This window comes from Nuphar pumila, chromosome 3 (genome assembly GCF_984573655.1).
Source record: "Nuphar pumila chromosome 3, dmNupPumi1.hap1.1, whole genome shotgun sequence".
NCBI lineage: Eukaryota > Viridiplantae > Streptophyta > Magnoliopsida > Nymphaeales > Nymphaeaceae > Nuphar > Nuphar pumila.
In genome coordinates, this window is record NC_143251.1 from 71,099,786 (window position 1) to 71,171,874 (window position 72,089).

Consider the following 72,089-nt stretch of genomic DNA (forward strand, 5'->3'; position numbering starts at 1 on the left):
TTTTCTCAAAAAAATTTCATTCCATGGAAATCGATTCCTCAAGAAACTATGAAGATTTTCGAGGTTGGATTTCTCAAACTAAAGTTTTCCCTGAAAATGCTATTTTCTTAAGATTCATTTTCAAAAAAGAATTATTCATCTTTCTCAAGAATCAAAGACAATATTCTCAGGATTTCAACTTCCTAAGTTTTGAATTCCCTTCTCCAATGAGTTTTCCTATAAATTTTCCATCATTTTCCTATGAAAATTCTCAAAGTCCGAGTTTTCTTGACAAGTGTTTTCCTCTTCAAGTGTTCATCTTTTCTCAAAAATTCTTACCATTTTCTCGAGATTCTCATTTCTTCAAGATTTTCCAAATCTTTATAAACTTTCTTGAGATTTCAAATCTTCTTCGTATGAGTTTATTGAGAAATTGATTTCCATCTTTTTCCTGAGAAATGCTTTTCAACTCCAAATGTTTTCTAAGCATACATCATAGTTTTCCAACTTATATTTTACCAAATCTCATAGCACATGCCTGAATTTTTTGTGCATTTAGGATAGAACACAATTTTGATGATTTAACTAAGTCAAGCACAATTTTGGTCCTTGGTTCGATTACCCCTATTAAAGGCGGCAGGAACGGTCGAACCTCGTATCGACAGGTCTAGCACAATCCCATGGATTTTCTCATGATTTTTAAAATGGAGGCAAGTATTTCAAAACAATTTTTAAAATCCGGTCAAGTTTGAATCGCGAAAGCATTTTCGTCTCTCTTCCTCAAGGAAGGGAAGACGAGAAAAATTTTGCGACTATAACAGGTTTGGCGACCGTGATGGGACCTGTCCTTGTCTGACCAAAATTGTGCTTGACTTAGTTCAATTATCGAAATTATGTTCACAAAATGTCAGTTCTTTACTTTTGCTATCATGCGAACCTAGGAGCCTAGATTTTGACCTAGCTGACATTGACTACATATAGACTAGGCATGGTTTGGTAGGACCAGATTGAGGAGATATTCTCATGTTCACATAGACTTAGGTCTAAATACAACTGTCCTCAATTTAGGATCTGAATGCAAACAATGTATGCTTCTTCAAAGTTTTCAAAATCTATCTCTCTAGGATTTAGAGCCCTCTATTTTTTTGCATGTGATCATTTTTTCAAACCCTCCATTACCTATCATTACCTGGTCTTCATGTTTCTGGACTCTCTTCTAGAACCCTAGTTCAGAACAGAGCCTCACAACTGGGCCAATTATTTGGGTTAACGCCCCCCTACCACGTACCGCGGGCCACAGTCTGAAGTATATCGGTAGGCACTCAAGGATGTTGGAAAACCTCACCATAGAACCAGAGTTGAAATTATATGCCACGTACCTCGAATTTCGATTCGAGTATATCGGCATAACTGGATTGGACAAAGATGATCTGAACCTAGAGTTAGGATTAGGGTTCTACAACTGTTTTCCAAAATGATGCATCTAGAGTCAGCCTTTTAGGGAGTGTTGTATGTGCATAAATGTTTGTGCAGGATGTGAGTGTTCGTATATTACCTCTATTTTCTTACATTTTTCCTAAAATATTTTCAAATACCCATATTCTCATCCTTTCCCTTTATTTTCTCAAACCCTGAAAGATTTTCCCAAATATCCAATTTCTTTCAAAACTCTAGGTGATTTTTCATTCTTCCGTTCTACTGGATCTCGAATTTCCAGCTGCATTTTCATCCTGCCTGCAATTTTCCAACATCATATGTTTTCCCTCATTAGATTTTCAATCCTTTTGTCTATTTGCAAAATTCTTCATCTTATTTTCTTCGTGCATACCTTGATTATTGCGGTGGAAATTGTTTACCCCCTTGCCTTCTCCTTATTCTAAATCCGTTTGCGGATTGTTTTTCCAAGAGATATCTTTTTCCTTCAAAATGGTGTTTTCCTCGTGGTTGACGACCTCGCCTAGGTAACAAGGCACATTTTCTGTTGTTATTTCTCTTACAAAGAATGACAACACAATTGTCGTGATTTCAGCGGCAACTCCATCCCTAGTAATGGGATATTCTTCCAATTGTTTACCATATCATCAATAATCATTTTCCTCCCAATCCAAAGTTCCCTCAGAGTCTAATTAAGACTTCATCCTTCAGAGAGCATCCACAACATTTGATGGTTCGAACAAGGTCAGGAAGAAGAACCACATCACCATAGCACTCCTCAGCCTCAGAAGGAGAAATGGATTCCCCCGGAAGTCAAGATCAACAACAAGAGGAGGATGGCATAGACCCACAGATGTACGCCATGTTCCAGAAAATGATGACCAAAATGATGAACGAGCAGCCCGGGACCAGTTTAGAAAATAATCTATTCAGAGAGAAGTTTCACGGGCACAAGGATAAGAAGACTTCCAAAAAGCAAATTCAGCCGGAGGAAATTTTAGATGAATCAGAATCAGCGGAAGACACTAAGGAAGAATATGAGGTACATCCGACATTTCAGAAACATAGCCAAGAACAAAGGAGGAGTCGCAAATCAAAAGGTCAAGTTGCAGAAAAGCTCTTGCAGACACAGTTCAAAGAAATTTCCAAAGTGGTTAAAGATCTGCAAGCCCGCGACAAGGGCAAGAAAGTCTTCACTAGCGAGGATTTCTATGATGGCCTAGAAGGAGACGAAGATCTAGAAAATCTGCCTCATAAATTCATCAAGTTTGATGGTTCTGGTGATCCCAAAGCCCACATCGCCATGTTCTTTGCCGAATGCTCCAAATTCAAGAGAGACAATAGAGCCCTATTTCTCAGCTTTCCTCGTAGCCTAGAAGGTACTGCCGCCAAGTGGTACTCCGAGCATATCAATCCAATCGAGCTGCGAGAATTTGATAAGGTGGTCAATTTATTCATCGAGCAATTTCTGTTAAATACTGAAGTGCTACCAATGTTAAATCACCTCTGTAATCTGAAGCAGAGAGATAGTGAAAAAGCCAAGGACTTCGTTTGCAGATGGAGAGAGACCTGCAACAAAATGAGGGATTCTATATCAGAGTGACATGCTTTATCACTGATCCTCACTAACTTTTCACAGCCTTTGAGGAGTCTCATTTCTACCTCACCATCCAAGTCTTTCATTGAACTCATTGAACGAGCCGAATGGCTCGAGATAGGAATAGAGAACAGTGTATATGATGGTATCACCCTCGTCAAGAACAATCTAGATTCAAAGAAAAAGGCAAATTTCGCCTCCTCCGCCAACATCAGCCACAATGATAACAAAAGTAGTAAGGGCAACCATGCGGATCGAGAGGGAAAACAGAATAACAAGCTATCTCAGCCCAACTTTCCACAAAAGGAAAAGATAAAGCGTGAAGGTTGGAGTAATGATCGTGTGTTCACTCCTCTCAAACAAACACTCAAAGAAGCCCTTGAATTCATGTTGACCAAGGGATTAGTGAAGCTCCCAAAGGCCACAACTCCTCCCACCATCATGGGAAGGTTCATGAATCAGTTCTGCAAGTTCCATCGAGCAGTAGGGCATGACATCGATCATTGTTTTGTCTTCAAAAATATTGTTTAGGATTGCATTGACAAGAGCCTTCTGCTGAAACTGAAGAAGAAGACGAGCTGGCCATCCTGACCAATTTCTCAGATTATTCAGAAAGTTGATGATGCCAAAGTTTCTTGTTTTCTCCCTTTCGTTTTGCCAGTCACCTCGTAGGGGCAAGTTTGCCTAGTTTTTGCAACCTTTTGGTCGAGTGCTTATAAATATGCAGTCTTTTGTTATCAGTTCTGCTTATCAATAAAATTTCAATTTTCTTCATCCAATACTTCTTTCTTTTGCCCCATTAGGGCACCTTTTTCAAAGAATCTTCTTTGCCATTGGCTTCTATTAAGCCATATTAAATTCCCATTCTTTTCAAGATGAGGGGCAATCCCAACATCATTCATGAGAGAAATGAAATTACCTGTGAGGGTTTTTCAAAAATCGCGAATTTTTTTAAAAAAAAAAATTACGAACATCTTCGTTATGATCACCCAAAAGTTTAATATCTTTTTCAAAATCAACCATCGCGGTGATCTTCTTTTCTTAAATTGGTTTTGAACCATTATCTTTAAAATCAACCCTTGTGTTGATTTTCTTTTCCAGAATTAAATGACACAGCCGAACTTCCCTAAAGAAAAAAAAACAAATAAATTTCATTTTACCTAGAACTTAGGTAAATGAAATGAAATATTTGAAAAAAACACAAGATGCGGCCTTTTGAAAACGGCAACATTGAAGTTTCAATTTGAAAAAATTTCAAAAACCATAATGGAAGCTCAAAACTGTGTTTTTCTTTAAGAGGCAAAAGTCTTTAAAAAGATGGCTATTGATTCACAAAAGGAGGAGGGGAAAAAGTTGGCCGATTGAGAGGGCTTTTGTTCTTATCGCAGGGGATTCACCAGAGAGAGGAACCATTTTTCCTACAGCAAAAGGGGAGGGAGAGAGGGCCAATTGAATTTTCCTTCTCTATTTTGCAGAGGTCTTCCTCTCAAGCAGCTGCCGCTCATTCATCTTCATCCCAAACGCAGGAGAGCCAGATGCTCCCCATCTACTTTCAGCCCATTGTAGATCTCCATCCAGCATTTTCCAGAGGTTTTCACCACCTTCCTTCAGCCCAACCGCAGGAGATTGCCTTCAGCCCACCAGCTCCTTCCCATCTTCCTTCAGCCCAGCAGAAGTCCAGCAGGAAACCGCCCCTTTCCTTCAGTCTAGACATCGTTTTCCCCCATTTTTGTCAGTCTAGCAGCAGAGGAACTGCTCTTACTTGCTGCCTACAGGCCCATTTGATGCAAGAAACCCCCAAAACAGCTGATGCAAGCGTACTAGCCAGAAGGAGGGCTCCTCTACTTTCAGCACCTATCGAATCAAGTCTAAACACTACCTTTAGATAGTGAAGACTGAGGTTGTATCAAGAAAGGCTAGCCAGGAATTTAAATTGCTCGAGGAGTACAAGTATACTACACACAACAGTTTGGTGCAGACTCAGGACATTCCTGTTGCTAAGTTCCACTTTGAGCTCTCTCCTATGCAGGTACTGGTGACAGAAGTATCCAAATCCTTTTCTCACTTCATTACAAATGTTTGTGCTATCATCTGTGGTGTTTTCACAGTTGCTGGGATATTGGATTCAGTACTTCACAGCACAATGTGATTGATGAAGAAAGTAGAATTAGGCAAACACATATAGCAGCAGGTGAAGTTATTTCTATCAGAGGTGCTGAAAAATTTGCCCCATTACACCTTAATAGACCTTTGATTTTTTTTTTGTGCTATGTAAATTTTATTAGTTTCTTTTACTGTGTTCCATTTCACCCATATTTCAATAGCCCACTGTAGTGTCTGTGTTTCTGTTTGTTTCCAGATCCTATGTAACGTCACATTCCATGTAAGGCATAAAGAAATGCCTTGTTAGGCATCCACGCCCCTGTTCTTGCAACATTACATTCCCATACACTTTTAGTATATCATAACAACCCATTTGCTGTTTCATATTGCTTATTTGTAGTTTCTTAAAATCTCTTTTTTTGCAGTAAATTAGTTTAGATATCATCCCTGTACTTTTGCAAATTTCTTTTATTCAGCATAAGTTTTGTATTTATTAGCTTATTATGATTTTATGTTTACCTATGTTAAGTTCTATTACCTACAGCCATCATTCCTTTTGATTATCTAATCAATTTTTTTTATGATTCTTCCTCTAACTCAAGTGTTTTTTTTTTCCTCCATGATGGGTTGAAACGTATGTAATGCTTTTGGCTTTTGAATTTTGAGTTTTTCCATGTACCAACTAAAGTTTCTGTGGAGACCTTGTTAGAAATAAAGGCCAAATGAGGGAGGCTCAGCTGGGTTCTCACACTATAAGATCTCATGGGTTTCAAATAGCAAGAATTCATCTACATGATTGATTTGTATTTTTTTTTCTTATCATATCAAAGCCCAGCTACCGTTAAAGGGTGGCCATTATTTTTTTTTTTTAGTCTCTCTTTATTGTTTTGTAACCCTTGAAGACAGCCCATGGTGCCTCTACAGTATATTTCCTGCACATTGTATATGTTATGTATTTGCCCATCTCTTCTGCTGCTGGTACCCAGTCTTGATAATGAGCCATGTTCATGGATTGATATTTTAATATCCATTCCTGATTTCCAGACCATCTTTTGCATGCTTTGGTATTGATATATAGGAAAGCTCCATACCCAATTTTACTGAGAAATATGTTATAATTTGGGAATTACGGCTTTGTGAAATCACCTACATAAACTGTATATATCCTGTATTTCTGATTTTACCCATTACATATAGAATTCTAATTACTACATGTATTTTCTCATTACACGTATATATATATATATATATGTATATACATATATATACATGTATATACATATATATATATATATGTATATATATATATATACTTATATATATATAAGGATATCTTCATTTACACTTGTTTTCACATACAAGTATTCAAGTAGATATTTTTCTTTTTCTTTTTCTTTTTGTAAATACATCTTCATTATCATAAGTCATTTAGCACAAATTCAAGTATTTAGGTATAACCATGTATATCTTCATTGTACATATTATATATATACCCATTTCCTTGGTTATCTTGTACTAATTCTCATTTTGCAGGAAAATCTGGAGGATGCTAATTCTTTTATGCCATGTATTTTTTTTATTTCATTTATTTTGACTTATGTCAGAGATGTACCAATCAAACTTGGAATAATATTTACTTTTACTGCTTAGATTAGGATGCATCTCATGTAGTTTGATTCCTGCAATATCCTGATTCTATGATTCATATATATCATTTTGCAAAAACACCATGGATGTACACGAATGGCACGTGCACCAACTCTTAGAGAGTTGATGAACTCGGTGGAGTCCATATTTACGACCCTAGTCGGAATATGGACGAGACCCAGATCCATCATCTTCCTACTAGTCACACTGAGCCTACACTCTTAGGCTATCTTCGAAATGCACATCATATTTCTAATTTTTCAAAATATTGTGAGTTAACTCAAATAAACTCTGAACATATTCATGGCCACAGTCAGAATATGTGAAAGATTTACTTTGGCTTAATACACATTTTTCCAACAAATTTCTCAGAAAATCTTTTCAAAGTGCATTCATTCATTCAAATCATCTGCATCATGGCATCATCTGCTTTTCTCATGATTTTCTCAAAAAAATTTCATTCCATGGAAATCGATTCCTCAAGAAACTATGAAGATTTTCGAGGTTGGATTTCTCAAACCAAAGTTTTCCCGTGGTTTTTCCTGAAAATGCTATTTTCTTAAGATTCATTTTCAAAAAGGAATTTTTCATCTTTCTCAAGAATCAAAGTCGATTTTCAGATACTTCAAAGACAATATTCTCAGGATTTCAACTTTTTAAGTTTTGAATTCCCTTCTGCAATGAGTTTTCCTATAAATTTTTTATCATTTTCCTAAGAAAATTCTCAAAGTCCGAGTTTTCTTGACAAGTGTTTTCTTCTTCAAGTGTTCATCTTTTCTCAAAAATTCTTACCATTTTGTCGAGATTCTCATTTCTTCAAGATTTTCCAAATCTTTATAAACTTTCTCGAAATTTCAAATCTTTTTCGTCTGAGTTTCCTGAGAAATTGATTTCCATCTTTTTCCTGAGAAATGCTTTTCAACTCCTAATGTTTTCTAAGCATACATCATAGTTTTCCAACTTATATTTTACCAAATCTCATAGCACATGCCTGAATTCTCTATGCATTTAGGATAGAACACAATTTCGATGATTTAACTAAGTCAAGCACAATTTTGGTCCTTGGTTCGATTACCCCTGTTAAAGGCGGCAGGAACGGTCGAACCTCGTACCGACAGGTCGAGCCCCATCCCATGGATTTTCTCGCGATTTTCAAAACGGGGACGAGTATTTCAAAACAATTTCTAAAATCCGGTCAAGTTTGAATCACGAAAGCATTTTCCTCTCTCTTCCGCAAGGAAAGGAAGACGGGAAAAATTTTGCGACGATAACACCCGAGCAAATTCTTTCAGATACAATGGCCAAGAACTTCTTCTAGTAGCACAGTATCGGTCCATGATTGACAACATTCAAGAAGATGACATAGTCTGGGACTATTTTGATCGACAATTGTCTCCTCCCAGATACACATATGCTTATGGCAAGCGGTTCAAATTACTGGGACCTCTCTTCTACACTTACTACCAACCGGAGTGGTGTGTTCGACAGTTCTGCCAGAGGCAGTAGTACATCGAAGCCCGATTGCTATAAGGAGCAATGGCAGAATTCAATCTCACTTCCGCACAATGGTCCGGGGCATATCATTCTGCCCGCTACGGCTGAGATTCCTTTGTTTCTCTCAAATTCTTTCCTGGCCCTAGAGTGTCTGCCGACTATCATGAATGGTGGCAAATTGTCTGTCCTCCACCTTTTTGTCAAGATCAATAAAAGTTCAATTTTCTGATTCCAATAAAATTATCTCTCTCTCTCTCTATTGTGGTTTGGCGACCTCGCCTAGGTAACAAGGCATATTTTCGTTGTTTTATTCTCTTTTCAAGAATGACAACACAATTGTCATGATTTCTGCAATGACTCAATCCCTAGTAATGGGATATCTTTTTCAAATTGTCTACCATATTTCCAGCAAATATTTCTTCCAAAAGCCAATTCCTTCAGAATCTAATCCGGTCTTTGCCCTGCAGAGAGCATCCGCAACATTTGATGGTTCAAACAAAATCAAGAAGAAGAACAACATCACCCCAGCACTCCTTAGCCTCATAAGGAGAAATGGATCTTTCCAGAAACCAAGCTCAGCAGCAAGAGGATGATGGCATAGATCCGCAAATGTATGCTGATGATGCATAAATATCGCATTTTATTAACATGTTTTCACAGCATAAATGCATCATCTATAGGTTTAAAGCATACACTTAGGTGCATAATGATGTTAGGGATCTCTGGTTCGAATTTCATCAAAATCGGAGTTAATTTGAAGGAATTATGGCATTTACAGTGTAACAGGTCAAATATCGGATCCGATTTGAGAGATTTGGATCCAGACGCCCATTTGGACTTTGGATCTGGACCAAATTACATGGATTTAACCCAGCTCTAGCCCACTTAAGTTTTGTAAAAACATTTTCTAAAAACCCCCTGCAGAAAGAGGCGCCCAGCAAATATTCTGTTTTTAATCCTGTTTTTGTAAAATGACCAAAAGAAGCCAAATCGCCTAAAAGGAGAGGGGCGCCCATTACAGCCCTGTCTTTGGCTTTGTTTGGACGCCCCCTACAGTGCTTCTAACTCCAGCAGCTCCTTCCCCTCCATTCTCCCAAGTCTTGGCCATTAAAGATCGGTTCATGCTTGGTTTCCAAGCATATTTCGACCTCTTTTGTGATTTCTCTCCATTTCTTTCTTTCTCCTTGCTGTATTTTCACCATTTTTCTGTACTTTTGCAGGTGTAGCAGAGGTGGAGACCATTAACCTTGTGTGGGAGTGCGAAACACACCAACAAGGTGAGCCGGCCCTACCTCCATCCGGCTTTCTACACCCTTCGATCGAGAATCGTCGCATACTCCATCTTCGGTGGATCTCCAACGTGTAGCAGCTGCAAAGGTGCTGTTTTTTTTGGTGAAGTCCAGCATTTTCGAACTGTTTAGGACATCCAAATAAAGTCACGGTCCGCTCTTCTTCATCCCCCCGGTCGTCGGATCTTCCAAGAGGTAGGTCTTCTTCTTCCTTCTCTTCTAGCTAAAACTGAATTGAGTGTTGATTTGATTTTCTTATTTTCTGAGTGTTTCTTGTTTTCTTTTTGTTTTCAATCTTAGAATAAAGTTCGTGCATAGGCCAGCACGCTAGATTAGGTTTTCTTTCATTGATTACGTATTTGATTGGTGTTTTTCCATCGTTTTTCTCTAAAAATATGTAAATCGGCTAGAGGTTTTCTAGCCAATTTGGGTTTTTTTGTTTCCAACGTGTTCTTGGGTCTGTTCTACTGAAAATTAAATTTTAAAATTTCATTTTGATTCATTGTATTCGTGGGATTTGAGTGTGTCTTGTTTGCTTTCATTTTTGAAAAAAGAAAAAAAAATCGGCTAGATTTATTCTAGCAGATCTTTGCATTTTCATTAAAAGTGTGTGTTTAGGTTGGTAAGTCGTGTGGTTTGCTGTGTATTTTGTATGTTAACAACAACATAAACTCGTGTTAGTTCATTTCATTATTTTCGGATTGTTCTAGAGAATCGTTTTTATCATTTTGTGTTTTTGGTGTTTTGAATTTATTTACAAAAGTTGAATTTTCATTTCTTTATGTTTTTAAATAAATTCCAGCATAGTGTTGTTCATGTTTGCATTTGTGTAATTAGGAGTTCTTTTTATTATATTTTAATTTAATTTTATCAAAATAGTGGCTACTTAGTAAAATCGTTTTTTGTTAGTTTATGTTTTTATTTTTGTTGGTCTTCTTCTTCCCCTAGGTGGGGCGGCAGCCATTAGAGCTCAATTTGAGCTCTAGGCTATTTTTGGTAATTAGTAATTGCAATTAGGTATGTTTAATTAGGTTGTCTAGGTTCAATGTATTAGGGTTTATTGCCATATCCGTTTTTAGGATTGCATTTAGGTAGGTTTTGGGAATTAGGTTAGTATTTAATCCTAGGAAGTCAATTTTCTATTTAAGTCATTTTATTCCCTAGGTAGCTTTAATTGTATTAGTTTAGAAAGTAGCACCATTAGAAGTTGGCGATTTTTGGGAAGGGAGGTAATTAAGGTAATTGCATTTGAAAAGTTTTTGGAAATAATAGATTCTTCAAAAATCGTGTGGGGTATTTAAAGAAGAATTAAATTTTGAATGTGCAATAAAGAAGGAGTTACTCTTTGATCTTGGAAAGTGTTTTTGAAATTAAACTAAAATTTCAATTTAGGTTCCACGATTTTCAGAAAGGAATAAATGCCCTTTACTCAAGTTGGGAAAGCAAAAATCGTGGGGTTTTCTTCTAAGTTGGACTTTTCATTTTCCAAAGTGAGAATTTAAATACAATTAAGTAGTGTAACTCCCTATATAAGTTGGCGATTTTTGAGAATCCAAATCATTTCAACTTTTGAGCATTGATATTTATTACCTTATTCTTCCAACCTTCTTCATTAAAATCGTTAGCTTTGAATTAATTCTAGGGTAATTAATAGGTTACTAATTTAGTCAACCTAATTAAGTGAGTCAAAACCCTAGGTTAAGCCTAGTTGAGTCAAACCTAATCCCTACCTAACCCAACTCGAGCCTAGTCAAACCTAACCCAAGCTTAGGTCAACCAAGACCAAGACCTAACCCTAGTCAAGTCTTAGTCCAACCTAAGGTGAGTCAAGACCAAGCCTAGCCTAAGTCAAAGTCAAGACCAAACCTAGGTCGAGTCAACCCTAGTCCAAGTCAAACCTAATCTAAGTTTAGGTTAACCGAGCCTACCTAACCTAATCCAAGTCAAGCCTAGTCGAGTCAACCTTATCCCGAGCCTATCTCACCTAACCTAACCCAAACCGAGCCCACCTAACCCAAACCAACCTTAGTTGACTAAGTCAACCCTAAACCGAGACCAACCTAATCTTAATAAACCTAACCAAGTCAAGACCTAACCCTAGTCGAGTCTTAGTTCAACCCATGGTGAGTCAAGACCGAACCTAGTCCGAGTCCACCTTAGCCAAGTTAACCCAACCTTAGCTAAGTCAAAACCGATTCCACCTAAGTCAACCGAGCCTAGTCGAGTCGACCCTAGTCATAGTCAACCCCGTGTCTTATTGTTCCCTATTATTCCCTTTCTTTTTTAGATTTAATTCATAGTGATTTTAGATTAGCTAGTATAGTTATTGATTTAATTGTTTTAGTTAAAATTTACATTTGTTGATTTGATGTGTGCTTGTTAGTTTGTCGTTTGTTAATAATTTAGTTCGTATAGTGTAGTTAGTTTATATTTGGTGCAGCACTTAGTCATATAGTTAATTGCATGATTTAGTGTTTTAGTTGTAATTGCATTATTATTTCATTTAGCTTATAGTCATAAAACGCATGTCATACTTCATTTAGAGTTCATTTAGCTTCATCATAGTTAATATCAGCATATAATCAGTCATATAGGATTAATTAAGTTTGCATTGCATTTAGATTATATTCTTAGTGTGTAAAATAGCTTCATAGAGTGAATAGTGCATTAAAAGAAAATACTGATTTTCGCTGCATCGCACTGTCGTAATTTCATAGGCAAAAATTTTGAGTTTTTAGCAAATTTTTATTCTATTCACTTTATTGACGTGTTATCTGACTGCAGACCAAATTTCAGCTCTTTCGGAGTTGATTTGGTCTGATTTTTAAGCGTTTTGCGAAAACTGCTTTTTCTGGTTTTTAAATTACAGGACTTTCGATATCCTGATTTTTCCCAGATTTGAAACGCTTATATCTGGAGTTCCAGACAATGTTTTTTCATTTTGTAAAAACTGTCAGATTGTTTCATCTGTCAGTTGTAGAACAGAACAAATTTCGGGAAAATCGGACCTCGTTTTCCTTATCAAACAGTGGTTTTCCGACAACCTGTCAGAATTCTATTTTATACTAGTTAGGGGCAGTTTCGTAATTTTCTTAGTTTCGGCATTTTAGATCTGTTTTCAGTAGTTTCTATATTTTAGAAGCTGAATAATCATCATACAACATTAGTAGAATTAATTTAGTTAATTTTAAAATTAGTTTAGTATTTTATTTCATTATTGTCTGATAATTAGCATTTGTTTTATTAATTTCGTAAAATTAGACTTAGTTTTATTTATTGTTTTTATTCTTAGGATAGAATACTAACTTTGTATTTTCCTTCATTTTTAGGTTGAAAAGCATATGTAGTTTCCACGGTTAATGTCCAAGTGCGAAGAGTGAATATTTGGCGAAAAGACGGAAATACCCTTGGTGTGGAGCAGAAGACTTAGTTACTTTTTTCATTTTCATTTTAGTGATTAATTGTAGTTGTATTAGCTTTATAATTGTAGATTGACATTTGTAATTAATAAATTAAATTTTACAGAAATATCTTGATTAATTCTTGTTCCCTGAGGATTCGACCCGTACTTACCACTTTGTGGAAAGTCAGTTTTTATACTTTTGGTTGACGATTTTCCAAAGTTTTATTGAAAATAATTGTTTTAAAAAGATCATTTCAAAATATCAACCAAATTTTGGCGCCGTTGCCGGAGAACGGCAAATTAATTACTTTATTTCTTAGAGTTTGATTTATTAATTTGTTTTAGTTAGTTAATTAGTTGTTTTCTTTTTAGTTAGTAGGATTAGTAAGTGAATATAGGATTAACATAGTTAGTAAATATAGGATTCACGTACTGTTCTTTCTAGGATTCACTTAATTTTTCATTCTGCAAGGAGCGATTAGACAGGTGGGTTTTAGAAAAACATAGTTTGTGATTTCCTGTATTTATTTGTTTTAGTATTTTAGAATAATTTACTTTGTTATTTATTTATTTAGTTATAGAATTCTGACATAGATAGATAGCATATCTGCTTGTTTTAAGTTACTGTTATTTGTTTTATTTACATTTTAGTACCTGTGTTAGTTTAGATTTAGATTTAGGTCGTTTGCTTACATCTGGTCTTAGTACCAGTGTATGCAGGGGCAACGAGGTCTAGGAACCTCATTACACCCATTTGTTCACAACCTAGGGAGAATTTTACATTCTCATCGAAGTTCGACAACAATGGCTGACATGGATCCTCCACCTCCACCCCCAGTTCATCCACGTCCTCTGCGGGAATACTTCATTCCCACAGATTATGTTCAGGCATCCTGCATTCGGAGACCCGATGTAGGAGCGCCACATTATGAGATTAAGGCCAACATTATTCAGATGCTCCCATCTTTTTATGGCCTTAGTCACGAGGATCCCTACCGACATCTAGATGAATTTCTCAAAATCTGTTCTACTGTCAAGATACAGAATTTCGATGATGATGCTTTGAGGTTGACTCTATTTCCCTTTTCATTGAAGGACAAAGCCAAGTATTGGCTAAAGTCCTTAGATTCTGTAGAAATAGAGTCCTGGGATCAGTTGCAACAGGAGTTTCTTCGGAAATACTTTCCCATTGGTCGTACGAACCAATATCGTAGAGTCATCACTAGCTTCTCAGAGCTAGATGGTGAGCGCTTTCATGAGACCTGGGAGAGAATGAAGGATCTCCTCAGGAAATGTCCTCATCATCAGGTGCCGAAATGGCAACTGGTGTAGAGCTTCTACGATGGATTGTCTGACAAGAATCGTCAGATGATCGACTCTTCATGTGGAGGGACATTCATGCTGAAAAGCGAGGACGAAGCATGGAGGTTATTTGATACATTGGCCGAGAATTCCCTCCACCATGCTTCGAGTTCTCATTCTGATAGAGCCACACCCAGCATTCAGAAGAAAGCTGGTGTTCTTGAGATTGGTCCATCTACTGCACTACAGTGCAAGGTAGACATGATTGCTCAAAAGCTGGACCAGCTTCTCTCAGAACCGCCCACTACACAGCAGGTGTGTACTCTTTGTGCCAGTCCGGCACATGATATCACTGAGTGCCCGTCGGCAGCTCAGTATCCTGAATTTGTTTAAGAACAAGTTCAGGCAGCTCAGGGTTACGTCAGACAGCCGAATAACCCATTTGCATTGACATATAATCCGGGTTGGCGTAACCGTCCCAATTTTTCATGGAAGAATCCACAGTCTTCCATGCAGATGCCTACATCCTCTCAGCCAGCTCGGCAGCCATCTTTTACTTAGTCATTCCAAAGACCGAGCTATTCTTAGTCTTCTTCTTCTTCAGCCCCTCCCCCGATTCAGCAGGAGTCTGCCCCGCAAACATCTTTTGAGGAGAGACTTCTCCAGGCATTCCAAGAGGTGAAAACCTCTAATCAGAATGCCTTTGAGAAGTGTAGTCAGATTTTGAGCTCACATACGCAGTCCATTGCGAAGTTAGAGTCGCAAATGGGACAGTTAGCTGAGGCTATTAGTAGGAGACCCGAGGGTACATTGCCGAGTCAGGCTGTCATGAACCCGAAGGGCAAGGACCAGATGACTGGAGGCCTGTTTCATACTGAGACACAGCAGCAGGCCAAATCTGTTATGGCCTTGAGGAGTGGATGTGAGTATCACGTCGAGAGCAGAGAGAGAGAGAGTAGAGAGAGGATAGAGGAGCCGGAGACCATAGTTGCACCTACGTCGGCTCAGCCATCATTATCATCTCCATCCCCATCATCATCTTCATTATCGTCATCATCATCATCTTCATCCTCAGTGCAGAAGAAGGATAGGAGTGAGCCTTCTCACAAAGAGGAGGAGCCAGCAGAGTATATTCCCCCACCACCCTATCTCAAAGCATTAGAGTCTCCTGGATATAGAGGGAAGCAAGGTGCGAAGATCCAGGACATGCTTGACATCTTCAAGCATGTGCAGATCAACTTACCTTTGCTTGATGCGATTCAGCAGGTGCCGGCATATGCCAAATTCCTGAAGGAGCTATGTACGTAGAAGCGTAAATCTAGAGAGAGAGTTCCTAACAGTGTCCATCTGACTGAGCAGGTGAGTTCAGTACTTCAGCATCAGACACCACCAAAGCTCAAGGACTCTGAAGCCCCTATCATTGCTTGTACTATAGGGAACATTCGGATAGAACGCGCATTGCTCAATCTTGGAGCAAGCGTGAACATTTTGCCTGAGTATTTCTTTGATTCTTTCGGTCTAGGAGAGATGAGATCGACTCCTATTACACTTCAACTGGCAGATCGTTCTGTCAAGGTACCGAGAGGTGTCTTGGAGGACGTGCTAGTTAAGGTGGATGACTTTTATTTCCCAGTCGATTTCATTATTCTTGATATGGAAGGAGTAGACAGCCAGCACCAGACTCCGATCATTTTAGGCAGACCATTCTTGGCGACTGCCAATACATGCATCAATTATAGAACCGGAGCCATGGATCTCTCATTCGGCAATCGGAAAGTCAAGCTGAATATTTTCAATGCCGCGATGGGACCAACGGGAGACATGGACTGCTTTCATGTAGATATTGCACATGAGTTAGTGGAGGAGCAGCCCGAGTTGTATATCACTGAGGATTCTTTAAAGTTGTATCATATAGAGAAGAATAGTGGTGTAGATAGTGTAGATGTGTCTAGAGTGTCGTCAGAGAGACCACCTTGGGGAGCCATATTTGAGACCCTCCCACGACTTGCGGAGACCCCCGCCAAATCCTCGATCGAGTCACCTCCGAAACTCGAGTTGAAACCCTTACCAGATTCACTCAAGTATGCTTACCTCGGAGATTATGAGACTCTGCCTGTGATCATCTCGTCCCGGCTCACTGAGGAGCAGGAGCAGAGATTGCTGACTATTCTTCGAGAACACAAGGCAGCGATTGGCTGGGGAGTTGCTGATCTGAAGGGGATTGATCCTTCATTCTGCATGCATAGAATTCATTGTAATGAGAAAGTCAAGCCAGTTAGGGATATGCAGAGAAGGCTAAATCCTAACATGAAGGAAGTGGTGAAGAACGAGGTGGTGAAGTGGTTGGATGCCAGAATCATTTACCCTATTTCTGATAGCCAGTGGGGGTCAGCCCGATTCAGGTCGTGCCGAAGAAGTCAGGACTCACTGTGGTTGAGAACGAGAAGGGTGAGAGAATTCTGATGAGGACCACTACAGGATGGCGAGTCTGTATCGATTATCGGAAGCTGAATGCGGCAACTAGGAAAGATCATTTCCCATTGCCATTCATTGATCAGATCTTAGAGAGACTCGCAGGGCAGAGCTACTACTGCTTTCTAGATGGATATTCAGGATACAATCAGGTAGTTGTCCATCCTGACGACCAGGAGAATACTACATTTACATGTCCTTATGGCACCTTCGCGTTTAGACGTATGCCGTTTGGGCTCTGTAATGCCCCGGCCACTTTTCAGAGGTGCATGCTTGCTATCTTCTCGGACATGATTGATGATGTGATGGAAGTTTTCATGGACGATTTTTCAGTGTATGGCTCTTCTTTTGAAGATTGCCTCCAAAAACTTACTCGAGTACTGAGTAGGTGTGCGGAGACAAATCTTGTCCTGAGTTGGGAAAAGAGTCATTTTATGGTCCAGGAGGGGATTGTGCTCGGACACATTGTGTCCAAGCGAGGTATTGAGGTTGACAGAGCGAAGGTGGAATCCATTTCTCGTTTGACTCCACCCACCTCTGTGAGGCAGATTCGGTCGTTCTTAGGGCATGCGGGCTTTTATAGGCGGTTCATAAAAGATTTCAGTAAAATCTCTCGACCGCTATGTACTTTATTGGAGAAGGACCAGCCCTTTGTGTTTAGCGAGGATTATATGAAGGCCTTTGAGATTCTCAAAGAGGCCTTGATTACTGCACCCATTTTGAGACCTCTGGATTGGACTCTCCCATTTGAGATTATGTGCGATGCATCTGATTATGCTATGGGAGCTATTTTAGGACAACGCATTGATAGGAAGCCCTATGTGATCTACTATGCTAGTAGAACTCTGTCTGATGCTCAGATGAATTATACTACGACAGAGAAGGAGCTACTTGCGGTAGTTTTCGCATTGGATAAGTTCAGGTCCTATTTACTCGGTTCGAAGGTGGTTGTCTATTCTGACCATGCGGCATTGAAATATCTTTTGAATAATAAAGACACCAAACCGAGATTGATTCGTTGGGTTCTACTACTACAGGAGTTTGATCTCGAGATTCGAGATAAGAAGGGAAGCGAGAATGTAGTAGCAGACCACCTGTCCAGACTGATCGTGGAGACCACGCAGGATCAGAGACCGATCAATGATTCTTTCCCCGACGAGCAGATCATGTCAGTCAGTACACCGCAGTGTTCTCGTCGCGAAATTTTTCCCCCGTCTTCCCTTCCTTGCGGGAGAGAGAGGGAAACGCTTTCGCGCTTCAAACTTTACCGGATTTTGGAAATTGTTTTGAAATACTCGCCTCCGTTTTGAAAATTGTGGGAAAATCCATGGGATGGGGCTCGACCTGTCGGTACGAGGTTCGACCGTTCCTGCCGCCTTTAACAGGGGTAATCGAACCAAGGACCAAAATTGTGCTTGACTTAGTTAAATCATCAAAATCATGTTCTATCCTAAATGCACAGAGAATTTAGGCATGTGCTATGAGATTTGGAAAATGTAACTTGGGAAAACATGATGTATGCTTGGAAAATATTTGAAGTTGAAAAGATTTCTCAGGAAAAGAGTAAATTTCTCAGGAAACTCAGATGAAAAGATTTGAAATCTTGAGAAAGTTTATAAAGACTTGGGAAAATCATGAATGATTGGAAGTCCTGAGAAAATGTGAGTAATTCTTAGGAAAAGTGTGAACATTTGAAGGGAAATGCTTGTCAGGAAAACTCCAGCTCTGAAAATTTTATTTGGAAAGAGGATTGAAAATTCATAGGAAAACTTTTGGAGTTGAAAAGCATTTCTTGGGAAAAGGTGAAAATCGATTTCTCAGGAAACTCAAATGAAAGGGGTTTTGAAATCACAAGAAAGTTCATAAAGGTGTGGAAAAATCAGAAATAGTTGAAAATCTTGGGAAAATAGAAGTGATTCTTGAGAAAAAGGTGAACCTTTGAAAAGGGAAACACTTCTTAGGAAAACTTGGACTTTGAGAGTTTTCTTAGAAAAATGATGGAAATTCATAGGAAAGCTCATTGGAGAAGGAAATTCAAAACTTGGGAAATTGAAATCCTGGGAATTTTACCCTTGAAATACTTGGAAATCGATTTTGATCTTTGAAAAAGATTGGAAAACTCTTTTGAAGCTCTTAAGAAAATAACATTTTCCAGGGAAAACTATGGGGAAATTGACTTGGGAAAACCGATTTTGAAAGATTCTTAGAGTTTCTTGAGAAATCGATTTCTTGAGAATGAAATTTTCTTAAGAAAATCATAAGAAAACCAATGATTTCATGATGCAAATGATATGAATGAAAGAATGCACTTTGAAAGGTTTTCTAGGGAAATTTGTTGGAAAAATGTGTATTAAGTCAAAGTAAATCTTTCACATATTCTGACTGTGGCCATGAATATGTTCCGAGTTTAATTGATTTAATGCACAAGATTTTGAAAACATTGGAAATATGATGTGCATTTTCAAAATAGCCTAAGAGTGTAGGCTCAATGTGACTAGTAGAAAGATGATGGATCTGGGTCTCGTCCATATTCCGACTAGGGCCGTAAATATGGATTCCACCGAGTTCATCAACTCCCTAAGAGTTGGTGCACGTGCCATTCGTGAACATCCATAGTGCTTTTGAAATAAAATGCATGAATCATATAAGCAGGATATTGCATAAATTCAAACTATATGATATGCATCCTAGTCTAAGCAGGAAATTAACTCTCTTATTCCAAAATTTACATTATTACATCACTAAATAAAGGAAATAAAAGAAATTTGCAGACTTCAGCTCCTTCTTTTGAATGTCCCTGCCAAACTTGAAATAAGGTTAGCTCAAATATGTGGGTTTTTCCAAAATTTTCCAATAATATTATGAAATTATTGGATTTAATTGGATATAAACCCTATGATCATGCTTCCTTGATATTTGAAATGATGTAAATGTAGGGAATTCAGTGGAAAACAGTTTGAAATTCGGAATTGGGGTCAAAATGACCAAAATACCCCTAAAATTAAAGTTACACATTTAAAATCAGGGTTTTTTGAAGGAAAACTTAGTAAAATTGGGATTTCGAAATTCAAATTGAATTCAATGATGATGAAATGCAGTATGACATGCTGCTAAACACATTAGGACTGTAAAATCAGAATTTGGCATTTTGCAATTTACTCAAAATAATGAATTTCGCTTGTTTTTCACTTGGATCCGGGTCCTACGGGACCCTGTTTTGGTATTGTGGTTAATCCGAACCTCAAATGGATTCCAAATTGCACCAAATTCGGTATGAAGCATTTATTTACTCTGATAAACAGCCTAGAATGCTAAAAATCACGAAATGATATGATTTAAATGCTACAATTTAAAGAAAGTCCTAAAATGGTGGATTTTGCCTATGGATCCGAACCAAATGCAATGCTTAACATGATAATGCAAGATTTACAACATGAAAACTTCTGATATTTTGCAGACTGCTAAAAGACCCGAAATGGAACATTTTTGTTTTTTACAGCCTCGAGATTTGAGCCATGGTGAGTTCAATAACAGGGATTTAGTTCTGACAGAGGTAAAAATCACCCTAATCTGATGTAAAATGCCAAACAAATATAAAACAGCCATGGAAATTTATGAAATTAATAAGAGCTATGCACGACACCTACATGAACAACTTTCATGTTTATGACTTCGGCATTTGATTAACAGAAACACAGAGAAAAATATAACTATTCCTGCCTAAACTAACCGAACAGACAAATGTAGCAAAACAGAGGACTGACAAAAAAAATCCGAAGCAGGTATCAACACTATTCTAAAAATCACAGGCTTTTAGATGAAAACAGAGGACATCTCGGACACAATTTTCATATTTTATAGTTTTGGATTTGGAGCGACACACAAAGAGAAACCATAGCCCTAAGTCGATCCAAGATCTCAGAGGCCCAAATTAGGCTCTGATACGTGTCCCGAACTCTCGGATTTTTTTCAGACATTAAAAAAAATCAGAAAAATCGGAAAAAAGCATATTAAAAACTAGACATTCTCCCAAATTCATAACATTTTTCGGATCGAAAATAGGATCTCCCATGAGGGATACCTTGATTATTAAAGTCGGAAAATGATTTTCAAAACGCATCCCGGGTGACCAAACCCGACTTGCCATTTTGAATGTTTACTGCAGTAAACAAATTCAAATGCCTTCGATTTTTTGGAAACATTTTAAGGACACCTAAGGGCGCATTTCTTGATTTTTTTGGGATTTTTAATAAAAAATAAATGCATGAAATGACGTGTGGACTGACTGACAAAAACAGAGACCTACTGAAAATAAGCAGAATTGAAATAAATGCTAAATTAATCCTAATTAATTCATGAAATGTACTAAATGAATGAAATAAAATGCAAATTAAATCTAGCTAACTACATGCATGTTAAAAATCATCAAGGAAGTATAATTATGTATTTTTATATATGTCGTTTTATGAGAATAGCTCAATCCATCCCTCAGATGAGCTCTTTCTTCAAACGACAACACGAATCAAACCAAAAGAATTATCATAGTGAAATCAATAGGAATGAAGGCTTACCTTGTGTTCTCCAGCAGTTTTGGAACTCCCAAAATGAGTGGCTACCTTGATAATGAGCTCCAGAGGGGCGTGAATCCAGAGGAAACCAAGAAAGAATGAAAATGGAATTCTGAAGTTCAATTCTCAAACAGGGCTCTCAGAGTGAAAATGCTAAATCCAAAAGAAGCTCCCCTAGGCTGGGCATGGGGCCTTGTATTTATAGAGATTTTCGGAAAATTTTGAAATTCAAAGAAGCTTAATCTGAGCCCTCCATGTGGCGCCATCTCAGAGGGTGTTGTCTTGGAATTTGAAATTCAAATTCTGCTTTATACTGGAAGGAGGAGAGACTTCCATGTGGCACCATCTCAGAGCATCCACATTGCCATGTGTCAGAAGGTAGGAGCAGAGGAAGCAGAAGACGCCACCTCAGAGGGGTTTGAATTCTACTTTTTCTGATGAAAGGAGAGACTGACATGTGGCGCCATCTCAGAGCATCTTCATTGACATGTGTCAGAAGGAAAGGCAGAGGATTCAGATGGTGCCACCTCAGAGAGAGTTTGAAATTTAAATTTCTGCTTTTTCTAGAGGAAAGGAGAGACTGCCATGTGGCACCACCTCAGGGTGGCTCCTACAATGACATGTGGCAAGAGGGAGGAAAAGGGACACGTGGCACCATCTCACACAAAATAGAAAAGGTGAAGTTCAGGATTTGCGCCACCTCAGACTGGAGTTTGAACATTTGAATTCTAGCTTTCTCTGAAGGAGGCAGAAAGTGACATGTGTCACTTGCTTTTTCTGAAGAAAGCAGAGAGAGACACGTGTCCCTTGCTTTTTCTGAGAAGAGCAGAGGGTGACATGTGTCACTTGCTTTTTCTGAGAAAAGCACGGAGTGACATGTGTCTTCTATTTTTTCTAAAGGAAGCTGGAGATGACATGTGTCATCTACTTTTCTGAGAAAAATAGGAGGGAGACATGTGTCCTCTGCTTTTTCTGAAAGGAGCAGAGATTGACACGTGTCGCTTGCTTTTCCTGAGGAAAGGAGAGAGTGACATGTGTCACTTGCAGGAGACATAATTCAAATGGTGCCACCTCAGAGGAGACAAGTTCTACTTTTTCTGAACAGGACAACACATGACACGTGGCATCTCATGGTGACCTTGGAATGACACATGGCACAGGGTGAAGATGGTAGACATTGACACGTGGCATAAAATGAAGAGGATGACTAATGACATGTGGCAGCATCTTAAGGTGGCCCCACGCTGACACGTGTCAAAGGATGGCAGAAGAGAGAAGGTGACATGTGGCACTTCTAGGTGAACCCTATGCTGACACATGGCAGGTAAATGGGAGGAGAGAGAAAGGACAAGTGGCACCAATCTAGGGGACAAGGTTCCTATTTTTTTTGGGTTTTCCAAAGTTCAGGTTTTTCAAAAGAAAAGTCTATGTGACACCACCTCAGTGTGGGTCCCACATTGCTTCTTTATTGAAATAAGAACAAGACAACAACCTCTTTTTGGAATTTTCATAAAAATTTGGACTAATTGGTAAAACAAAAAATTTGAAAAGAGTTGGCCCCTGTAGGGCGATTTTGTAAAAGGAAGATGTTTGAAATTGTTTGACAAAAGGGCAAAATCTAAGATGAAATTTATCCAGATTGTTTTCCTGAGGAAATATTTTGAAATTCAGAGCCCTGGGGGTAAAATGGGAAGAATTGATAATTTTGAAGACCCAGGGTTTTGAAATCAATTTTGAAAATAGTTAAAATTCTAATCTGGATTGAAAATTTTGAAATCAAGAGTTCTGGACCTCGAAATGACATGCTGTGCAGTGCAGTGATATGAAATGCTCATGCAATGCTATACAATGACATGTCTTATGCAATATAATCTTGAACCAAGACTTGGAGATGCCTGTCTCCTGTCAGGAATAAAATTTTGAACATCTGAGCTAAAATAGGGAGACTTTGAGAGTTCCAGATGAAATTTGGACTTTTACAAGGTTCGAACTCAGAAAATGACCATTTTGCCCTCCGGCGATTTCAAAGGCTGAATGATGATGTTTGGTGAAAATGTCGGGGAGGTGAGTGAAAATTTGGGGTGTTTACAGATGCCCCTCTTTGCTGCTAAGCCGACTCATGGCCGAGCTTAGTGGCAAAGAAAAACACACCAAATTTGGGCTATACATAAAAAAAATGCCCCAGTTAGAAGGATCTGACTGGGTGTGAAGAAATTAGCCCGAGGAAGATGGTAGATATGAAGCGAAGAATAAAGAGGAAAGATTTGCTCTATGAGAGCGAAGTTCAGGTTTTTGCCCTTAACCTGGATGGGACAGAAATACCTCGCATGGAACGAAGCTCAGGTTTTGACCCTTGACCTGATTGGGGAATAGAATATCTACTCGAAATGAGACTCAAGTTTGTACCCTTAACCTGATTGGGTGGAAGATGAAATACCTCTTTGATTGAGGCTCAGGTTTATACCGTTATCCTGATCGGGCGGAAAATGAAATACCTCTTTGATTGAGGCTCAGGTTTGTACCCTTATCCTGATCGGGCAGAAAATGGAATACCTCTTTGAATGAGGCTCAGGTTTGTACCCTTATCCTGATCGGGCGGAAAATGAATGGAATCCTCGAAGGAAGAGACCATGATGGAACCTTTGGATTTTGCACAGTAAATCCGACAGGGTTGTTTGCAAAAGGAAGGAAAATGGGGTCCCTAAAGCTTGAAAAGGGATTGATCTTGGGCGTCTCATTGTTGAGACTAAAATTAGCTTTTGAAATTGCCTTTTGCGGGAAATGATTGGTGGTTCGACCTCGAACCGAAATGGGACTGTCCATGGTGGGACAGTGGGGACACAGGGAAGTGTGCAATCTGAGAGTTCATGCTCTCAAAGAAGGGAAGGAATCAAGTCCTTAAGAGGGATTTAAAATTGGTGTCAGGATGTATCAAAGACGGGCATCAAGTTCTCACTTCATGTCAGGATAGCTGGAAAATATTGTCAAAATGTTGGAAATTCTGCTGTTGATTCAAATTTTTTGAAAATGTTGCACATTGTTGCAAAGATATTCCTTCTTTTCTACCTAAAGCATTACCTCCAAACAAGGTTCACTTCGTAGAATCGAGACTTGAAATCCAAATTGCTTGCAATTGACCTTCTTCAAGGAAGTTATCAATTTCCTTGATATGAGCAGAAAAGAGAATTTGATATTATGAAAGCAATTAATGAAAGAATATTGATAATAGAATTTTACAAATTTAAAGAGGATTCTTGATAACTTGGCAGTTTAATATCCTGAGGGCTTCTCTCATGATAATCTTTCTGCACTCTTTTGGCCCTCTGGGTTTTTGCTACATTCTCCTTTATTTCGGAGATGTTCTGACTTTTCTCTCTCTCTTTTTCCTCTCTTGCTCTCTTTTGGGAAGGGTACGTCACAAGCTCCTTCAACTTGGAGATGTTTCGATCCTTCTTGGACGATATTGGCTCATGGGTTAGAAATCTTTGGATGATAGCTGAAATTAAATATCTTTTAGGGATTGTCGAGAGGTTCATCGCATCTGCCTTCATCTTGACAGTGCTTTGGACTTTCCCTGGAAGGACCCGTCACAAACTCCGTCATCTTGGAGATGTTTCGAATCTTCTTTGGCCCCAGGGGTCTACTCGCCTAATTCGCCTTCATCTTGACGACAGGTGAGAGCTCCCTTTTGCGGATATTTAATTGCAGCTTAGGTGATTTTGAGGAAACGGGGCTTGGGTAAACGCTCTCTTTTCTAGCGCTCAGGATATTTCCACTGCCTTGTCTTTACAAGAATAAACCTTAAAGATGCGCCATTGACTGCGATCAATATCGATCATCTACGGCTTTTCAATAACATTGAATCTTCTTTTCTGGCCATATCGAGGATTTATCCTTCATCCTTTTGGTTGGTCAAATAGAAAGAATTTGAAGATTGAATCTCTTTTCGCAAAAGCTTCACTCTTTTGAAAGTAATGCTGAAGGTAAACTGAGGTAAAGATTTATGCAATAAAATTTTGAAATCAACAGGTAATTGATTGACACATTGACAAAATTTTCTTGAAATCCTTGGTGAAAGTGAGTATTTGAAGTCCGGCTTAACACATCCGTGATGAAAATCATCCTCTCTTTTCCCCAAAGGAGGTGACTATCAGTTCACTGGGAACAATATCAGTTTAATTAAGAACGACCATCGGTTTGCTGGAAACAATATCAGTTCAATTAAGAACGCCCATCGGTTTTCTGGGAACAATATTAGTTCAATTAAGAACAACCATCGGTGGGAATAATATCAGTTCAATTAAGAACGACTATCAGTTCGCTTGGAACACTATCAATTCAATGAAGAACGACTATCAGTTTGCTTGGAATACTATCAGTTCGATGAAGAACGACTATCAGTTCACTTGGAACACTATCAGTTCGATGAAGAACGACTATCAGTTCACTTGGAACAATATCAGTTCAATGAAGAACGACTATCAGTTCACTTGGAACAATAGCAGTTCAATGAAGAACGACTATCAGTTCACTTGGAACAATATCAGTTCACTTGGAACACTATCAGTTCAATGAAGAACAACTATCAGTTCGTTTGGAACGACTATCAGTTCGCTTGGAACACTATCAGTTCAGTGAAGAACGACTATCAGTTCGTTAGGAACACTATCAGTTCAATGAAGAACGACTATCAGTTCGTTTGGAACACTATCAGTTCAATGAAGAACAAAGACCATTATAGAGAGTTGAATCACTTCTATGAATGGTTTCAGGATTATCCCCTTATCCTGAACGGGGAATGAAAATTGGATGACCTGGCGATCAAAATTGAGAATTTTGGTGATTTTAAAATTGGGAATTGGGTGACCCGGAGGTCGAAATTGAAGAATTATGGAAAATGATTCAGGTTTATCCCTTAACCTGAAGGGGAATGGAATTGAGTGCATAGTCAATGCAAATGCAATGCACATGCACATGAAATGCAAATGAAGTGCAAATGAATGCAAATGAGTGCATATATATGCAAAATGAGAGAATGGTTTATCCTGCCTGCATACAGGATGTTTTGAGGTAAAGATAAATTTTTCAAAAAAATGCCCCAGTGTAACTAGGGAGAAAGTTTTGAATAGAAGAAGGACAATTGATGAATAAGGCGACAAGTTTCTTGACTGATAGATGTCCTCAAGATCATTCCTCATAAGAGACATTATGAAAAGGAAGAGGAAGTAAATAAGACGACACCAAGCTATTGAAAAAAATTTGATGACTTTATTGATGCTTTAAAATCAAGGAAAGAGAATGGGATTACATTATTCTTTTGAAAAAGCAAGATGGGAAATGGGAAATTGTTGGCATTGTCATCTTCTTGAATGATTGTAGAAAAAATCTTTGTCAGGATGACTAGTCTTCCTTTTCATCTTCAACGAGGAGCTTCTTGTCAATGCAGTCTTGAACAATGTTCTTACGGACGAAGCAGTTTTCTGTATCATGCCCTACTGCTCGATGAAACTTGCAAAATTGTTCTTTGAATCTGCCCATAATTGCTGGAGGATCATTGGCTTTAGGCAGCCGGACAAGGTCTTTCTCAAGCATATACTCGAGGATACTCTCGAGTGTCTGATCCAGAGGGGTGAATTCTCGATTAGTTCTCCAGTCTTTGCGCTTTGATTTTTCCTGATCTTTCTTTTGATGCTGAGGGCTGGATTAGAGAGGTTTATCACTGTTGATGTCCTTTCCTTTTTGCTTTTTGATTTTCTCCAAACTATGATCATTCTTGTTGCCTTTGCTATTATTGAAAGATTTAGCCGCAAAAGTGAAGTGAGCCTTCTTCTTTTGTTCACCTTGAGAGTTATTCTTGGAAAATGTGAAACCTTCATAGACTCCATTCTCCACACTCAACTCGAGCCATTCTGCTCGTTCAATGAGTTCAACGAAAGATTTGGATGGTGAGGTAGAAATTAATCCTCTCAGAGGTTGCAAAAAATTATTGAGGATAAATGATAAAGCATGTCTTTCTGATATAGGATCCCTCATTTTGTTGCAGGTCTCTCTCCATCTGCGAATGAAGTCCCTTGCCTTTTCATTTTCATTCTGCCTTAGATTGCAGAGATGGCTCAATGTTGGGAGCGCTTCAGTATTGAACAAGAATCGTTCAATGAACAAATTCACGACTTTGTCGAACTCTTTCAGTTCTATAGGATTGACATGTTCCGCGTACCATTTGGCCGCGACTCCTTCCAGGCTGCGGGGAAAGCATAAGAACAATGCTCTGTTGTCTCTTTTGAACCTAGAGCATTCAGCGAAGAACATGGCGAGATGGGCTTTTGGGTCGCCAAAACCATCGAACTTGATGAATTTTCGGGGAAGATTCTCCAGATCATCATCCCCTTCTAAACCGTCGTAGAAGTCCTCGCTGGTGAAGACTTTCTTGCCCTTGTCGCGGGCTTGCAGATCCTTGACCACTCTGACCATTTCCCTGAATTGTGCTTGCAAAAACTTTTCTGCAACTTGACCTTTTGATTTTTGACTCCTCCTTTGGCCACGTTTCTGAAATGCTGGAGGCACCTCATATTCTTCATCGATATCATCTTCGTCTGAAGTATCTTGAACATTCTCCTCAGAGGACTTGGTTGACCTCTTGGCCACACGATCCCTAATTTTCTGACTGAATGGATTTTTGTCTGAGCTGGTGCCAGCCTGCTCACTCATCATCCTCTTCATCATTTTCTGAAACATTGCGTACATCTGAGGGTCGATACTGTCATCTTCTGGCTGCTCTTGGTCTTTGTCTGACCTTGGCGAATTCATCTCTCCTTCTGATGTTGATGAGTAACTGATACGCTGAATTGGTGCGGTCTTCTTCCCTGACCTTGTTTGAACCATCAAATGTTGCGAAGGCTCTCTTGTATTCTCTCTCTTTCTCTTTCTCTGCAGGACTCTGCAGGGCAAAGATAGGATCAAATTTTGAGGAATTTTTTTTTGGATTTTGGAAGGAAATATTGAAGAAAATATGGTAGACCATTGGAAGATTATCCCATTACTAGGGATGGAGTCGCCGCTGAAATCACGAAAATTGTGTTGTTATTCTTTGTAAGAGAAATAAACAACAGAAAATGTGCCTTGTTACCTAGGCGAGGTCGTCAACCACGAGTAAAACACCATTTTTGAAGGAAAGAGATATCTTTTGGAAAAACAATCCGCAAACAGATTTAGAATAAGGAGAAGGCAAGTGGGTAAACAGTTTCCGCCAAAATAATCAAGGTATGCACGAGGAAAATGTGGTGAAGAATTTTGCAAGTAAACAACAGGATCGAAAATCCAATGAGAGAAAACATATGATTTTGAAAAATTTGCAGGCAGGATAAAAATGCAGCTAGAAATTCGAGATCCAATAGAAAGGTAGAATGGAAAATCACCTGGAGTTTTGAAAGAAATGGAATATTTGGGAAAAACCATCCAGGGTTTTAGAAAATAAAGGAAAAGATGAGAATATGGATATTTGGAAAGATATTTTTGGAAAAATATGAGAGAAATAAAAGTAGCATACAAACTCACATCCTGCATAAACATTTATGCACATTCAGCACTCCCTAAGAAGCTGACTCTAGATGCATCATTTTGAAAACAGCTGTAGGACCTTAATCCTAACTCTAAGTTCAGATCATCTTTGTCCAATCCAGTTATGCCGATATACCCGAATCGAAATCCGAGGTACGTGGCATAGAGTTTCAACTCCGGTTCTAAGGTAAGGTTTTCCAACATCCTTGAGCGCCTACCGATATACTTCGGACTGTGGCCCGCGGTACGTGGTAGGGGGGTGTTAACCCAAATAGTTGGCCCAGTTGTGAGGCTCTGTCCCGAACTATGGTTCTGGAAGAGAGCCCAGCAACGTGAAGACCGGGTAATGATAGGTAATGGAGTTTTGAAAAAATGATCACATGCAAGAAATAGAGGGCTCTAAATCCTAGAGAGATAGATTTTGAAAATCTTTTGAAGAAGCATACATTGTTTGCATTCAGATCCTAAATTGAGGAGAGTTGTGTTTAGACCTAAGTCTATGTGAGCATGAAAATATCTCCTCAATATGGTCCTACCAAACCATGCCTAAGCTATATGCAATCAATGTCAGCTAGGTCAGAATCTAGGCTCCTAGGCTCACATGATATTGAAAGTAAAAGAGCTGACATTTTGTGAACATAATTTCGATGATTGAACTAAGTCAAGCACTACTTTGACCAGACGAGGACAGGTCCCATCACGGTCGCCAAACCTGTTCTCGTCGCGAAATTTTTCTCCCGTCTTCCCTTCCTTGCGGGAGAGAGAGAGGGAAACGCTTTCGCGCTTCAAACTTGACCGGATTTTGGAAATTGTTTTGAAATACTCGCCTCCGTTTTGAAAATTGCGGGAAAATCCATGGGATGGGGCTCGACCTGTCGGTACGAGGTTCGACCGTTCCTGCCGCCTTTAACAGGGGTAATCGAACCAAGGACCAAAATTGTGCTTGACTTAGTTAAATCATCAAAATCATGTTCTATCCTAAATGCACAGAGAATTTAGGCATGTGCTATGAGATTTGGAAAATGCAACTTGGGAAAACATGATGTATGCTTGGAAAATATTTGAAGTTGAAAAGATTTCTCAGGAAAAGAGTAAATTTCTCAGGAAACTCAGATGAAAAGATTTGAAATCTTGAGAAAGTTTATAAAGACTTGGGAAAATCATGAATGATTGGAAGTCCTGAGAAAATGTGAGTAATTCTTAGGAAAAGTGTGAACATTTGAAGGGAAATGCTTGTCAGGAAAACTCCAGCTCTAAAAATTTTATTTGGAAAGAGGATTGAAAATTCATAGGAAAACTTTTGGAGTTGAAAAGCATTTCTTGGGAAAAGGTGAAAATCGATTTCTCAGGAAACTCAAATGAAAGGGGTTTTGAAATCACAAGAAAGTTCATAAAGGTGTGGAAAAATCAGAAATAGTTGAAAATCTTGGGAAAATAGAAGTGATTCTTGAGAAAAAGGTGAACCTTTGAAAAGGAAAACACTTCTTAGGAAAACTTGGACTTTGAGAGTTTTCTTAGGAAAATGATGGAAATTCATAGGAAAGCTCATTGGAGAAGGAAATTCAAAACTTGGGAAATTGAAATCCTGGGAATTTTACCCTTGAAATACTTAGAAATCGATTTTGATCTTGGAAAAAGATTGGAAAACTCTTTTGAAGCTCTTAAGAAAATAACATTTTCCAGGGAAAACTATGGGGAAATTGACTTGGGAAAACCGATTTTGAAAGATTCTTAGAGTTTCTTGAGAAATCGATTTCTTGAGAATGAAATTTTCTTAAGAAAATCATAAGAAAACCAATGATTTCATGATGCAAATGATATGAATGAAAGAATGCACTTTGAAAGGTTTTCTAGGGAAATTTGTTGGAAAAATGTGTATTAAGTCAAAGTAAATCTTTCACATATTCTGACTGTGGCCATGAATATGTTCCGAGTTTAATTGATTTAATGCACAAGATTTTGAAAACATTGGAAATATGATGTGCATTTTCAAGATAGCCTAAGAGTGTAGGCTCAATGTGACTAGTAGAAAGATGATGGATCTGGGTCTCGTCCATATTCCGACTAGGGCCGTAAATATGGATTCCACCGAGTTCATCAACTCCCTAAGAGTTGGTGCACGTGCCATTCGTGAACATCCATAGTGCTTTTGAAATAAAATGCATGAATCATATAAGCAGGATATTGCATAAATTCAAACTATATGATATGCATCCTAGTCTAAGCAGGAAATTAACTCTCTTATTCCAAAATTTACATTATTACATCACTAAATAAAGGAAATAAAAGAAATTTGCAGACTTCAGCTCCTTCTTTTGAATGTCCCTGCCAAACTTGAAATAAGGTTAGCTCAAATATGTGGGTTTTTCCAAAATTTTCCAATAATATTATGAAATTATTGGATTTAATTGGATATAAACCCTATGATCATGCTTCCTTGATATTTGAAATGATGTAAATGCAGGGAATTCAGTGGAAAATAGTTTGAAATTCGGAATTGGGGTCAAAATGACCAAAATACCCCTAAAATTAAAGTTACACCTTTAAAATCAGGGTTTTTTGAAGGAAAACTTAGTAAAATTGGGATTTCGAAATTCAAATTGAATTCAATGATGATGAAATGCAGTATGACATGCTGCTAAACACATTAGGACTGTAAAATCAGAATTTGGCATTTTGCAATTTACTCAAAATAATGAATTTCGCTTGTTTTTCACTTGGATTCGGGTCCTGCGGGACCCTGTTTTGGTATTGTGGTTAATCCGAACCTCAAATGGATTCCAAATTGCACCAAATTCGGTATGAAGCATTTATTTACTCTGATAAACAGCCTAGAATGCTAAAAATCACGAAATGATATGATTTAAATGCTACAATTCAAAGAAAGTCCTAAAATGGTGGATTTTGCCTATGGATCCGAACCAAATGCAATGCTTAACATGATAATGCAAGATTTACACCATGAAAACTTCTGATATTTTGCAGACTGCTAAAAGACCCGAAATGGAACATTTTTGTTTTTTACAGCCTCGAGATTTGAGCCATGGTGAGTTCAATAACAGGGATTTAGTTCTGATAGAGGTAAAAATCACCCTAATCTGATGTAAAATGCCAAACAAATATAAAAAGCTATGGAAATTTATGAAATTAATCAGAGCTATGCACGACACCTACATGAACAACTTTCATGTTTATAACTTTGGCATTTGATTAATAGAAACACAGAGAAAAATATAACTATTCCTGCCTAAACTAACCGAACAGACAAATGTAGCAAAACAGGGGACTTACAAAAAAAATCCGAAGCAGGTATCAACACTATTCTAAAAATCACAGGTTTTTAGATGAAAACAGAGGACATCTCGGACACAATTTTCACTTTTTATAGTTTTGGATTTGGAGCGACACACAAAGAGAAACCATAGCCCTAACTCGATCCAAGATCTTAGAGGCCCAAATTAGGCTCTGATACGTGTCCCGAACTCTCGGATTTTTGTCAGACATTAAAAAAAATCAGAAAAATCTGAAAAAATCATATTAAAAACTAGACATTCTCCCAAATTCATAACATTTTTCGGATCGAAAATAGGATCTCCCATGAGGGATACCTTGATTTTAAAAGTCGGAAAATGATTTTCAAAACGCATCCCGGGTGACAAAACCCGACTTGCCATTTTGAATGTTTACCGCAGTAAACAAATTCAAATGCCTCCGAATTTTTGGAAACATTTTAAGGACACCTAAGGGCGCATTTCTTGATTTTTTTAGGATTTTTAATAAAAAATAAATGCATGAAATGACGTGTGGACTGACTGACAAAAACAGAGACCTACTGAAAATAAGCAGAATTGAAATAAATGCTAAATTAATCCTAATTAATTCATGAAATGTACTAAATGAATGAAATAAAATGCAAATTAAATCTAGCTAACTACATGCATGTTAAAAATCATCAAGGAAGTATAATTATGTATTTTTATATATGTCGTTTTATGAGAATAGCTCAATCCATCCCTCAGATGAGCTCTTTCTTCAAACGACAACACGAATCAAACCAAAAGAATTATCATAGTGAAATCAATAGGAATGGAGGCTTACCTTATGTTCTCCAGCAGTTTTGGAACTCCCAAAATGAGTGGCTACCTTGATAATGGGCTCCAGAGGGGCGTGAATCCAGAGGAAACCAAGAAAGAATGAAAATGGAATTCTGAAGTTCAATTCTCAAACAGGGCTCTCAGAGTGAAAATGCTAAATCCAAAAGAAGCTCCCCTAGACTGGGCATGGGGCCTTGTATTTATAGAGATTTTTGGAAAATTTTGAAATTCAAAGAAGCTTAATCTGAGCCCTCCATGTGGCGCCATCTCAGAGGGTGTTGTCTTGGAATTTGAAATTCAAATTCTGCTTTATACTGGAAGGAGGAGAGACTTCCATGTGGCGCCATCTCAGAGCATCCACATTGCCATGTGTCAGAAGGTAGGAGCAGAGGAAGCAGAAGACGCCACCTCAGAGGGGTTTGAATTCTACTTTTTCTGATGAAAGGAGAGACTGACATGTGGCGCCATCTCAGAGCATCTTCATTGACATGTGTCAGAAGGAAAGGCAGAGGATTCAGATGGTGCCACCTCAGAGAGAGTTTGAAATTTAAATTTCTGCTTTTTCTAGAGGAAAGGAGAGACTGCCATGTGGCACCACCTCAGGGTGGCTCCTACAATGACATGTGGCAAGAGGGAGGAAAAGGGACACGTGGCACCATCTCACACAAAATAGAAAAGGTGAAGTTCAGGATTTGCGCCACCTCAGACTGGAGTTTGAACATTTGAATTCTAGCTTTCTCTGAAGGAGGCAGAAAGTGACATGTGTCACTTGCTTTTTCTGAAGAAAGCAGAGAGAGACACGTGTCCCTTGCTTTTTCTGAGAAGAGCAGAGGGTGACATGTGTCACTTGCTTTTTCTGAGAAAAGCAGGGAGTGACATGTGTCTTCTATTTTTTCTAAAGGAAGCTGGAGATGACATGTGTCATCTACTTTTCTGAGAAAAATAGGAGGGAGACATGTGTCCTCTGCTTTTTCTGAAAGGAGCAGAGATTGACACGTGTCGCTTGCTTTTCCTGAGGAAAGGAGAGAGTGACATGTGTCACTTGCAGGAGACATAATTCAAATGGTGCCACCTCAGAGGAGACAAGTTCTACTTTTTCTGAACAGGACAACACATGACACGTGGCATCTCATGGTGACCTTGGAATGACACATGGCACAGGGTGAAGATGGTAGACATTGACACGTGGCATAAAATGAAGAGGATGACTAATGACATGTGGCAGCATCTTAAGGTGGCCCCACGCTGACACGTGTCAAAGGATGGCAGAAGAGAGAAGGTGACATGTGGCACTTCTAGGTGAACCCTATGTTGACACATGGCAGGTAAATGGGAGGAGAGAGAAAGGACAAGTGGCACCAATCTAGGGGACAAGGTTCCTATTTTTTTGGGTTTTCCAAAGTTCAGGTTTTTCAAAAGAAAAGTCTATGTGACACCACCTCAGTGTGGGTCCCACATTGCTTCTTTATTGAAATAAAAACAAGACAACAACCTCTTTTTGGAATTTTCATAAAAATTTGGACTAATTGGTAAAACAAAAATTTTGAAAAGTGTTGGCCCCTGTAGGGCGATTTTGTAAAAGGAAGATGTTTGAAATTGTTTGACAAAAGGGCAAAATCTAAGATGAAATTTATCCAGATTGTTTTCCTGAGGAAATATTTTGAAATTCAGAGCCCTGGGGGTAAAATGGGAAGAATTGATAATTTTGAAGACCCAGGGTTTTGAAATCAATTTTGAAAATAGTTAAAATTCTAATCTGGATTGAAAATTTTGAAATCAAGAGTTCTGGACCTCGAAATGACATGTTGTGCAGTGCAGTGATATGAAATGCTCATGCAATGCTATACAATGACATGTCTTATGCAATATAATCTTGAACCAAGACTTGGAGATGCCTGTCTCCTGTCAGGAATAAAATTTTGAACATCTGAGCTAAAATAGGGAGACTTTGAGAGTTCCAGATGAAATTTGGACTTTTACAAGGTTCGAACTCAGAAAATGACCATTTTGCCCTCCGGCGATTTCAAAGGCTGAATGATGATGTTTGGTGAAAATGTCGGGGAGGTGAGTGAAAATTTGGGGTGTTTACACGCAGTTACCTTGGTTTGCAGATATTGTGAACTATCTGGTTTCGAGGCAGATACCTGAGCATTGGAACAAGAATGAGCGTGAGAGATTCCTATCTCAGGTGAGGCACTATTATTGGGATGAACCAGAGTTGTTCAGTTACTGTGCAGACCAGATCATTAGGAGATGTGTTCCAGAGGAGGAGTACCAGTCCATTCTGAATTTTTCCCATTCATTAGCCTGTGGAGGGCATTTTAGCAGTAGGAAGACGGCTGCAAAGGTTTTGCAGTCAGGATTTTATTGGCCCACACTCCACAGGGATGCTCATGAGTTTTGTAGGCGATGTCTTCGATGTCAGGAGATTGGGAACATGTCCAAGAGGGACATGATGCCCTTACTTCCGATTTTGATAGTCGAGATTTTTTATGTTTGGGGCATTGATTTCATGGGACCATTTCCGCCTTCATTCGGAAATTTATACATTCTGGTGGCGGTTGATTATGTGTCCAAGTGGTTCGAGGCTGTGGCAACCAAAACCAATGATCATAGAGTAGTGCTTAAGTTCATTAAGCACAACATTTTCAGTCGTTTTGGTGTGCCACGTGCGATGATTAGCGATGGTGGCAAGCATTTTAGGAATATACAGATAGCTTCTCTGCTGAGAAGATATTCTGTCAATCATGGATTCACCACTCCATATCATCCGCAGACTAGTGGACAGGTTGAAGTGTCCAATAGGGAGATTAAGCGAATATTAGAAAAGACAGTTCGCCCGGACCGCAAGGATTGGTCCCAACGCTTAGATGATGCACTTTGGGCATATAGAACTGCATTTAAGACTCCCATTGGCATGTCCCCGTATCGCTTTGTATTCGGGAAAGCATGCCATCTTCCTGTCGAGCTAGAGCATAGAGCGTACTAGGCTATCAAGAAATTGAATTTTGACCTCACCCAAGCTGGCAAAGAGAGAGCACTGCAGCTCTCAGAATTAGAGGAACTCAGGAATGATGCGTATGAGAATGCCAAATTATACAAAGCTCGCACGAAAGCATTTTATGATAAGCATATTGTCAGGAAAGTGTTTGAGTCAGATCAGAAAGTATGGCTATACAATTCTCGTTTGCATTTATTCCTAGGGAAGTTGAGATCGAGATGGACAGGTCCTTACATTGTGAAAGAAGTATTTCCCCATGGAGCAGTGACATTATTCGATCCTATGACCCAAGGTACATTCAAGGTAAATGGGCAAAGATTGAAGCCCTTCATTTCAGATGCCTTGCAGGATGGTGAGTGTGAGATAGTGCATCTCACGAAGGCATGAGGATTCGACCAGAGGGATGTATCATATGTACACTAGTTTGTTTTTCATTTCAGTATTTTGCTTTAGTCAGTATTTCATTTCATATGTGCTAACATTTGTTTTGATGTATGCAGGATGAATCTAACACTTAGTATATCAAGTTACCAGGTACAAAGAAGAGCTTTCAATGAATTCAAAGATCAGATGAAATTCAACTTTCGAAGCTCAGAGCAGATCAGGTTGTATCTATCCTTTCTCCCATATTTTTATTGTCTTTTAGTATGCATGGGCATCGTATTGTTATATATTTTGTATGCCACTAGGGACAGTGTCATTCAAGCATGGGGGGGTGGTTTAGATGCATGCACACAAAACTTTCAAAAAAAAAAATTTTATGACTGGTAATTAAAGTAGGCATTTGAGAACAAGTTGTAGCATATATGATTGTTTTTGGCATAATCTAACAGTTTATAAATTTTTAAGCCCCATGAATTTTTTTTCCCTGAACTGAGTCAAATAGAGTAGCTATTTATGAAAAAATATAAAGAAATATAGTATTTGACTGTTAGAAAATTTTGAATCACTTTAGTATAAGTATGCACAGTGTGTTTTGTGAAAGAAATAAGCAATGGAAAGATGTCTTTGAAAAATGAGTTTAAAAAGAATAGAGCTACGTTTAGTTGTTGATGTCTTCGGGAATCCTAGTAGTGAAACTCAGACACGAGATGAAGTGTTTGAGTCTTTTTTACGAAAAGGATAACGAAGGAGATCATCTTCTTGTCTAGTTGATATCTGTGGCCTTTGTAGTTCGAGTAAGTAGAATCTGAAGGGTGTTTTACACCTGGTGCCCCAAAGCCAGCTGGTTTAAGAGCCACCGGTTCGAAAGCTTGTTACATGGACTGCATAGAAAGCCTAAGAGATAGAGACATTGCACATGACGAGAGGAAGACTATACGTAAACTATTAGAATAGAAGGTCTAGTGACTCGAGTAATTAAGTCTGAGGGATACTTTATATCTAGTGCCCTAAGGTTGGCCAGCCTGGGAGTCACTAACTCAAAGCTCGCTACACGGGTCACGAAAACTGACTATTCGAAATAGTGCTCATGTGAGAAGAATGCTCAAGAGAACAAATTTGAAAAAGGGTGAAAAATGAAAGAAAAAAAAAGATAATGTGCTGAACGAGAAAATTTTCATTGCTTAGGCATATATGTGTATTACTGTGCAGAAAATATACAAGTGAGAATACTTCACTTTCTGAGAAAAATCATAAATTAGCTACAATATTAGAAAAGTGAAGGAAAAAGAATTTTTACTGTGGTGGCATGAGATTTTTAAACTTGTTTTGAGAATGTAGATTACATGAAATATTTGTTTACAATGAATTCTTAATTGCCTATTATTTCTGAAAAATTATTCATGCATGATTTTGATGTTTGTGGGTAGCATCTCTGCAAACCCTCATGAGACCTTACTCGTCCACCGGGGTAACCCAGTGGTTTATAGGGCTTGTTGCATGTGCTAAATGCAACCGTGATTCCTACGAAAGTGAGTTAGTTTGTTATTTATTTAGTATTTTTTTATTTCATAAGAGCTTTCATGTTAAATGGGTAGTCCATATTTTCATTGCATGGTAGAGTGTATTGCTAGGGACTAGCAATTATTCTAGCATGGGGGTATTTGATGATGCATAAATATCGTATTTTATTAACATGTTTTCAGTGCATAAATGCATCATCTATAGGTTTAAAGCATACACTTAGGTGCATAATGATGTTAGGGAGCTCTGGTTCGAATTTCATCAAAATCGGAGTTAATTTGAAGGAATTATGGCATTTACAGTGTAACGGGTCAAATATCGGATCCGATTTGAGAGATTTGGATCCAGCCGCCCATTTGGACTTTGGATCTGGACCAAATTACATGGATTTAACCCATCTCCAGCCCACTTAAGTTTTGTAAAAACATTTTCTAAAAACCCCCTACAGAAAGAGGCGCCCAGCAAATATTCTGTTTTTAATCCTGTTTTTGTAAAATGACCAAAAGAAGCCAAATCGCCTAAAAGGAGAGGGGCGCCCATTCCAGCCCTGTCTTTGGCTTTGTTTGGATGCCCCCTACAATGCTTCTAACTCCAGCAGCTCCTTCCTCTCCATTCTCCCAAGTGTTGGTCATTGAAGATCGGTTCATGCTTGGTTTCCAAGCATATTTCGACCTCTTTTGTGATTTCTCTCCATTTCTTTCTTTCTCCTTGCTGTATTTTCACCATTTCTGTACTTTTTCAGGTGTAGTAGAGGTGGAGACCATTAACCTTGTATGGGAGTGCGAAACACACCAACAAGGTGAGCCGGCCCTACCTCCATCCGGCTTTCTACACCCTCCGATCGAGAATCGGCGCATACTCCATCTTCGGTGGATCTCCAACGTGTAGCAGCTGCAAAGGTGCTGTTTTTTTTTGTGAAGTCCAGCATTCTCGAACTGTTTAGGACGTCCAAATCAAGTCACAGTCCGTTCTTCTTCATCCCCCCGGTCGTCGGATCTTCCAAGAGGTAGGTCTTCTTCTTCCTTCTCTTCTAGCTAAAACCGAATTGAGTGTTGATTTGATTTTCTTATTTTCTGAGTGTTTCTTGTTTTCTTTTTGTTTTCAACCTTAGAATAGAGTTCGTGCATAGGCCAGCATGCTAGATTAGGTTTTCTTTCATTGATTACGTATTTGATTGGTGTTTTTCCATCGTTTTTCTCTAAAAATATGTAAATCGGCTAGAGGTTTTTCTAGCCGATTTGAGTTTTTTTGTTTCCAACGTGTTCTTGGGTCTGTTCTACTGAAAATTAAATTTTAAAATTTCATTTTGATTCATTGTATTCATGGGATTTGAGTGTGTCTTGTTTGCTTTCATTTTTGAAAAAAGAAAAAAAAATTGGCTAGATTTATTCTAGCCGATCTTTGCATTTTCATTAAAAGTGTGTGTTTAGGTTGGTAAGTCGTGTGGTTTGCTGTGTATTTTGTATGTTAACAGCAACATAAACTCGTGTTAGTTCATTTCGTTATTTTCGGATTGTTCTAGAGAATCGTTTTTATCATTTTGTGTTTTTGGTGTTTTGAATTTATTTACAAAAGTTGAATTTTCATTTCTTTATGTTTTTAAATAAATTCCAGCATAGTGCTGTTCATGTTTGCATTTGTGTAATTAGGAGTTATTTTTATTATATTTTAATTTAATTTTATCAAAATAGTGGCTACTTAGTAAAATCATTTTTTATTAGTTTATGTTTTTATTTTTTTATTTTTGTTGGTCTTCTTCTTCCCCTAGGTGGGGGGGCAGCCATTAGAGCTCAATTCGAGCTCTAGGCTATTTTTGGTAATTAGTAATTGCAATTAGGTATGTTTAATTAGGTTGTCTAGGTTCAATGTATTAGGGTTTATTGCCATAGCTGTTTTTAGGATTGCATTTAGTTAGGTTTTGGGAATTAGATTAGTATTTAATCCTAGGAAGTCGATTTTCTATTTAAGTCATTTTATTCCCTAGGTAGCTTTAATTGTATTAGTTTAGAAACTAGCACCATTAGAAGTTGGCGATTTTTGGGAAGGGAGGTAATTAAGGTAATTGCATTTGAAAAGTTTTTGGAAATAATAGATTCTTCAAAAATCGTGTGGGGTATTTAAAGAAGAATTAAATTTTGAATGTGCAATAAAGAAGGAGTTACTCTTTGATCTTGGAAAGTGTTTTTTAATTTAAACTAAAATTTCAATTTAGGTTCCACGATTTTCAGAAAGGAATAAATGCCCTTTACTCAAGTTGGGAAAGCAAAAATCGTGGGGTTTTCTTCTAAGTTGGACTTTTCATTTTCCAAAGTGAGAATTTAAATACAATTAAGTAGTGTAACTCCCTAATTAAGTTGGCGATTTTTGAGAATCCAAATCATTTCAACTTTTGAGCATTGATATTTATTACCTTATTCTTCCAACCTTCTCCATTAAAATCATTAGCTTTGAATTAATTCTAGGGTAATTAATAGGTTACTAATTTAGTCGACCTAATTAAGTGAGTCAAAACCCTAGGTTAAGCCTAGTTGAGTCAAACCTAATCCCTACCTTACCCAACTCGAGCCTAGTCAAACCTAACCCAAGCTTAGGTCAACCAAGTCCGAGACCTAACCCTAGTCAAGTCTTAGTCCAACCTAAGGTGAGTCAAGACCAAGCCTAGCCTAAGTCAAAGTCAAGACCAAACCTAGGTCGAGTCAACCCTAGTCCAAGTCAAACCTAATCTAAGTTTAGGTTAACCGAGCCTACCTAACCTAATCCAAGTCAAGCCTAGTCGAGTCAACCTTATCCCGAGCCTATCTCACCTAACCTAACCCAAACCGAGCCCACCTAACCCAAACCAACCTTAGTTGACTAAGTCAACCCTAAACCGAGACCAACCTAATCTTAATAAACCTAACCAAGTCAAGACCTAACCCTAGTCGAGTCTTAGTTCAACCCATGGTGAGTCAAGACCGAACCTAGTCCGAGTCCACCTTAGCCAAGTTAACCCAACCTTAGCTAAGTCAAAACCGATTCCACCTAAGTCAACCGAGCCTAGTCGAGTCGACCCTAGTCATAGTCAACCCCGTGTCTTATTGTTCCCTATTATTCCCATTCTTTTTTAGATTTAATTCATAGTGATTTTAGATTAGCTAGTATAGTTATTGATTTAATTGTTTTAGTTAAAATTTACATTTGTTGATTTGATGTGTGCTTGTTAGTTTGTCGTTTGTTAATAATTTAGTTCGTATAGTGTAGTTAGTTTATATTTGGTGCAGCACTTATTCATATAGTTAATTGCATGATTTAGTGTTTTAGTTGTAATTGCATTATTATTTTATTTAGCTTATAGTCATAAAACGCATGTCATACTTCATTTAGAGTTCATTTAGCTTCATCATAGTTAATATCAGCATATAATCAGTCATATAGGATTAATTAAGTTTGCATTGCATTTAGATTATATTCTTAGTGTGTAAAATAGCTTCATAGAGTGAAAAGTGCATTGAAAGAAAATACTGATTTTTGCTGCATCGCACTGTCGTAATTTCATAGGCAAAAATTTTGAGTTTTAGCAAATTTTTATTCTATTCACTTTATTGACGTGTTATCTGACTGCAGACCAAATTTCAGCTCTTTTGGAGTTGATTTGGTCTGATTTTTAAGCGTTTTGCGAAAACTGCTTTTTCTGGTTTTTAAATTACAGGACTTTCGATATCCTGATTTTTCCCAGATTTGAAACGCTTATATCTAGAGTTCCAGACATTGTTTTTTCATTTTGTAAAAACTGTCAGATTGTTTCATCTGTCAGTTGCAGAACAGAACAAATTTTGGAAAATTGGACCTCGTTTTCTCTATCAAACAGTGGTTTTTCGACAACCTATCAGAATTCTATTTTATACTAGTTAGGGGCAGTTTCGTAATTTTCTTAGTTTCGGCATTTTAGATCTGTTTTCAGTAGTTTCTACATTTTAGAAGCTGCATAATCATCATACAACATTAGTAGAATTAATTTAGTTAATTTTAAAATTAGTTTAGTATTTTATTTCATTATTGTCTGATAATTAGCATTTGTTTTATTAATTTCGTAAAATTAGACTTAGTTTTATTTATTGTTTTCATTGTTAGGATAGAATACTAACTTTGTATTTTCCTTCATTTTTAGGTTGAAAAGCATATGTAGTTTCCACGGTTATTGTCCAAGTGCGAAGAGTGAATAATTGGCGAAAAGACGGAAATACCCTTGGTGTGGAGCAGAAGACTTAGTTACTTTTTTCATTTTCATTTTAGTGATTAATTGTAGTTGTATTAGCTTTATAATTGTAGATTGACATTTGTAATTAATAAATTAAATTTTACAGAAATATCTTGATTAATTCCTGTTCCCTGAGGATTCGACCCGTACTTACCACTTTGTGGAAAGTCGGTTTTTATACTTTTGGTTGACGATTTTCCAAAGTTTTATTGAAAATAATTGTCTTAAAAAGATCATTTCAAAATATCAACCAAATGCCATGTTCCAGAAAATGATGAACAAGATGATGAGCGAACAGGCTGGGACCAATGCAGAGAAGAATCCGTTTAGACAGAAGTTCCATGGTCACCAGGCTAAGAAATCAACAAAGTCTTCTAAGAAGCAGGTTCAGCCAGAGGAAATTTCAGATGAATCAGAATCAGCGGAAGACACTGATGAAGAATATGAGGTGCCTCTGGCATTTCAGAAATAGGGTCGAGAACAAAGGAGGAGCCGCAAATCAAAAAGTTAGGTCGCAGAAGAGCCTCTACAGACACAGTTCAGGGAAATGGCCAGAGTGGTTAAAGATCTGCAAGCCCGCGACAAGGGCAAGAAAGTCTTCACCAGCGAGGACTTCTATGACGGCTTAGAAGGGGATGATGATCTGGAGAACCTTCCCCGAAAATTCATCAAGTTTGATGGTTCTGGCAACCCGAAAGCTCATCTCGCCACATTCTTTGCAGAGTGCTCAAGATTCAAGAGAGATAACAGAGCACTATTTCTGTGTTTTCTCTGCAGCTTGGAAGAAGTTGCAGCTAAATGGTATGATTAGCATATCAACCCCATCGAGCTCAAGGAGTTTGATAAAGTGGTGAATTTGTTTATTGAACGCTTTCTGTTCAACACAGAGGTACTTCCGACACTAAGCCATCTCTGCAATCTAAGGCAGAACGAAAATGAAAAAGCATGGAATTTCATTCATAGATGGAGATCAGCCTGCAACAAAATGAGAGATCCTATATCAGAAAGACATGCTTTATCATTGATCCTTAACAACTTTTCGCAACCTCTGAGAGGATTAATCTCCATCGCACCATCCAGAACCTTCATTGAGCTAACTGAGCGAGCAGAATGGCTCAAGCTGAGTGTGGAGAATGGAGTCTATGAAGGTCTCACATTTCCCAAACATAACCCCCAAGGTGAACAGAAGAAGAAAGCTCACTTCACCTACTCTGCCAACAACAACAGTAACAACAATCGTTATAAAGGGCAGAAGAAAGATTATTGCTATGGTGCAAGCAATTCTAACAACAAAGGTGATCAGAAAATGAAACCTGCTCCTCAATACAGCAAGCCTCCTCAGCAAGATCAAGGGCCAAAACTGCGTGAAAAGGTTAAACATGAAGGATGGAGCTACGACCGAAAATTCATTCCTCTCGATCAATCACTTGAAGATGTGCTCGAGTACATGCTGATGAAGGAAATGGTCAAGTTGCCTAGACTGGACGATCTCCCTGTGCCTATGGGGAAGTGAAAAGACCAATTCTGCAAGTTCCACAGGACAGTTGGACACAACACTGAGAACTGCTTCGTTCTCAAGAACATTGTGAAGGATCTTATTGACAAAAATCTTTTAGTGGAAGGAGACGAAGAAGAAAAAATGGATATTCTCAATCAGCCCTTTCCTCCAAACACCACAACAATGATATCTGAACAACCCTTTCTACCTCACGAGCACATCAAACCATGTTTCGTACAAGATCTCCGAGTTCAGCATCAGGTGTCAGTGCTACGATAAGCAGCTCCAACTTCTAAGAAGATGGACATAATCTCAGCATTTGGCAGGATGAAAGTGTCTGAAGAGCCCACAAAGTCATCCCCCAAATTAAAAGAAATCCCGGAATTCCTTAATTAGTTCATCAAGCCCAGGCTGGGAAATTCAAATCAAAAGCCTTTGACCGCTTTGTCCAATGTTTCAATTTTGGACTTAGCGAAGAATTCTTGCAAGCACCAACAAGTACTGGATGATTTGCTGAGAAAGATTAAAGTCAAACCCAGTACCACACCTAAAGACATGACACAAATTGTGAATTTAGCCATGACCAATGCGCCGATCACCTTCTCAGATGAGGACCTTTCAAAGCCTCACTCCTTTCATAACAATGCCTTGTACATTGTTGTTCGAGTAAGAGGAATGACAGTACCCCATGTGTTGGTTGATGGATGCAGCAGCCTCAACATATGTCCTGAAATGACCGCAAAGGCACTAGGTATCAAGGAAGAAGAGTACATTCCAGATCCTATCACCATATATGGGTTTGACAACCATGGTCAAACGACTAAAGGCAAGATATTTCTAGAAGTATTCATCAACTATTCGGTGCACTCAGTGCTCTTTCATGTGGTCAATGTGCCACCCACCTACAATCTACTGCTCGGAAGGACGTGGATCCACAATGCGAATGCGGTACCTTCCACTCTTCATCAATGCGTAAAATGGTCCAAAGGTGAAATGATTACAACAGTGCTGGGAGAAGACCCAGAAGAAAGGCTCCCGCAGCCTATGATCCCTCGACCGTCATTCACAGCAGACATCCCTAGCATCAGAAAAAGTGAAGAAATCAGTCTCGGAGAAAGTCGAGAAATACTCCAGACAACATCGAAATTATCTCTGCACATTGTGGCCATGACCCGATGGAGAGGTCCTAAATTCTTCAAAATTGGAGGCTGGATCAACTACAACACTATCAAAGATCATCCATTGTTCCCACAATTCATAAAAGCAAGAAAAGGATTTGATTTACTTCTGAAGCATGGTTATCAACCTTTCAAAGGACTGGGCAAAAATGAAGACGGTCGCATAAAGCCAATGATTCAGAAGCATCGTCCCCACAGAGCAGGATTAGGGTTTTTTGGCGGGAGCTCGCCAAAGAAGAATTTTTTTGTTAAGGAGGCACATTAAGAATTCATTGTCGCACTTCTTTTCTATTCCTTTCAAAATAAATGTCTCCATCAAGTCAAAATCAATAAAATTTCAAAGTTTCTTTGTCTATCTGGATGCCATCTATCTCATTTCCCTCTATCTTCTCATTTTATAATTCTAATGTCATTTATGCATGGTTTTTTTCAAATGATTGTTTGTCTTATGATGGGCGATTTTTACCTGGTAGTGGCATACAAAATATGCAAACATGCAATGCAGATGCACACTACAGAAAAATAAAATAAATTAGGAGAAAGGATAGATACAACCTGGTATGCTCGAGTGTTATCGTCGCAAAATTTTCCCGTCTTCCCTTCCCTTGCGGGAGAGAGAGGAAAATGCTTTCGCTAGTCAAACTTGACCAGAGTTTTGGAAAATTGTTTTTTTGAAATACTTGCCTCCGTTTTTGAAAATAGCGGGAAAATCCATGGGATGGGGCTCGACCTGTCGGTACGAGGTTCGACCGTTCCTACCACTTTTAACAGGGGTAATCAAACCAAGGACCAAAATGAGCTTGATTTAGTTAAATCATCGCAATCGTGTTCTATCCTAAATGCACAGAGAATTCAGGCATGTGCTATGAGAGTTTGTAAAAATGTAAGTTGGAAAAATATGATGTATGCTTATAAAACATTTGGAGTTTGAAAAACATTTCTCAAGAAAAAGATCTCTCAGGAAACTCAGGTGAACGAATTTGGAAATCACCAAAAAGTTTATGAAGATTTGAGAAAATTATGAATAGATGAAAATCCAGGGAAAATGGAGAGAATTCTCGAGAAAAGAGGAACATTTGAAAAGGAAAATATTGATCAGGAAAATTCTGACTTTGAAAATTTTCTTTAGAAAATGATTGAAATTCGTTGAAAAACTCTTTGGAGAAGGAAAATCTAAACTTAGGAAATTGAAATCCTCAGAATATTGTCCTTGAAATATCTGAAAATCGATTTGGATTCTTGAGAAAGATGTGAAATTCCTTTTGAAAATGAATCTTTAAGAAAATAACATTTTCAGGAAAAATCATGGGAAAGCTTGACTTGGAAAATCCAACTTCGAAAATTTTCAGAGTTTCTTGAGGTATCGATTTTCGGAGAATGATTTGTTTTTGAGAAAGTCATGAGAAAAGCAGATGATGCCATGATGCAGATGATTTTGAATGAATGAATGCACCTTGAAAAGATTTTCTGAGAAATTTGTTGGAAAAATGTGTATTAAGTCAAAATAAATCCTTCACATATTCTGACTGTGGCCATGAACATGTTCAGAGTTTAGTTGATTTAATTCACAATATTTTGCAAAATTGGAAATATGATGTGCATTTTTTTAAGATAGCCTAAGAGTGTAGGCTCAATGTGACTGGTAGAAAGGTGATGAATCTAGGTCTCATCCATATTCCGACTAGGGCCGTAAATATGGACTCCACCGAGTTCATCAACTCTCTAAGAGTTGGTGCACGTGCCATTCATGTCCATCCAAAGTGATTTTCAAAATAAAATGCATGATTCATAGAATCAGAATATTGCAGGAATTTAAACTATATGAAATGCATCTTAATCTAAGCAGAAAAATAAATATTATTCCAAAGTTTACATTTGATTGTTACATCGCTGACAAAAAGTAAAAAAAAATATAACTAAATGTTTGATAGCTCCAAAGGAAACCATGTCTTCCAGATTTTCCTGCAAAATGAGAATTAGTACAAGGAATGGATATACAAGATACCCAAGGAAATGGGTATATACATAATATGTACAACAAAGATATATAGGTATATCTCTAAATGCTCAAATTTATGCTAAGTGACATGTGATAATGAGAAAAAAAAAATATCTACATAAATGCTTGTATGTGAAAACAAGTGTACATGAAGATATTCATATATATATAAGTATATATATATGTATATATATACATGTATATATATATATATATGTATATATACATAGGTATATATATATAGGTATGTATACATATAATGAGAAAAGATATATAGTAATTGAAATGCTATATGTAATGGGCAAATGCATAGATCAGAAAATACAGGATATATACAGTTTCTGCATATGATTTTGCAAAGCCATAACCCCCAAATTATAAACTATTTCTCAGTAAAATTGGGTATGAAGCTTCCCTGTATATCAATAAAAGAGCATGCCAAAGATGGTCCCGAAATCATGAATGGATATTGACATATCCATCCATGAATATGGCTCATTCTCAAGACTGCACATCTGCAGAAAAGTGAATGGGTTGTTGGTACTAATATCGGATGCTCTTCATGCCATAGCATAATTAGACTATAAGATATAATGATTTACAAGGAGGGGAACAGATTTTGAGGAAAATAAAACATGAAAGTGCTGCAACAACCTGTAGCGTGTAATAGTGTGAGATATGAGGAAAATAGAACATGAAAGTGCTGCAGCAACCTGTAGCAGCCTGCATCATACAACTAGTTGTGGAAGCTGATAGTAACGGATGATGGATTTAATGCCACAAGTAAAAAAAAAAAGGTTATCTATCATGGCTATCAGTCATGGTAAACCAAAGAAACAGGAAATGACCTTTGCATAGTTTATTCCAGCAAAGTAAAACCCCATATCTAACACTATTACAGTTGGGTTCTAAATGACAGAAGTGCATATGCTGATGAACTAAAAAAAAAAAATAGTAAAACCCACTGTAAGTATAATGACCAATTAATAATATGCTATGTTGGAATCTATGCTTGCTGCAGGACTTATAAATGCCAAGGAACATTGCTCAAATGGACTGTCAGCCATATATTAGTAATAGCCTGTAAGACCCGCAATTTTTCAGAAAATATCTGAATAAAATTCATGAGGCATTTACCGGTAAAAATAGCATTTCTTCTCAGAATGCGAAACGAATCAAATCCTGCGAGCCAGTTATACTTAGGATATTCGTCGAATCGCGAATATATGCTCAAACACTCTGAAAGCCATAACTTCCTACCTGAATGAAATCAAAGGATTCCTGCGAGCCAACTTTCTTAGTTACGTCAATACGAAGGGAATGGCGTACTCAGATTTTTTCGGAAAAAATCGCCGGAAACCCGAAATTCTTGCGGGACCCACGGAAATATTGGTGGGACCTACAAAAATATTCCTCAGAAAATATCTGGTGGGACCCATAAAATATCCCATGGAAATATCTAGGTGGGCCCCACACCAAGGAACCTCTTGGAATTAAAAAGAAGCCAAAGGGGTAAAAGGGGCATGGAAAAACCCAAGAGGAGGTGGGCTTGGGCTATAAATAGCCCTCCCCACTCTCTCTCTTCTCATAAAAATCGACCCCCCTCTCTCTCTTGCCTTCTCTCTCTCTCCTAAACCTCCCCTACCTAGCCTAGCCCACCTGAGCCCACCTGACCTGGTCTGAGCCTGCCTGACTTAGCCTGAGCCTGCCTGACCTGGTCCTAACCCACCTGACCTGGGTCTGAACCCACTTGACCTGGTCCAAACCCAGTTGACTTGACTTGAACCTAGTTGGGTTTAAAGTCAAAGTCAAAGTCCTTTTTGGTCCAGATTCCGGTTTGGATTTCTGAACCCAGACTTAGCCTACTTGAGCTGAGTTCGAACCTGCTGAACCCAGTTGACTTGGATCGAACCCTGTTTGGTTCAAACCACTTAGGTTGAGTAGCTTGACCTGCTCTACCTCTTTCTCAACTAAGTCAGCTTCATCTGACTTAGTCTGACCTCTTGAAGGAAGGCTCGAAGCCAAAGGAGCGACCCAGAGCTGTTTCTTCCACGATTTGAAGTAAGTTCGCTTCGTTGATCCATCTCTCTCAAGTATTTGATTATTTGTATATAGAATATACTTTCTGAAGTAGTATCTTGCTTTAGTTCTTGATTGAGCCCTTTTTGGACACTTCGGTGTTCACCCGCTCGTCTCGTAACTATCTTCGGATATATCTATGTTCAAACACGCAGTATATGCGTTTTTAAAATGGTATCTCTCCCTAGTTCTTGGTTGAGCCCTTCAGAACACTTCGGTGTTCACCCGCTCGCCTCGTAACTATCGTTGGATACGGATCTAGGTGTATATCTGCTGATTCTGCCGACGCGTCCTATATCGCATAGGCTATGTAATTTACCTTTGTCGTTGCGTCGTATGATGCCAAGGCTCCCTGTTTTCTGCACTTCCGATTACTGTACTTCCGATTATGCATTTACTTACGCCGTCGCGTCGAACGATGCCAAGGCTCCTGCTTTCTGCAATGTATTTACTTACGCCGTCGCGTCGAACGATGCCAAGGCTTCTGTTTTGTTATATATGTAGAATATTTCATTCAGTTACACACCCTGAACAATAGTATATGCATTTCTTTACGCCGGCGCTATATAAAGCACATGCTTCTGCTTATACTACATATATAGCGCATAAATGAGCGTTCAAATGGAGACCAAACTCCAAATCGCCCATGCGATTCCTTGACCGCTCCTCGTTCAAGATTCTGCTTGACGAATAAAGCCCCTATTGGAAAGGATTCGCTTTTTGGCAAATTGCTCTTTACGTAAAGACTAAGTCAAATACGTATGGCCTGGCTATGGCCCAGGGTTCCTGCAACCTTGATGGATGCAAAGTACGCACGCTTTCACGACTTGCTGAGTGTTGTTCCCTCCTTGGAACTTCTTCTTTTGAAAGGGTTGTCGTGAACCCTGACCACTTGGAAATGTCCTTTTACGATTCCCACCATTCACTATGGGCTTCTTTGCTATGATCACTTTAGATCGCGCCCAATCCTCTTGGATTTTTGAAGCTGCTGCTACCACAGCCTGAAAAGTCGAAGGCATGCTTGTTATCACTCGAGATCGCAGCCCTTCGCGCAGACCATTCACATATTTGTCGGCCCTTTCTTGGTCTGTTTCGAACAATCGAGAGCAGTAGCGCTCTAGATTCTGAAATTTGGTGGTATAGTCCATTAGACTCATACCGCCCTGTTCCAACTCCAAAAACTCCATCTTTTTGTTGTTTCTGGAATGCAACGGGAAGTAGTTATCCATAAAAGTCCTCCGAAAGTCAGTCCAAGGAATGACTTCGACTTGTGAGAATTGGATAAGTTTAGTGGTATCCCACCACTTCCGTGCATTGTCTTTCAACCGATACGTGCCAAAATTGGTCTACTTTTCCTCTGGTACTCCCAGTACTGAGAAGGCACGTTCTGTCTCTTCGATCCAACTCTCCGCGAGCTCAGGATCGGCTCTGCCAATGAAAACTGGCGGGTCAAGCTTGAGGAACTTCTCATAAGTCACTCCTCCTAGGTGCTCGTTTCGTGGTGCGACTGGTTCTGGCCTCGTTTCACGGATGACGGTAACCAGGTTGTTGAGTGTCTCCAACAGGAATCCTTGCGTATGGGACTCCTCGCTTGGCATGGTTCTCCTTGTCGTAGGAGCCATTTATCTATGCACACACAAGCACTTGTTTTTAGTTTCTCGATGTATATGAGGAAATAAAAAGCTTTATTTACTTAATATACATCACATTTACACAAGCATCGCCTTAAACAAAACGTCATGCCGCACTGGCAAACTTTAGGCGTTGAGAAACTATATACATGAGTCTACTGACTCCAAAACATCACCAGTCTCTTTAAGACTTGGATTTCTTTGATGAAGACGAACTCCAAAAGGTCCATCTATTGCCACATGGCCTTGGTGCAGGCACTACTAGCTTTGGCTTGGGCGGCACTTCCGCACTTGCAAGCGAATATTGGGGATACATGAGGGAATCCAGTCCACTCTCCCAGTCAGCAAGATCAAGACTCTGGGAGTCTGGAATAATGATCGGCAAACAGAAAGAATCCCCTCTTTTGTTCCTGCCATTTAAGCTCGACGTATGTGATGCCGGATGGTAGCTTGGCGAGTGATAGACCTCCGCAAGGAAGTTCAAGTCAAAATCCCTCAGCCTTGGTAATTCATCAAGAGATGTTGGGGTATGGTTGCTCCCAACACTAGAGTGATGCGGTCCACTGACACGCGAAGTCTCATCCTTGAGACCCTTTGATACCCGCCGACCCATATCGGCGGTATATTTCCTTTGGCATTCGTTGGCGGAATGCCCATCCTCGCCACAGTATTGGCAGTCTTGGACTTCATACGGGCATATCCACTCATCGTGCATGACCTTGCAACGATAGCAATATCCTCGGGAGTCATGAGTTGCCATCTATACACAGATGCACCCAGATAAGAACAAAAGTATAAAAACATATACTTACTGTGCGATATCGAGGCCATGACGGATCTTGAACCAGGTTTCTCAGACTCATGCTCTGATACCAATTCTGTAACGCCCTGGATTTCCAAAACAAAGCTAAGTTAAAATTTTCATGAATTTCTTTTTTTTTTCTTTGCAGCGGAATTTAGAAAAGCTTTTAGCAGCGGAATCAGACGATAATGAGTCGTCAGTTTTAGAAAACTCCGAGCACGTTGCAGGTATGTGGCCAAGCAACTCATTGACCACCAAAGTGTTCCATTTATCGAAAACCACATGTTTATTACAACACTACTGCTTAGAAAAGCAGTGTAGGTTCAATAAAAAGGAAGCAGTACAACTCTGTCTAGAGAAACCCTGGAACTCGATGCCGCCTTGCTCCGCATATCGTCACGCAGGTCCACTGATGGTCAGAACCACTGATGGTCTGGTAAGCATGCAGTCATACATCCATTCAACTCAAGTACGGTAATGACCACTCAGGGTCGCAATGCGCAATAACGACGCTCAAGCCTCCAAGACTTAGCGTATATCGCAAGAGCCTCCTCAGGGCTATGAGTTGAACATCCGCTCGAGTCCTCTTGACTTAGAGCAAGCCTTTTCAAGGCTGTGATTTGAATAGCCTTTTAAGTCTCCATGACTTAGCCATGACCTCTTCCGGGTCTCAAAGTGATGTCTAGCTCAAGTCTTCATACTTGGCACATCCGTATCTCACGCATCTAAGGACAACTCCTCGAGTTTCGCTTAGTCGTGCGGATACAACACGGGTCTTTGCCCAGTCGGTCCAGTAGTATACCGAACATGACACCTTCACAAAGGTTATGCAGGACTGACTTAACACGTCATCCACTCATACATTCAAAGCATCGCTATACCAAGAACTAATGCATTGTTTGATAATTAACCGCTTCCGCCTTTGGTACGCAGGTAGAGCTATTGTCCGGGCATCAACGCGACGTTCTGGGGGTTGATTATTTTATGTATTTTAGATACCCCAGAGGCCTGTTGACCCTATCCATAATAGGGCAGTGTGTTTCAACTGGGAGAACCCTACTAGGCCCATATTCAGATGCATCCTCTACTTGCAGTAGTTGAGTTAAATCCTTAGATCTTAAGGATAACCACGACCCCAAAACCCATGAGTGACTGAAGCCATCGTGAACTCTATCAGGTCCAAAGTAAAATACATGTCACTCAAGGCTGTACCATCACTGTCATTCCACAGTGAGCATAATTCCTGAAGGGGTCTGCCAGTCTTACAATTACTTGGACAGAATCTGCATGCCATTTAGGCAGCCCGTGCTTTTAGCACTACGGGAGTATGTACCCGACCCCATTCAGTTTGCCCCAACATAGTCATTACTGAGGGGGGGTACCCCTAACACGATTTTCAACCGCGGGGTATGTGCGACCTTAAGTCTTATTCATATGCATGCAGAACACCGCTTTTTGGCACTTCGGCCATCACGAGCATCACACCTCCTTGGGTGGAAACAACACACTCTGGCTCTTCGGCCCTTACGAGTCTGGTTGCGTAACCGTTCTCAATGAGCATGCATATGACTCGATCTAAATAGATCGGCTACTCGGCGTATTTTTACGCAACGAGTCCAAACCTAGCCAAGGCGCAACCTCTACTCCGGCTCAGCGGCCCTTACGAGCAAGGTGCCCTTGCAGGCACAAGGATACGAGCCGATCTGGCATCATTCCATCAACAGACATCATTATGCCGTTCCATTGGTTCTGGCAGCTCTTCTGCCAACCATTTCGTCAGCACCACCCCTGCTCTATCGGCAGTGGTGCGACAAACCCTTCTACGTTGTAGAGGGCAAACCATGAACTGGGTAGCACTCTGCTATATGTCAGAGTATCCTGCTACGTTCTTTCTGAGCTATTCTTAGCTTCTTCAGAAATTTCAGCAGCACTTCCTCTCTTTTACGGAGAAAGCGTGCGTTTCTTTTATCCATTTCAGCGGCATCTCCCCTCTTTGGTAGGAAATCGCCATGCTTAATTCGGGAAATGGATGCGCACCGTTGTGCGTACTTTGCATCCATCAAGGTTGCAGGAACCCTGGGCCATAGCCAGGCCATACGTATTTGACTTAGTCTTTACGTAAAGAGCATTTTGCCAAAAAGCGAAGCCTTTCCAATAGGGGCTTCATTCGTCAAGCAGAATCTTGAACGAGGAGCGGTCAAGGAATCGCATGAGCGATTTGGAGTTTGGTCTCCATTTGAACGCTCATTTATGCGCTATATATGTAGTATAAGCAGAAGCCTGTGCTTTATACAGCGGCGGCATAAAGAAATGCATATACTATTGTTCAGGGTGTGTAACTGAACGAAATATTCTACATATATAACAAAGCAGGAGCCTTGGCATCGTTCGACGCGACGGCGTAAGTAAATGCATAATCAGAAGTGCAGTAATCGAAAGTGCAGAAAACAGGGAGCCTTGGCATCATACGACGCGACGGCAAAGGTAAATTACATAGCCTGTGCGATATAGGACGCGTCGGCAAAATCAGCAGATATACACCTAGATCCGTATCCAACGATAGTTACGAGGCGAGCGGGTGAACACCGAAGTGTTCTGAAGAGATCAACCAAGAACTAGGGTGAGATACCATTTTAAAAACGCATATACTGCATGTTTGAACATAGATATATCCGACGATAGTTACGAGACGAGCGGGTGAACACCGAAGTGTCCAAAAAGGGCTCAATCAAGAACTAAAGCAAGATACTACTTCAGAAAGTATATTCTATATACAAACAATCAAATACTTAAGGGAGATGGATCAACGAAGCGAACTTACTTCAAATCGTGGAAGAAACAGCTCCGGGTCGCTCATTTGGCTTCAAGCCTTCCTTCAAGAGGTCAGACTAAGTTAGATGAAGCTGACTTAGTTGAGAAAGAGGTAGAGCAGGTCAAGCTACTCAACCTAAGTGGTTTGAACCAAACAGGGTTCGATCCAAGTCAACTGGGTTCAGCAGGTTCGAACTCAGCTCAAGTAGGCTAAGTCTGGGTTCAAAAATCCAAACCGGAATCTGGACCAAAAAGGACTTTGACTTTAAACCCAACTAGGTTCAAGTCAAGTCAACTGGGTTTGGACCAGGTCAAGTGGGTTCAGACCCAGGTCAGGTGGGTTAGGACCAGGTCAGGCAGGCTCAGACCAGGTCAGGTGGGCTCAGGTGGGCTCAGGTGGGCTAGGCTAGGTAGGGGAGGTTTAGGAGAGAGAGAGAAGGCAAGAGAGAGAGGGGGGGTCGATTTTTATGAGAAGAGAGAGAGTGGGGAGGGCTATTTATAGCCCAAGCCCACTTCCTCTTGGGTTTTTCCATGCCCCTTCTACCCCCTTGGCTTCTTTTTAATTCCAAGAGGTTCCTTGGTGTGGGGCCCACCTAGATATTTTCATGGGATATTTTGTGGGTCCCACCAGATATTTTCTGAGGAATATTTCTGTGGGTCCCACCAATATTTCCGTGGGTCCCGCAAGAATTTCGGGTTTCCGGCTATTTTTTTTGAAAAATTCTGAGTACGCCATTCCCTTCGTATTGACGTAACTAAGAAAGTTGGCTCGCAGGAATCCTTTGATTTCATTCAGGTAGGAAGTTATGGATTCCAGAGTGTTTAAGCATATATTCGCGATTCGACGAATATCCTAAGTATAACTGGCTCGCAGGATTTGATTCGTTTCGCATTCTGAGAAGAAATGCTATTTTTACCGGTAAATGCCTAATGAATTTTATTCAGATATTTGCTGAAAAATTGCGGGTCTTACATCGTTACCCCCTTAAAGGAATTTCGTCCGCGAAATTCAGCCAAGAGTACAAGGTGAAGAGTTCAGGATATTTATCCCGCATATCCGATTCGGGCTCCCAAGTGCAATCATCGATTCCATGATGCTGCCACCTCACTTTAACAAGTGGAATGACCTTCGTTCTTAGCACTTGCTCCCGTCGGTCCATGATCTCCACTGACCTTTCTTCTATCGTCATATCTTCTCGGATGTCAATGTCTTCATGTTGAATGACGTGAGAAGGATCATGAACGTACTTTCTAAGCATTGATACGTGAAATACATCATGTATTTGCGCGTATTATGGTGGCAATGCTACTCGGTAGGCAGTCTCTCCGATTCAGCTCAAAACTTCGAAGGGACCAACGAATCTGGGGCTGAACTTCCCCTTCTTTCCAAAACGAAACACACTCTTGGTTGGAGAGACCTTGATAAAAACCTTATCTCCAACCGCAAAAGTGAGTTCCCTACGCCGCTGATCGGCGTAGCTCTTCTGTCGACTCTGAGCAGTCAGTAGCTTCTTTCTGATCATGTGGACTTGCTCAGTATAATGCTGCAACACAATGGGCGAGTCCAAGGTTCGCTCACCCACTTCACCCCAATGGATTGGTGATCTACAGGGTCGTCCATACAAGGCTTCATACGGCGCCATCCCAATGCTAGCGTGGTGGCTATTATTATAAGCAAATTCAGCCAACGCTAGGTGGGAATCCCAATCACCTTTCCATTCCAGCATACAGGCTCTTAGCATATCTTCAAGAGTCTGTATTGTTCGTTCTGATTGCCCATCTGTTTGGGGATGGAATGTTGTACTGAACTTGAGTTTTGTCCCCAGGGCTTTCTGAAGCTGCTCCCAAAAGTGAGAGGTGAACTTCGGGTCACGATCGGATATGATCGAAATCGACACTCCATGGAGTCTAACGATTTCCCGAATGTAGATCTCCGCCATTCGTTCAGTTGAGTATCGAGTGTTGATTGGCAGGAAGTGAGCAGACTTGGTAAGTCTGTCCGCGATCACCCATATTGAGTCATGTTGTCTCTTGGATCGAGGCAATCCAACGATGAAATCCATCATAATGCCTTCCCATTTCCATTCTGGAATCTCGATCCGCTGCATCTTTCCACCAGGTCGCTGATGTTCGATCTTAACTTGCTGGCAGATCAAACACTTCGAGACAAACGTAGCCACATCACGCTTCATACCCTTCCACCAGTACTTCCTCTGCAAATCTCGGAACATCTTTGTACCTCCAGGGTGAATGGTGTACTTGCTATTATGAGCCTCCTGGAGTACTTCCTGTCTTAGCTCAGGGTTATTTGGAACCCAAATCCTTTCTTCCATCCATATTCCTCCATCTTCTTTCAAATGGAAGAAAGTGTCATCTTTTTCAGCACGAGCTTTCAATTCCAAGTACTGGGGATCCTTGAACTGTTCGGCTACGATGCAATCGAGGAACTCAATGTGGATCGTCAAACATGACATTTGGATTCTGCCAGAATCAGCCAAAAATGGCTTCCAGTTGACGAAATCCTCCATCAACTTCCATTGTCCTGTTAGGCTGGCCAGAGTGCTAACAGTCTTGCGACTAAGGGCATCTGCTACAACATTCGCCTTTCCAGGGTGATAGGAAAGCGTGAATTCGTAGTCTTTGAGGAATTCCAGCCATCGCCGTTGCCGCATATTGAGTTCTTTTTGAGAAAAGAGGTATTTTAGGCTTTTATGGTCCGACATGACCTCAAATTTCTCTCCATACAGGTAGTGTCGCCAGATTTTAAGTGCGAACACTACCGCGGCAAGCTCCAAGTCGTGGGTTGGATAGTTTTTCTCATGGACTCTCAACTGTCGTGACGCATAGGCGATTACTTTGCCATGCTGCATCAACACACAACCCAGACCTGTTCCCGAGGCATCGGTATAAGCAACGAAGCCTCCCTGACCAGAAGGTAAGGTAAGGACAGGGGCAGTGGTAAGCCTCTGTTTGAGAACCTCAAAGCACTCCTTACACTGGTCAGTCCATTCAAACTTGACTCCATTTTTTAGTAATTTTGTCATGGGTACGGCGATTCGGGAGAAGTCTTGTATGAACTTCCGATAATATCCGGCAAGTCCAAGGAAGCTACGGACCTCAGTAATATTTTATGGCTGCTTCCAGTCCATCACAGCTTCCACCTTCGCAGGATCTACGGCGATTCCATCTTTTGAGATCACATGGCCAAGAAACATCACTTTATCTAGCCAGAATTCACATTTTGAAAACTTAGCATAGAGTTGGTTATCTTGAAGGGTTTTCAAGACGATTTTCAAGTGCTCCACGTGTTATTCCTTGTCCTCAGAATATACGAGAATGTCATCAATAAAGACGATGACAAAGCTATCCAAATATGGTCTGAATATCCGGTTCATTAGATCCATAAAGGCAGCAGGCGCATTAGTGAGTCCGAAGGGCATTACTACGAACTCATAATGGTCGTATCTCGTTCTGAAGGCAGTCTTGGGTATATCCTCTTCCTTAACTCTGAGCTGATGGTACCCAGACCTGAGGTCGATCTTGGAGAACACCCTCGCTGTTCTGAGTTGATCGAATAAGTCCTCAATCCGAGGCAACGGGTACTTATTTTTAACAGTTGCCTGGTTAAGCATCCAATAATCGATGCATAACCGAAGGGATCCATCCTTCTTCTTTACAAACAGTACCGGGGCTCCCCACGGTGACACACTCGGTCGGATGAACCCTTGTTCCATCAGTTCTTCCAACTGACACTTCAACTCACTGAGTTCAGCTGGCGCCATTCGATACGAGGCTTTGGATATCGGCGCTGTTCCAGGTAAGGATTGAATTCCAAATTCAACCTCACGAAGTGGCGGAAGTCCTGGCAATTCCTCAGGAAATACATTGGGAAACTCCCGTACCACTTCCAAACTCTCAAGGGGTTGGTCGTTGGATTTTTCCACCGAGAGACTCAACAGGAAGGCCACACAACCCTTCCTAAGGTATTTTTGTACCTTAAGTGCTGATATGAGCCTTTTCTGTGGAACAGGTTTGGATAATCGGTATTCCATCTTAGGCAATCCGGGTCGAGATAGAATTACTCTGCCCTCGCGGCACAAAATCTTGGCATTATTCTGAGCCAACCAATTCATTCCCAGAATGACATCGTACTGTATCATATCGATCAGGATGGCGTCAGTAGGCAAGTGTTGCTCTGCTATCTCAATATCCAATTTTTTCACACACCGGATACATTTGGTGCGTGAACCCAACGGGTTATACACTTCGATCATTTTATCAATCGGTTGCACCGAGGCGTGGAGTTGTTCGGTGAAATCGTCAGAGATAAACGTATGAGTAGCACCACAATCAAACAAGACGTAAGCTGCATGTCCATTAACAGGTACGGTGCCTTCAATCAGGTCACCATTTTTGACTTGTTCAGTCGTTACAGCATATACACGACCTGCAGCAGGCCTTTGTTCTACTCTAGATGGAGGTCGTTGAAACTGAGAACGTTGTGGCGCTGGTCGAGAGGGTCCGGCAGACCGGCATTACTCCTCTGTTCATCTGCAGCCTTCTTGGCGCAATCCCTTATAAAGTGGCCCATCTTGCCACAATACAAGCACCCGCCAATGTCGCGAGGACATGGCTTTCCGGGGTGGTTCATACTACACCTTGGGCAGCTGAAGTTGGACTGCTGACCATTCAGAGTTGGGTTCTATCTTGGCCTCACGACTTGCTGAGTGTTGTTCCCTCCTTGGAACTTCTTCTTTTGAAAGGGTTGTCGTGAACCCTGGCCACTTGGGAATGTCCTTTTACGATTCCCACCATTCACTATGGGCTTCTTTGCTATGATCACTTTAGATCGCGCCCAATCCTCTTGGATTTTTGAAGCTGCTGCTACTGCAGCCTGAAAAGTCGAAGGCATGCTTGTTATCACTCGAGATCGCAGCCCTTCGCGAAGACCATTCACATATTTGTCGGCCCTTTCTTAGTCTGTTTCGAACAATCGAGAGCAGTAGCGCTCTAGATTCTGAAATTTGGTGGTATAGTCCATTAGACTCATACTGCCCTGTTCCAACTCCAGAAACTCCATCTTTTTCTTGTTTCTGGAATGCAACGGGAAGTAGTTATCCATAAAAGTCCTCCGAAAGTCAGTCCAAGGAATGACTTCGACTTGTGAGAACTGGATAAGTTTAGTGGTATCCCACCACTTCCGTGCATTGTCTTTCAACCGATACGTGCCAAAATTGGTCTACTTTTCCTCTGGTACTCCCAGTACTGAGAAGGCACGTTGTGTCTCTTCGATCCAACTCTCCGCGAGCTCAGGATCGGCTCTGCCAATGAAAACTGGCGGGTCAAGCTTGAGGAACTTCTCATAAGTCACTCCTCCTAGGTGCTCGTTTCGTGGTGCGACTGGTTCTGGCCTCGTTTCACGGATGGCGGTAACCAGGTTGTTGAGTGTCTCCAACAGGAATCCTTGCGTATGGGACTCCTCGCTTGGCATGGTTCTCCTTGTCGTAGGAGCCATTTATCTATGCACACACAAGCACTTGTTTTTAGTTTCTCGATGTATATGAGGAAGTAAAAAGCTTTATTTACTTAATATACATCACATTTACACAAGCATCGCCTTAAACAAAACGTCATGCCGCACTGGCAAACTTTAGGCGTTGAGAAACTATATACATGAGTCTACTGACTCCAAAACATCATCAGTCTCTTTAAGACTTGGATTTCTTTGATGAAGACAAACTCCAAAAGGTCCATCTATTGCCACATGGCCTTGGTGCAGGCACTACTAGCTTTGGCTTGGGCGGCACTTGCGCACTTGCAAGCGAATATTGGGGATACATGAGGGAATCCAGTCCACTCTCCCAGTCAACAAGATCAAGACTCTGGGAGTCTGGAATAATGATCGGCGAACAGAAAGAATCCTCTCTTTTGTTCCTGCCATTTAAGCTCGGCGTATGTGATGCCAGATGGTAGCTTGGTGAGTGATAGACCTCCGCAGGGAAGTTTAAGTCAAAATCCCTCAACCTTGGTAATTCATCAAGAGATGTTGGGGTATGGTTGCTCTCAACACTAGAGTGATGCGGTCCACTGACACGCGAAGTCTCATCCTTGAGACCCTTTGATGCCCGCCGACCCATATCGGCTGTATATTTCCTTTGGCATTCGTTGGCGGAATGCCCATCCTCGCCACAGTATTGGCAGTCTTGGACTTCATACGGGCATATCCACTCATCGTGCATGACCGTACAACGATAGCAATATCCTCGGGAGTCATGAGTTGCCATCTATACACAGATGCACCCAGATAAGAACAAAAGTATAAAAACATATACTTACTGTGCGATATCGGGGCCATGACGGATCTTGAACCAGGTTTCTCAGACTCATGCTCTGATACCAATTCTGTAACGCCCCAGATTTTCAAAACAAAGCTAAGTTAAAATTTTCATGAATTTCTTTTTTTTTTCTTTGCAGCAGAATTTAGAAAAGCTTTTAAGAGCGGAATCAGACGATAATGAGTTGAAACTCTGAGCACGTTGCAGGTATGTGGCCAAGCAACTCATTGACCACCAAAGTGTTCCATTTATCGAAAACCACATGTTTATTACAAAACTACTGCTTAGAAAAGCAGTGTAGGTTCAATAAAAAGGAAGCAGTACAACTCTGTCTAGAGAAACCCTGGAACTCGATGCCGCCTTGCTCCGTATATCGTCACGCAGGTCCAACACCTGAAATCCCCATAAAACGGGGTCAGAACCACTGATGGTCTGGTAAGCATGCAGTCATACATCCATTCAACTCAAGTACGGTAATGACCACTCAGGGTCGCAATGCGCAATAACGACGCTCAAGCCTCCAAGACTTAGCGTATATCGCAAGAGCCTCCTTAGGGCTATGAGTTGAACATCCGCTCGAGTCCTCATGACTTAGAGCAAGCCTTTTCAAGGCTGTGATTTGAATAGCCGCTTAAGTCTCCATGACTTAGCCATGACCTCTTCCGGGTCTCAAAGTGATGTCTAGCTCAAGTCTTCATACTTGGCACATCCGTATCCCACGCATCTAAGGACAACTCCTCGAGCTTCGCTTAGTCGTGCGGATACAACACGGGTCTTTGTCCAGTCGGTCCAGTAGTATAACGAACATGACACCTTCACAAAGGTTATGTAGGACTGACTCAACACATCATCCACTCATACATTCAAAGCATCGCTGTACCTAGAACTAATGCATTGTTTGATAATTAACCGCTCCCGCCTTTGGTACGCAGGTAGAGCTATTGTCCGGGCATCAACGCGACGTTCTGGGGGTTGATTATTCTATGTATTTTAGATACCCCAGAGGCCTGTTGACCCTATCCATAGTAGGGCAGTGTGTTTCAACTGGGAGAACCCTACTAGGCCCATATTCGGATGCATCCTCTACTTGCAGTAGTTGGGTTAAATCCTTAGATCTTAAGGATAACCACGACCCCAAAACCCATGAGTGACTGAGGCCATCGTGGACTCTATCAGGTCCAAAGTAAAATACATGTCACTCAAGGCTGTACCATCATTGTCATTCCACAGTGAGCATAATTCCTGAAGGGGTCTGCCAGTCTTACAATTACTTGGACAGAATTTGCATGCCATTTAGGCAGCCCGTGCTTTTAGCACTACGAGAGTATGTACCCGACCCCATTCAGTTTGCCCCAACACAGTCATTACTGAGGGGGGTACCCCTAACACGATTTTCAACCGCGGGGTATGTGAGACCTTAAGTCTTATTCATATGCATGCAGAACACCGCTCTTTGGCACTTCGGCCATCACGAGCATCACACCTCTTTGGGTGGAAACAACACACTTTAGCTCTTCGTCCCTTACGAGTCTGGTTGCGTAACCGTTCTCAATGAGCATGCATATGACTCGATCTAAATAGATCGGCTACTTGGTGTATTTTTATGCAACGAGTCCAAACCTAGCCAAGGTGCAACCTCTACTCCGGCTCAGCGGCCCTTACGAGCAAGGTGCCCTTGCAGGCACAAGGATACAAGCCGATCTGGCATCGTTCCATCAACAGACATCATTATGTCGTTCCATTGGTTCAGGCAACTCTTCTGCCAACCATTTTGTCAGCACCACCTCTGCTCTACCGGCAGTGGTGCGACGAACCCTTCTACGTTGTAGAGGGCAAACCATGAACTGGGTAGCACTCTGCTATATGTCAGAGTATCCTGCTACGTTCTTTCTGAGCTATTCTTAGCTTCTTCAGAAATTTCAGCAGCACTTCCTCTCTTTTACGGAGAAAGCGTGCGTTTCTTTTATCCATTTCAGCGGCATCTCCCCTCTTTGGTAGGAAATTGCTACGCTTAATTCGGGAAATGGATGCGCACCGTTGTGCGTACTTTGCATCCATCAAGGTTGCAGGAACCCTGGGCCATAGCCAGGCCATACGTATTTGACTTAGTCTTTACGTAAAGAGCATTTTGCCAAAAAGCAAAGCCTTTCCAATAGGGGCTTCATTCGTCAAGCAGAATCTTGAATGAGGAGCGGTCAAGGAATCGCATGGGCGATTTGGAGTTTGGTCTCCATTTGAACGCTCATTTATGCGCTATATATGTAGTATAAGCAGAAGCCTGTGCTTTATACAGCGGCGGCGTAAAGAAATACATATACTATTGTTCAGGGTGTGTAACTGAACAAAATATTCTACATATATAACAAAACAGAAGCCTTGGCATCGTTCGACGCGACGGTGTAAGTAAATACATTATAGAAAGCAGGAGCCTTGGCATCGTTCGACGCGACGGCATAAGTAAATGCATAATCGGAAGTGCAGTAATCGAAAGTGCAGAAAACAGGGAGCCTTGGCATCATACGACGCGACGGCAAAGTAAATTACATAGCCTGTGCGATATAGGATGCGTCGGCAGAATCAACAGATATATACCTAGATCCGTATCCAACGATAGTTATGAGGTGAGCGGGTGAACACCGAAGTGTTCTGAAGGGATCAACCAAGCACTAGGGCGAGATACCATTTTAAAAACGCATATACTGCATGTTTGAACATAGATATATCCGACGATAGTTACGAGACGAGCGGGTGAACACCGAAGTGTCCAAAAAGGGCTCAATCAAGAACTAAAGCAAGATACTACTTCAGAAAGTATATTCTATATACAAACAATCAAATACTTAAGAGAGATGGATCAACGAAGCGAACTTACTTCAAATCGTGGAAGAAACAGCTCCGGGTCGCTCATTTGGCTTCAAGCCTTCCTTCGAGAGGTCAGACTAAGTCAGATGAAGCTGACTTAGTTGAGAAAGAGGTAGAGCAGGTCAAGCTACTCAACCTAAGTGGTTTGAACCAAACAGGGTTCGATCCAAGTCAACTGGGTTCAGCAGGTTCAAACTCAGCTCAAGTAGGCTAAGTCTGGGTTCAGAAATCCAAACCGGAATCTGGACCAAAAAGGACTTTGACTTTAAACCCAACTAGGTTCAAGTCAAGTCAACTGGGTTTGGACCAGGTCAAGTGGGTTCAGACCCAGGTCAGGTGGGTTAGGACCAGGTCAGGCAGGCTCAGGCTAAGTCAGGCAGGCTCAGACCAGGTCAGGTGGGCTAGGCTAGGTAGGGGAGGTTTAGGAGAGAGAGAAGGAAAGAGAGAGAGGGGGGGGGTCGATTTTTATAAGAAGAGAGAGAGTGGGGAGGGCTATTTATAGCCAAAGCCCACCTCCTCTTGGGTTTTTCCATGCCCCTTCTACCCCCTTGGCTTCTTTTTAATTCCAATAGGTTCCTTGGTGTGGGGCCCACCTAGATATTTCCATGGGATATTTTGTGGGTCCCACCAGATATTTTCTGAAGAATATTTCTGTGGGTCCCACCAATATTTCTGTGGGTCCCGCAAGAATTTTGGGTTTCCGGCGATTTTTTCTGAAAAATTCTGAGTACGTCATTCCCTTCGTATTGACGTAACTAAGAAAGTTGGCTCGCAGGAATCCTTTGATTTCATTCAGGTAGGAAGTTATGGCTTCCAGAGTGTTTGAGCATATATTCGCGATTCGACGAATATCCTAAGTATAACTGGCTCGCAGGATTTGATTCGTTTCGCATTCTAAGAAGAAATGCTATTTTTACCGGTAAATGCCTCATGAATTTTATTCAGATATTTTTTGAAAAATTGCGGGTCTTACACATATTGCCTGATGTGTATCAATACTGCTACATGCATATTGATAGCACACATCCGACGTCAATGGTAATAGGTGAGGCAGGGGATGGTAGTAGCACTTATAAGGAAAATAAAACATCTGAAGTAATCAAATATTCAGATCAACAAGGAAGGATACGAAGTAGGAAACCCACTGAAGAAAACAAGGAGAGAATGGCTTTTACCTTGGGCGCGTTTTGATTGCGCAGGAGGTCCTTCCTCCGTCTTTTGTTCCTAACCAAATCGAGCTCCTTGAAGATTTCATTGAGAGAGAATGGAAGCAGGCCACTTGTGAGGGAAGTGAGGACTAATGGAGAGTGAAGCAGTCGTCAGGGGTGGTATGCTTGCAGCAGGTGTTTTGGGGGTTTCCTGCACTAATGGATCTGCAGGCAGTAAGTAAAGATCGTTCTTTGTTGGTGGGATGAAGGAAAGGGGGCAGCCTGCGTCAAATGATCCTGTAGTCAGCTAGCCAGGATCGTTCTCTGCTGGTGGGATAAAGAAGGATGGGCAACCACCGGCTTCTGGAGCTCTTCAATCTGGATGCTCAAGACCAAATCCCCAATGGGGGCACCCTCCATGGCAGAGAAGCTCCAGCAATATGAAAGAAAATCCAGAAATCACTCGGTCTCCCCCCTTTTTTGATTTCCAAAACCCCCTTTTTAAAGTTTTTCAGCTCCTTCCATCAAAAGGTCGAAGCTTTCCTTTTGAAATTCCGTTACACCTCTTTTTGAAAATTTTGGCAAAGGTGTGAAACCAATGCCTCATTAATTTTGAAAAATTTGTTGTTTAAAAGAGGACGGTTTTACCATTTTCAAAAGATTTTGGTTCATTTACCTAAGGTTTAGGTAAAATGAACCTTTTAAGGAAAGTTTGGCTGTGGCGCCGTTTTAAGGCTGTTTCTTAAAAAAAAAATGAATAGTGAATAATAATAATAATAAAAATAAATGGGAGATGCCACCTCAACCAACTTTTAAAATTCTTTTTTTAAAAATAAAGTTTTATTTTGTTTTGGCAAATCTTTTATTTTCAAGTGAGGTGCCACATGTGTATGGGCCCACTAACTATTTTAGAAGATAAATAACATAAAAAAAATAATAAATAAAAAGAAGAGGAATTTACAAAATTGGTGCCATCTTCGGGTGGGTCCCGCTTGAAAATAAGAAACTTACCTGAGAATTTGAGCGTGATGCTAGTTCAAAGGTGGGTCCCACACATTTTATTTGAAAATAAAAAACAGTAGAAATAACTTCTTCTTTTTTGGAATTTTTATAATACGAGATAAAACTGTCTTTTTTCAAGAATTTGGAAGAAAATGGGTTTTCAGGGCAAAAATATGTATAAAGTAAATGTAGAAATTTTGTAAAGAGATAAAAAATCTTTTTGCTAAAAGTTTTGAGATAAAATCTTTAAAATCAATATCCAAATATCCAGATTGTTTTCCTGAGAAAAACTTTTGTAACTCAAAGTTCTGGGAGTAAAATGGGAAAGGTTGACAATTTTGAAGACCCAGGGTTTTGAAATCAATTTTGAAAAGAGTTAAAACTCGAATATGGATTGAGAATTTTGAAATCAAGAGTTTCTGGACCTCGTAATGGCATGTTGTGCAGTGAAAGGATATGAAATGTGCATGCAATGCTATGCAAAGACATGTTTCAAGAAATGCTACTCTCAGCCAAGACTTGGAAATTCTAGCTTTTTGTCCAGAATAGGATTTTGAAAATTTTCAGTTTGAAGATGTTTATGAACCTAAATATAGAAATTTTGAGGCTCAAGAATGAAATTTTAGACTTTCTGCAAGGTTCAATCTCAGAAAATAACCATTTTTCCCTTCATTGATTCCGGAGAACTGAAATGTGCTGATTGAGGGAGATGTCAGGGAGGTGAATGAAAATTTGGGGTGTTTACAGATGCCCCTCTTTGCTACTAAGCCGGCTTGTAGCCAAGCTTAGTGGCAAAGAAAAACACACCAAATTTTGGGCTATATAAAATGTCCCAGTTAGAAAGATCTGACTGGGTATAGAGATATTAGCCCGGTGAAGATGGTAGCTATGAAATGGAGAATGAAGAGGAATAGATTTGCTCTATGAGAGTGAAGTTCAGGTTTTTTTGCCCTTAACATGGATGGGACAGAAAATGCTTCGTATGGAACGAAGCTCAAGTTTGACCCTTAACCTGATTGGGGAATGAAAATATCTCATGGAAATGAGACTCAGGTTTGTACCCTTAACCTGATCGGGCAGAAAATGGAACACCTCATCAAATAAGGCTCAGGTTTGTACCCTTATCCTGATTGGGCGGAAAAATGAAATACCTCTTTGAATGAGGCTCAGATTTGTACCCTTATCCTGATCGGGTGGAAAATGAATGAAATCCTCGAAAGAAGAGACCATGATGGAACCTTCGGATTTTGCACAATGAATCTGATAGGGGTTTTGCAAAAGGAAGGAAAATGGGGTCCCTAAAGCTTGAAAATGGGTTGATCTTGGGCGTCTCATTGCTGAGACTAAAATCAACATTTGAAATTGCCTTTTACGAGAAAATGATTGGTGGTTCGACCCCGAACCGAAATGGGACTGTCTATGGTGGGACAGTGGGGACACAGGGAAGTGTGCAAATCTGAGAGCTCACGCTCTCAAAGAAGGGAAGGAATCAAGTCCTTAAGAGGGATTTAAAATTGGTGTCAGGATGTATCAAAGACGGACATCAAGCTCTCACTTCTTGTCAGGATATCTAGAAAATATTGTCAAAATGTTGAGGATTTTGTTGTTGATTCAAAGTATTTGAAAGGGGTAGTCATTGTTGCAAAAATATTTCTTCTTTTCTACCTGAAGCGTTACCTCCAAACATGGTTCACTTCGTCGAATCGAGATTGGAATCCAAATTACTTGCAATTAACCTTATTCAAGGAATCTATCAATTTCCTTAATATGAACAGAAAAGAGAATTTGATATTATGAAAGCAATTGATGAAAGAATATTAATAATAGAATTTCACAGATTTAAAGAAGATTCTTGGCAAATTTGGCAGTTTGATATCCTGGGAGCTTCTCTTATGATAATCTTTCTGCACTCTTTTGACTCTCTTGGGTTTTGGTTACATTCTCGTTCATTTTGGAGATGTCTTGATTTTTCTTTCTTTCTTTTTCCTCTCTTGCTCTTTTTTTTTTTGGAAGGGTACATCACAAACTCCTTCAACTTGGAGATGTTTTGATCCTTCTTTGACGATATTGGCTCATGGGTTAGAGATCTCTAGATGATAGCTGAAATTAAATATCTTTTAGGGATTGTCGGGTGGTTCATCGCATCTGCCTTCATCTCGACAGTGCTTTGGACTTTCCCTGGAAGGATCCGTCACAAACTCTGTCATCTTGGAGATGTTTCAAATCTTCTTTGGCCCCAAGGGTCTGCTCGCTTAATTTGCCTTCATCTTGATGACAATTGAGAGATCCCTTTTGTGGATATTTAATTGTAGCTTAGGTGATTTTGAGGAGACAAAGCTTGGGTGAATTCTCTCTTTTTCTAGTGCTCAGAATATTTCCACTGCCTCATCTTCACAAGAATAGTCTTTAAAGATGTGCCACAACTGCGATCAATATCAATCATTTACGGCTTTGCAATAACATCGAATCTTATTTTCTGGCCATATCGAGGATTTATCCTTCATCCTTTTGGTTGGCCAATAGAAAGAATTTGAATTTTGAATCTCTTTTCGCAAAAGCTTCACTCTTTTGGAGGTAATGCTAACGGTAAACTGAGGTAAAGATTTGTGCAATAAAGGTTCTGAAATCAACAAGTAATTAATTGACAAATTGACAAAATTTTCTTGAAATCCTTGGTGAAAGAGAGCATTTGAGGTCCGGTTCAACACATCCGTGATGAAAATTCTCCTCTCTTTTTCCCCAAAAAGAGAGACTGAGGCTTAGCCCTTACCTGAATGAGAAATGGAAAATACTCCTCTCTTCCCTGAAGAGGAGGTGTTTTCAAAACAAACTTTCGAAGAGAAATTAAGCTTTCGTCAAAGCTCCCTAATATTAGGCTTCTCTTATAGAAAGGGGCCGATAGTAGTGAGGTCGGAAAATTGGGTCATGAAGGAACGAGTCCATCACACTCTCCCTAAAGAGGGTCCTTCATGACGAAAATGGCCTAGTATGAAAATGGGGGGGCCATAAGAAAAGCGAGTCTCCGTCGAGCCTCTCCCTTTAAAAGGGTTCCTTGTGTGAAATTGGAAATTGTTTTGCAAACGGTTCACAAAGACACGAGTCCCTTCAAACTCTCCCTAAAAAGGGGCTAAGTGAACGAATTGGATAGCATGCGAAAAGAACGAGCTCCCTCGAACTATCCCTAAAAAGGGTCTCTCGCAAGAGAAAATGATTGAAATTGGATATTGAGCCAACATGCAGAATGAACACGACCTAGATTGTCAAAGGTGACCTGCAGATCGAAAATGATTGAGATAGAATTGATAACCCGAGGGTTTGAAATTGGATGATCTAACGATCGAAATTGAGAATTGGTTGACCAAAAGGTCGAAATTGTGTGACCCAAAGATCGAAATTGAGAATTGAGTGACCCGGAGGTCGAAATTGAGAATTGAGCAACCCAGAGGTCGAAATTTGGAAATTAAATAACCTGGAGGTCAAAATTGGAGATTGAGTGACCTGATGGTCGAAATTGAGAATTTGATAATTGGAATTGAGAATTGGAAATGGGGTGACCCGGAGGTCAAAATTGGAAATTGGGTGACCCGAAAGTCGAAATCGGCAATTGGATGACCCAAAGGTCGAAATTGAGAATTGGTTGACCAAAAGGTCGAAATTGTGTGACCCGAAGGTCGAAATTGGAGAATTGAATGATCCGAAGATTAAACTGGAAATTGGTGGACAAAAGGTCAACCTTGGGAAATTGAATGATCCTGAGGATAGAAATGATTGAATCATCATAGGAGAATAAAAAGTTCGAGTCATAGCTTGAATAAGGTAAAGAGATCGTGAGTCAGAACTCGGATCAACAAAGAAAAATGAAGAGCTCGAGTCAGAGCTTGAATAAGGTAAAGAGATTGTGAGTCGGAACTCGGATCAACAAACCCAAGTCGGAACTGGGATCTCCAAAGGAAAAATAATTTTGAGGAAAACCTGAGTCGGAACTCGGTTTTTCAAAGAAAATAATTTGAAACAAACCTAAGTCGAAACTCGGATCTTCAATGGAAAATAATTTGAATGAAAACCCGAGTAGGAACTCAGTTTTCAAAGACCGACTTAAAAGTTGGATTTTGAAAATAATACCAGTTCGAGCACTGAATTTTGAAATAATACCAGTTCGAGCACTGGATTTTGAAATAATACCAGTTCGAGCACTCGATTTTGGTTCAGTATTAATGGTTGTTTTTCAATTTCGAATAACAATCAGGAGTTATGATGGGACTGTTTGCTGAAATTCCCATACTGACCAGATTGTTATTAATGCAGTTGAATGCAAATGAATGCAAATTGATGCCCATGAATGCATAAGTGTGTGAAATGAGGAATTTGTTTATCCTGCCTGCATACAGAATAAAATTTTAAAAATGCCCCAGTGTAACTGGGAAAAGAAAGTTTGATCATTATTTGAAGAAAATAAGAAGATTACAAGGGAAGAATAGATGCTTCAAGTATAGAACTTTTTCAAGTGTCGAGCATTAATAAGATCTGACAATTCTACCCCATTGGCATTGATGAGCCGATATGAGTTGCAGGATAATGCTTCTTTGACGACATAGGGACCTTCCCAATTTGGCGACCATTTGCCGCCAGGATGATGTTTGAGATAAGTTGTGGATCGTAGTACTAGATCATTGACTTTGAATCTCCTTTCGATGACAGACTTTGCGTACTGCCTGACTATTCTCTAGTGATAGGATTGAGCATGCTCTGCTGCTTTTAGCCTTCTCTTGTCGAGCAAGTCTAACTGTACCAGTCACTGCTGCTGGTATTGATCGAGAGGTAATTATAGAAGTGAAGCAAATTTTAAAGCGGGCTTCTGAACATGTAGCGGCAATACTACTTCTGTTCCATAGACCAGTTCTGATGGAGTAGCATTTGTTGGAGTGCGAATGGTGGTCCGGTAGGCCCATAGTGCATCATGGATCTTCTCATGCCAATCACGACCTGTTTCTACAGTTCGCTCCAAGATACGAATTAAGATCTTGTTGGTAGCTTCTGCCTGACCATTCCCTTGAGGATAGTAGGGAGCGGAGAAATGATGATAGATTTTGAACTTTGAGCAGAATGTCTTTATTCTTTCATTCTTGAAATGACTGCCATTATCTGACACGATGTCATGCGGGATGCCGAAACGACAAAAGATGCTCTTGTGAATGAAAGAGACCATGTGTCGACCTTCTACTGTGCGAAGGGTGATGGCTTCTACCCACTTGGTGAAATATTCTGTTGCGACAAGAAAGTATTTGTGGTCATTTGAAGCAGAGGGAGTGATGGGACCTACAACATCGAAGCCCCACATAGAAAATGGTCATAGAGAAACAACATATTGCAGATATGTTGCTGGAGCATGAATAGAAGGTGCGTGTATCTGACACTGAACACACTTCTTCACAAAATGATAACAGTCTTGCTGCATGGTTTTCCAATAATGACCTGCTCTGACGATCTGCTTGACAAGGGTTTGGTAGCCGACGTGGCCACCACAAATGCCTTCGTGTGCTTCTCGTACGACTTCTTTGGCTTTGTGTTCGTCTAAGTATCTGGAATACTCTGAACTGAATCCGCGACGATAGAGGACATTGGCCAGAATGAAGTATTGAGTAGACATACGCTGGATTGCTCGCTGCTCTTTATTTGAGAGTTCTAGAGGAAATTCACCAGTTTTTATGAAAGTTTTGATATTGTAATACCAAAGCTTTTTCTTTTGTTCAGCTTGGTTTACTTGTTCTGTTGGAAGGAAGGCATGTTGGTCAAGTCTGCCAATTTTGAAGGAGCGACAAGATTCTCCATTCTTGAAGGCCATAATGGAGCCTAAGTTGGCTAGACTATCAGCCACTTGATTAAAATCTCTCTTGATATGGAAGAGCTGAAATTCTTCAAACTTGTTGACAAGAGATGAAACAATTTTCTGATAAGGGAATAACTTTTGATCTTTCACTTGCCATTCGGCTCGGACTTGATTGACAATGAGTAATGAGTTATTGTAAGCATGCACTCTCTTGGCATTGAAGTCTAGTAGGATCTTCAGACCTTGAATTAGGGCTTCAAACTCAGCCATATTGGGGGTGCATTGAAAATCTAACTTAAGAGAAAATGAAATCATCTCCTTCTCAGGAGTGATTAATAAAATCCCAATGCCTATTCCAGCCATATTCTTGGAACCATCGAAAAATAAATTCCAGATAGGATATTGCATATTTGCTCATCAGAGAAGTCATCTCCGGCTTTCACCTCTTCTGCCAAAGGAAAATCTGTCAATTGATCTGCAATTGCTTGTCCTTTTATTGATTGCTGCAAGACATATTCTAATTCATGCTGCATCAGTAAGACTTGTCATTTGGCGACTCATCCGCTGAGAAAAGGTTGCTCCAAGATATATTTGAGAGGATTGAGTTTGGACAAGATTTTGACTTCAGATGCCAGCAGGTAGTGTCTTAGCTTCTGACACATCCATACCAGAGCTAGGCAGGTCTTCTCTATTTGAGAGTATTTCTTTTCATAGTCTATGAAAGTCTTACTCACATAATAAATGGCGTGCTCTATCAGGCTGCTTTCTTTATACTACACCAAGAATCCGCCGCATGCGACTTGATTGACTGAGATGTATAACAGAAGAGGTTTTC

At 40.0% G+C, this 72,089-nt stretch overlaps 1 non-coding gene across 1 annotated transcript; it reads right to left on the reverse strand.

The window, feature by feature from the left end:
- Nucleotides 1-14,153: 14,153 nt before the first annotated feature.
- On the reverse strand, nucleotides 14,154-14,256 carry LOC149843013 (small nucleolar RNA R71). The gene has a single exon (XR_016431298.1). It is a non-coding gene; the product is annotated as a small nucleolar RNA R71 (small nucleolar RNA).
- Between the last annotated feature and the right edge of the window lie 57,833 nt (nucleotides 14,257-72,089).